Source organism: Azolla caroliniana, unplaced genomic scaffold, assembly GCF_043228905.1.
Source record: "Azolla caroliniana isolate FFs.n. ecotype wild unplaced genomic scaffold, voAzoCaro1.0.p SCAF_9, whole genome shotgun sequence".
NCBI lineage: Eukaryota > Viridiplantae > Streptophyta > Polypodiopsida > Salviniales > Salviniaceae > Azolla > Azolla caroliniana.
In genome coordinates, this window is record NW_028230444.1 from 6,265,050 (window position 1) to 6,337,138 (window position 72,089).

Sequence of the window (72,089 nt, forward strand, 5' to 3'; positions counted from 1 at the left end):
TCGGAAAAGGTTTCGCTACCACTGAGGCATAGGTAGGCTCTGATCTTGCCCTCGGAATCTGGAATTGTCGTTCCGAACGTCGTTCGAAGAGGCGGTTGTCGCATCTCACCGCGCGACTAATTGCTTCTGTTAATGACTTTGGCTCTTCGGGGAAGGTCAAGAGTAAATCCTTGACATCGTTGCGTAAGCCATAACGGAATTGCTCAATCAATGCGTGATCATCCCAAGGGATATCGGCAGCGAGTAGGCGGAAATCTGCAGCGTATGCGGAAGCTGGACGATCACCTTGGCGTAATCGCCGGATTTATTTGATTGCAGTCCTTATGCTGTCAGTATCTCCAAAACAAGCCTTAAACTCACTTATAAATTCTTCAAAACTGTTTAATAATGGAGAATCCTTTTCCAACAATGGAGCAAACCATGCTAACGCTGAGCCACTAAGGAGAGTGCCTACTAGTCCCACTCGTGATGCATCGGTGGGATATCGAGAAGGATGCATTTGTATCACTAAACGTACCTGATTTAAAAACCCTCTAAACTGTGATCGGGTCCCATCAAATTTTGCAGGAAGACCGATCTTGGGTTCTTTGTGAATCCCTTGAGTGCTTGATCCTTGTTGTTGTAATGATATGATAGTCGCTTCGAGTTGTTGTACACGTAGTGTCAGCTCCCCGTGTTGTTGTTGTTTTTCCAACGCTATTTGTTGAAGATCCCCCAACAAGCGATGATTTTCTTGTTCTAGTGCTACAAATTTCTCTTTTAAGCACTGGAGCTCCGAGAAGACAGATTGGTATTCCTGAGCGCTAACAGTTTCCATTTTACTAGGGAGGATAAGAGGATTAATAAGAAGATAAAAGGAAGAGGAGGAAAGGAAGAGGAGGAAAGGAAGATCGGCGCAAATCGGTTCAAACTGTCAGGAACAGTACTAAGACAGAGAAGGATTTAGTACTAAAAGAAGTATTAGTACTAAGAGAGGTGAAGAACTCTCGAGAGAAGGAAAGAGTGAGTGAGGGAGAGAGAGAGAGATCGAGAGAGAGAGATGATAAGAAAAGATATATATTATGTGAAGAGAATGTACAGTAGCTTAGGAGGCTTAAGACTGGCGTTGAACCGATTTGGTTCGAAATAATGCCTCGTGCCTCCTTTTATAGTGTTCCAAGGAATACTCTTGAAGTTTCTAGAATGTTCCAGAGAAATCTGGAATATACATCAATTTTCTGAAATAAAACATAAATGAAAATAATATTCTACGTATTACAATGTATAGTCTGATGGGCAAGAGCTCGACCCATGTAGCATAAGGTCATGGGTTCGAGTCTTGCCATATCATGACAGTAGCGGATTTGTCTTGCCGGCCTCCGGCACCGCCTTGACTCCCCCTGCTTGTGGAAGTCTCGGAACTGCTGTCAGCACGTTCATAGTGCCTCCGTTCCTGCTCTTGCCGGCCGCCTCCATTGCGTGCCGACCCACCTCTTCCACCACGCCCACGGAACCGATCCGTTCCCGTGTACAGCATTCGGCTGTCCGGGGATGCACTGGTAGATGCACCGGCGTGGTTCTCCTCTACAAGGAGCATCGACTGTAAGTCGAAGAATGAGGGGGTATTCTCCCTTGTACACACCGCAGTCCGGAACGCTCCGAACTTGGACGCCAGGCCTCCGAGACATACCTGCACCATCTCGTCTTCCTCTACGGTAACATTGATAGAGGCGAGCGAGTCGCAGATCTCCTTTATCCGGCCCGTGTAGTCTACCACGGACATGTTCTTCTGTCGAACATTGCTCAACTCCTGTCTGAGTTGGAGCTTCCAGGCAGTGGGGCTTGCGGCGAAAACCTTTTTCAGGTTCCCCCAAGCATCCTTCGGTGTCTTGGCGTCACGGATGTGGCTGAGCAGCTGATCGCCGACACTGGACGCGAAGCAGTACATCACCCTGCTTGCCGCTTGTTCCCATACCGGGAAGTCCTTGTGTGCCGAGTCGGGTGCCGCATCATTCGCTCCTTCGACATAACTCCAGTACCCGTGTCCAAGCAGGTACTGGTGCATCTTGTAAGACCAAGATGCATAGTTGCTCCTGTCAAGCTTCTCCACCGGGAGCGACGTAGCCATTCCTCTATCCATGTCTTCTACTGTGTCTGTTTTCGACCTGTTAGGGTTTTCTTCTCAAGAGTTAAATGTCTGCAGCAGAGGTTCTCAACCCTCGCGCTCTAATACCAGGTAAACGTGAGTGTTTGCGGAGGCGTAAAACAGAGAACAAAACAGAGAGAGAGAGATAGAGAGACAGAGAGAGATAGAGAGAGCAAAACGTAATTTCCAAAATTATATCAAGACACTACATACACATTGTGCTAAGTAGCACTACTTATACAAGTCCTCTTGGGACTGACAGAAGTACCATGTACTTCAATGCTCACACGAGCATCTGACACTTACTACGAGACTATAACTACCTAGTAGTCTATCCTATACTAGGCTTCCAATTGGACTGCCGGTTACGGATTGCACCCGGCTTCTACTGCTTGCCGGTTCGGTTGCTCACCGTCATACCGATCCGTTTCACCCGATCCGTCTCGCTTACCGGCTCCGGCTTATTCAGCCGATCCGGCTCCGGTTGAGCCTGCCGCTCAACACAAACTCGATAGTTCTTGATGTTGAGTTTGCGGATGACACTGCTCTTTATATTTGTGGAGATGTTATTAATCTTGATCGGGTACATAATGCTTTGCAGATATTTTTAGATGCTACTAGAGCCTCTTTCAATTGAAATAAATTTGTAGGCCTTTGGGCCATTGATGAACCGCATCCATAGTGATATCCAGGCCCTGCATTCCGTTGGCTTAATCTTGGGAGCCCATTCATTACTTAGGTTGTCTGGTTGGTATAGATTTACCATCTAAAGTGATGCTATCAGCATTGCTATTATCAATCAAGCGTAAGTTAGTATATTGGGACTCGCAACAATTATCCTTTACAGGTTGGGTTGTCATTGCAAATTCGGTGTTGTTGGCCTCAATGTGGTTTATCGCACCTGCTTGGTTGTTCTCTAGGTCGGCAATCATGAAAGTTCAAAGCCTCATATGTAACTTCCTCTGGGGTGGAAAAAATGGGTCTCTTGTAGTGGTCAAGGTGGCTTGGGATGTTTTGATTAGGCCAAAAAGCTAGGGAGGGTTGGCTTTAATAGATCCCTTGACACAATCTCGAGCTCTCTTGACAAAGTTTGTAGTAAGATGATTGTTGCCAGGGATAGAGGCATGGAAGGGTATGTTGCTTAATCAACTAATGCAATTATCTCCCAAGGCGGCAGGAAACTGGTTGCCTTCTTTGAAATGGATGTTCTTGACAAATGTACAAACACCGAGATAGAATCTAACATCCAATCGATTTCTCATGGGAATCATCAGAGCATGGGATGTAATCAAGATTTTTTTACACAAGCAGATGCCTAACACGTGGGATGGTTGGATGATTCAGCCACTTTTGGCTAATTCTCTCGTCCGGGATTCTATTGGAAATGTATTGGGCCTTAGACCTCGCCTTGCATGGGGAAAACTTGACAATGGGCCAACAGCATCAATAGGATCCTGGATTCATTTTCAACACATGCCAGAAGTGGATTGGGTTAAGCAGTTACACTCGATATATGGGGCGAAGACAATGACAATGGATATTTCTACAACCTTCTCACATGCCTCAATGCGACTTCAGCCAATGCATGAGCATATATGGTTTAGTTGCCTTACGAATGACATGATGCTCTTTGTTAAAGGAATTTCTACAAGCAAGTGTATTTTTTATTTCCATATTCAACAAGATAATAAATTGCAGCCTTATACACCATTAGATAATTTACTACAAAACCTACTCGTTGTTCCAGTTAGGGTGATTGCCAAAACTAGTAAGAAATGGCTCTTGGATCCACAACTGTCAATAGCTCATTTGTGGGATATGCTTTGGTTATATGCACAAGAACCAGTTAATAGGCTGATGTGGGACCCACGAGGATGGTTCTGGACTAGTCCCATGATGGATCCAATGCTGAAAGTTCCATTCTTTAAGTATACTGTAAAATTTGGTAGAACCTTACTCATGTCTAAGAATATTCCAACTCCCGCAGCTCAAAAGCACTGGAGTAAGTGGTGTGTTTCAAACAATAATTTGAAGGCTTATTAGAAATGGATTTGGTCCTTTAAGGGACCAACAAAATACATTCTCTTCAAATGGCTTTTACTACATGCAGCACTACCAGTAGGTTAGTCATTGAACGGAAATGTGGCAGCCGTTTTAGACAATGTAGTTATTGCGGTGACTTGTTGGAAACTACCAAGCATGGTCTTTGGTCATGTTCACTAGCCCGGCAGGTATAGAATAAAGTTCTTTCTTTATTCCTGACAATTAATGCAGGTTGCCTCTTCTCGTTGGGATCAACGGTATGGGGGGTTCTCCATTCCAGTCTCTTATTGTATGAGGCAAATGATGCTCTAGAGGCTAAGACAATCATCAACATGCATCTAATATCTTTGTCCCTTTTTCAGAAACCTCGAAAGCAAATGCGTGCAACCCATGTATGGAAAACAGTATCTACAATTACATTATGGACCTTATGGAAGTATCGTTGTAAAAGACGATATGATTCCATAATTCCCCTTCTCTCAGATATATTGCCGGAATTATGGGAGAGCTTATTAGCGGTAATGTGTGGGGAATATGACAATATGTCGGGCTCTTCGGAGGTTGTTCTTAAGAAAAGGAAAAAAATACTGTAGTTATGGAGGAAGTTGCCTCTATTAACAGTCTCCTCTCAAGGACCAATTTGGAAATATCATCACCCTTGGCCCTTGCCCTGATCATCCTTTTTTTATATAACACTCTAATTGTACATTTTGTAGCCTTCCAACGTTTTTTCTTAATACTAATGAAGGAAATCTTTTTGGAGAAAAGAAAAAAAATAAAAATCACCACCAAAATGTTGAATGTCACATGACATACTTGAGACGAGAAAACTAATCAATATTTTTGCTACAAAGAATGTTGCATCCTAGTAGTAAATGTTTCTAGTAGACCAACATATATACCCAAAAGACCAATAAAGCCTTCTCCAATGAAGAAAGGTTGCAATAAGAAACACTCTACCTTTAAAGCTCTAGCTCCTATTATACAATCCTCCTCAAATAACTAATCCAATTCAAGAAAACCTATGATACCATGAAGGTACTTGTAACGCAATAGTGTTGTCTTATGATGCATTACAACCATAATCCAAGGAGGCAACACGGTTGAAGTCAAGGCAAAGGATCCTAAATGTGGAAGATAGCACTATAGTAGTTTCTAGGTCTATGAAATTATTTGTTTCTGCATAAACAACACACAATAAACGCAATTCTCCCAAACAAAGTTCTCAACAATTTACTAAGGATGGGTGGATAACCTACAACTGAAGATTCATAATACCACTTGGACAAAACGAAAAATGTTGTCAATGAGTGGAACGAAATCTTGCTTGTTGACATGAAATTTGTATTGCAATAATAATCACACAATGGAATAACAATGCAATTGATCAATCATGCATAGCAATCACGCCTACTTCCCTAATGATAGAATAAAAATATAAAACATATACCAAGGAACACTATATACTGATCAACTGTTTCTACAAAAGAAAAGGAACAAATAACCATTTTAATGAAAAGCAAAGGAAACAAGAGTATAGGCACTTTCCAGTAACACCTATTCCATATCACATATTGGTTGATTATCAATAATGACTGTAATTTGACATTTAATTATAATGCCTCTAAAATTTGAACACCCACACTGTTATATATAGCTAAAATTATAAAAGAAAATATCAAGTAATAAGCGCAAAAATCAATTTGAAATTCATATTACATATCACATTACAAGTATATATGATATGAATCCTTATTTTTACAAAATTTAATCAATAGGTCATAGATATCATGGAAAACCTACCTAAAGTGCTGATCGCTCCCTTCTATACATGATCTACACATATTTGAGCTTGTTTGTACAAATATTCGATGCTCTCTTTCTCATTTTCCTTTTTATGTTTTTCAAGCTATGCAGAAATTAGTGGGCTATTTTCATTCATGCGCAGTAGTCAGCATGGACATCACCATATAACTCAAAAAACCTTCCCAATGCTAAGTGGGTTATTTTCATTCATGCGCAGTAGTCAACATTGACATCACCATATAATGCCAAAAACCTTCCCAATGCTATGTGAAATACATTGGTGTCTCATTCTTCCCAGCACACATCAAAATACAATGCAATAATCTCGCAAAACTATCCATTCTCATTTATAACGATGATAATCACTGTCTCATTTCAGCAATACATATCAGTGAGGATACATCTTGACTCTTGCTCCTGGGATTGCAATTGAATTATTGCAATAAATTCTGTAAGGTGGTTCACAACTCTGCAGAAAGACGAAAAAAGGTCATTACAACCCTCCGATGCTTGAAAAGTGTTTCTTCATTGCACGATCTTTCCTATGGTGTTGATCATAACCCCTTCTTGGACCACCTCTTCCATGAGTATGAGGTAGACTCCCATGCCCAGATACTGCCCCATGCATTGAATCAGCATCAGTTTGATTAGAAATATTCCTTTTCTGTGTGGATGTGGGTTGATCATTGAATGTGGGAACATTGCCGCCTCTTCCTAGACCATGAATAGTCTCCTCAGCTACCCTTGCAAGGTCTTCCGCTTCCTTGACATTTGCAACTGTCACAGAGCCAGCAACCTTATAGCTGTAGTTCTTCCCATCTTTCACAAAAAATTGACCCTTTGGCTTCTCTCCCCTACCCCTACCCTTACCACTACCCCTACCCACACCCACACCTCTACCTCCACCTCCACCTTCACCTCCGTCCCCTCTTCCTCTTTCCAAAGGTACTTGGGCTTTCTTCATCGACTCCCACGACACACTACTACTATTTCCAGATGTGGAGGTGGCCTTCTGATAATGTCTACTATCCTTGTCTACCCAGTTATTCCTGCCTCCACTAGGATCTTCTAGAGACAATCTTGACTTTAACCTATCACCAAGGGCCTCCGTCTCCTCGATCCCATCCGCAATGTTCGTGTTAAGGTCATCGAAAGAGTCATCATACTCATCATCATATTGGGTTGCATAAGCGACTGTACGGAGAGTATCTTCCACATCGTGAATGTCAAGTAAATCCATTGCATTTGCATCCCCATTCGACTTCCGTATAAAACGCCCTCTCAAGTGTTTTTCATGCTCATTAAATGGTGGTCTTAAAGGAGAATTGATACCACCTTCCTGAACACTTGAGCTACTTGCTGAAATTGAGGAATTCTGCCTCTGTTTTAAACCATTTGCATCATGAAGGCCACCCTTGGAACTCGAAATATCCTTTGAGCTATATAAAAGAGTTTCATCAATCTTCCCTTTGCCTTTATCTTTTGCTGAAATATTGGGAGCTTTTGCATCATGATTCCCACCCTTGGCACTTGAAATATTCTTTGAGCTATTTAAATATGTTTCGTCAATCTTTCCTTTGCCTTTATCTTTTGCTGACATACTGGAAGCAAAAACCTCCGGCTTTTTCTCCAAGGAAATGTCAAGAGATTCAAGACTGGGATGAAGTGTACCTTCTAAGATTCTCTGGATAACTTCTTCTGGATCATCATTGTATGCTTCAAGACATGCGGCAATAAATCCACGGCCATAATCGGGGAGGATGTCCTTGATATGCGTTATCTTTGATTCATATAAAATATCATCTTCAGGAATGTGTGGAGATTTTGAAACGGGGCCATCTGGCAGTGTGATGGAGCCCATAGCAGAAAATGAGTGCCCAATTATTCCCTCAACATAATCATACTGAACACCATCTAAGGTAATCATGCCTGCAAGCACATACACATTGAAATATGGTCAGCATTTCAAAACAAACTTTTCAATGTGAAAACATGTATACATTTTCTATTTATTTTAATTGTGACTATAGTATTGGAAACTATAATTATTTTACTATTCCAACAAGCTGATGCCCGTGGAAAAGCAAGAATAAAGTTTCCGTGGAAATTTTGAAAGGAGATCATATATGAGAATACAGGTAGAAACGAGCAATGTCACCTCTCTTGCGAATGTTGTTCACTCTATCCAAAAGTTTATACTTCTTTTCAATATTTCTTAATAGGGCTCCATTGTTCACAAAATCTTCCATCAGAGGGAAATCATCAGGTCCTTCGACCATCGAAGATAAAGCTTGCAGAAATTCCTCGCCTCTTGCCAATGGATTATACAAGCCATTCTGTGAAATTCCCGTACCATTCCCAAGTACCGCATCAATATCACTGAGATAAGAAATACAGAATATCCTCCAAACAATCTCGATGGTTTTAAACCTAAGCCTCCTTAAATGGCTCATCTGAATTTCTGCTATGCTTCCTCCCAAGTGAGAAAGAGCTTTTCGCACAGTTGGTAACAAAGTATCATGCATTGCAGCAAATATCCTCAAAATCTCAAATTTTTCATTGCTAAAACAACCAAAAATAATTAATCAGGTAACTGATGGACAAATGAATAAAAAGATGAATAAAAAAAAGATTCAATACCTCTGATGAACCAATATTTTGGCACTATCTGGGTATACGTCCACGAGTGCATGGATAGAAATCAATACATTGATTGCAAAGGTCAACATCTGTACCAATCATTCATACATCACAACCTTCCACAACAATAAATAACTTAAGATCTCTCAGCCTACCTCCTCTCCTTTTATAATAATGGGCTTACCGTAGACTACCAACATAAGTTCATGGGTTCAAATCCCTACTTTCACACATCTTTGCGAGATTATATCAATTCCAAACAAGCACATGTAGCCACATCAGTATATCAAACTAACAGCCCCAAGGCCTCCAAATAGCCATCTCAAATATGGCATAATTCTCTCTCTCTCGCTCTCTTTGTAGAAAGCATTTTCTTATAAAGTGTCTCCATGTCAAGAAACAAACACCATACAAAATCATTGAGATGGAATCACATCCTATTGAGATCATGGCTATAGAAAGGGTTATTGAATACATGCTTAAGGTTCAAAAAAGTCCCTCACATTACCTTCCTAGAATTGCATGGGAAACAAGCAAAAAGATACAAATGGCACTTAAAAACAAAAACAATTGTTCCAGCCGGATGCAAGATATGGAAAAATGGTTTGGAAGATAGGTTGCAACACGCTCACTTCATGATACATCACTAAAATTATCTATGAATGAGGCCCTTTTGCAACGCCAATGTATCATAACATGGAAAAAATGTGGAGGCTCCTGCTTCACATTACACTACATATGTTGCACCTAACTACAAAAACCATATTCTTCGCCAAACAGGGAAATTGCACACATCAATACATGTTAGTCCCCATCCCGTTGTCTGCAATCCGAACCATTGCTCCCATGCGTCTTAGATCACGCTCACTATGATGTGAGACAGGTCATTGGAATACAAGTGATGAGAGTAACTGATTATATACATTGTGCCCTAAACAAGTTCGAGAGTATGAGTATCACACTTTGATACAAACCTCTACCTTTGATCACATTCAACGTGCTTTTCACACATCTTTGACCAAACCTAATCCTTGCACGAATTTCTCTCACAATCACAGTGTGCACTCTCAATTGCAACATCCATTAGTAAAGTTCTTGACTATCCAGAATCGCAACTTATTTTCTTGAAAATGTTATATTTTTTGTCTCATAGGTCATATTTGGCCATTATCTCCCACCATCACAGGTGCTTCCCTCACTTTAGAGACCTCTCCATATTCTGGGTTGACGTATGCTAGAGATCTTTCGAAGACAAAAAGTACAATATATCTGACCTGCAACTCTTACATGCATAGATGACAAGATTCTTTAGTCACATCTTTTTTCCATTTCATTTTCTTTTTCTACCTACTTAACGTTTATTTTGGTTTCCTGTTCTCAAAGATGAGACAACATTTTAAGATGTAATTTCTTGTTTGGCTTATAGGCCATATTAGGCCTTTTAAAAGACATTAATATATCTTTCTTTCTTCTTCTTTCTCCACTTACAAGAACCATGTACCAAAGTACAGTTATTCAACGCCATGGACCCTGCCTTGTATACAGTGCATCCACATCTACATGTGGACAAACAGTGTCTCCACTAGTCATGATGTTGTATTGTAACAGATGATATATGGCAAAGAATCATCCCACACGAGATCATCTGTGCTGAATTGGCCGCAACCCCCCTGATGGTAGAATCATTATTCCAGACAGCGAATGTCATCAACCGGATTTAAACGTTGCCACCTCAGAGAATAACACATTAGACGTTCAAAGTATCGGAGAAAATGGCACCAACAGAACACACCTCACAGTTCATGAAGTGGTTCAACAACCATGGCCTCGACATCGAAAACTTGCCACTCTTCCCATATTGTACCCCTCTCCAAAATTATGAAAGAAACAAGGTATTGTTGCAAGATCTATGGCAGCTCTATACCAAAAAAAACTTCCCCCACACAGGAGCCAGTTCCCCCAGAGATGAACTTCTCTGAGGATGGATTCATATAAAGACAGAGATACATGGATGTCTACATACCCCATATTGCTCGCAAAGCAATATGCCAACTCCGAGTTTCCTCCCACCAACTAGAGATTGAAGCAGTGTGAGCACTTCACACACCTAGACCAGAAAGCTTCTGCAAATTATTTGTAGGAGAGATCAAAAGCAAGGAACATTTTGTGTGTAGGTTCCTTGCTTTCAACCACATCAGCAAGAAGCATGTGGCCTCCATCACCATTTGATAAATTATGGAGAAGGCTGACACCATAGTTTGGCCAAATCTTGCTCAAGCTTCAAAAGCTTATCAATCCTTATAGAATGTGGGATGCAACGACAATCGCACATCATTGATTTCTTCCATAGCTCCTTACCTTCACTAACATGAAGAGGAGTAACAAGAGAGAGTGCAAATTAATACCCATGACGATGAAGAATGTGAGTCCTAGGATACATATAAGGCACATGGGCCATACATTCACCAGATCATTGCTCACCTTGTTCAATCTGCAGGACACAAACCCAGATGTGCTTATTGAACTTCTTCATAGCCTTGTTTCATAGCACCAACGAACCTTGGATACAAAGTTCAGTCACTAAAACTCTTATACACACTAGTTATGCACGTCATGATTGTAAACCATCTCCAAAAATCATCCTGAGGCATTATTCCAATCAGTGACTGTTATCCAACAGCTTTGCGGCCTCCCTAAATAAAAGTTGAGACCTGGTTGGCACTTTTTTAGTTACATTTATTCTGGTTTTTTGTTCTCAAAGCCAGACAACAAATTAAAATGTAATCTCTCGTTTGGTGTTCTAAACCATTTTGGCCTGTTAAAGGAAGTTAATCTCTAGATCGGTTTATTGGAATCATAGGCCATTTTGGCCTCCTCTTTCCTCCGCCCTCTTTGTCTGTGTTATACAGACCTAAATCAGATAAAACAACCTCTGCACTCACGAGTAAAACTATATCATATGTACCCTTAAAGAAAATTGCAGACATCTTGAGATTTTTTCTAAATAGTTAAAATAAGATCAAATTCTTTCAAAATGGTATCAAATCTAGTTAAAATAGTGCCTAGACTGAAAAAGACAATGCCAAATCTAGCTGGAAAATAATACCTCAACTCCTAAAATGCAGTTCTAGAGTTTTATGTCCCAGATCAATCTTTCTCAGGTTTTCCACATATATTTTTGTTTAAATGAGTCGGCCATCAGTTTCAGCTTGCAGTTGTTATGCTCAGAGCACTCCTAAATTTGTTCAGTTTTCTACATGTTTACTTGATTCAAAGTGAGCACACCCTCTTCTTCCATATTTGCAACACAAAAACTCCCGACATAACTAATTACTTTATTCCAAATATTACAGTGATATTATCACAGTACACCTTCAATTTTGTCATTCCATGTGTGAGTTAAGGAGGCTAGAAGGCTACTTTATAGCTATTTTGTCATTGAAAAGCAAGAGAAAAGCAAAGAGACATGTGTCCGGTAGGATCAGATGAATTTACCTCAAGAAAGGCAGTTGATTATAAGTAATTCTCAGTAAAATATGTCATTTCCACTTTACAAATTTTCAAAAAGAAAACCTTCAAATTCAAGGCTTATATCAAATTACCTCAATCAGTTCATCCTGGACCTTCAGTATCATAGATTTGGATGTTTGCTCGCCCACCTGAAATGTAGATTGAAAACAATAAGTGATATATCTCTTGTTGACATCACTACCAAACTTCTATGACTGGAGTTTAATGGTTTCATGGCTGATTAAAAAAATACACATCTAATTTCAAGATATCATGTATTTCATTATTTGGATTTAGTAAATAACTCAAAACAGCTTTCAAATCATTGTTCTACTGATTGTTTTGATGTACATGAGTGTCGATTTTGAGTACTTTTGCATTGGGAGGCCCTAAATCATTAGATACATACCAGTCATTGATCAGGATAGCCTCTATCACTGTGGGGCTGCGCCAATCTTAGCCTGGATTATATCATCGGGCACTGATGCTTTGCTCCTTATTAAGCAAGCAATAATCTAGACTACAAGCCTCTTCGAATCTCCCCAGTTATGTGACCTTTGGAGGCTTTGCCCCAAATTTCCACCCCATACAAAAACAAGATACATTAAAGTTCTAAACGGGCCAAAACAGCCTATGAGACCAAAGAAAGAAAGATATATTAACATCTTCTAAGAAGCCAAAATGGCCTAATCTTCATCCGGTGGGGTAATATCAACAGTTCTGAATTTTCACTTTGATTCCTGGTGCTTTTCTTTTTCACCATAGAGCACCACTCTCCAAGTTATTACTTAATGGAAGATTCAAATATGAATTTCCATCTGTACTCATATTTCACAAACTATCATAAAGATAAGCCTGAGATATTGATTCAAATATGTTGGGACACGATACTGATCCTTTGCTTCCAAGAACGGATGATCCTGAACAAAGTGGAAAAGAATAGAGTGACCCGAACTGATATTATTAACTTGAAAAGCAAGATAACATGGATCAGCCCCAAAATACCACTTGGTACAAAGGTGGCCCACTATAAGACACACTTCTTACATACATCGGAGGATGGATTTGTCATCAGGCCACCTTATATGGACATACATCTATCCTATGCGCTACGTAGTGTGATAGGGCAGCTGCGAACTTCATCACATCAGCTACAAATTGAGGTAGGCAGATATACACAACTACCTCTAGAAGAAAGAAAGAAAGAAAGAAAGATATATTAATGTCTTTTAAGAGGCCAAAATTGCCTATAAGACCAAATAAGAGATTACATCTTAAGTGGAATCTGCCAATTGTGTCATCAAGGAGTGGAATCTGAAGAACACTATGTTTATCATTGTAGTGTCTTTTATGAAATCAGAGGGAGATACCATTGCCTCTTTAAACAAGGCTTTGGCCCACTACGCAAGGTAATGGAATATGAGGACCAACGATGCCTAGGACTTTGCTTCCTAGAGCTCAAGAGACATCGGGAAAAGTTGTTGAAGAATACAGCCACACAAGCTCATCCACAAAGAACAATCACAACTTTCTTTAGCCCCATCACTCCTAATGCTAGAAGTCAACCCCGGGATACACAAATGGGCTCCCGACCAGGACATAACAAAGGGGTTACAATTGATTGGGCAATGGCAATTTGCCGTGCACGTAGGCCTTGGCCCCATAGACCACGACCTCGACACCCTTGTCATCGACAGATAAAAGCCATTATCTCCCGCCATCGTAGGTGTTTCCCTCGCTTCGGAGACATTTCCATTCTGGATCGACCTATGCTAGAGACCTTTCGAAGACAAAAGCTACAATATACCTAACTTGAGGATCTCACATGTGCCAAAAACCAAATTCCCTCATTAATTTTCATTTCATGTTATTTACTTTTATATTTACTGTGTAATATTTATTTTATTTTGATTTGTTCTCAAAGACAAGACAACACTTAAGATGTAATCTCTTATTTGGTCTTATAGGCCATTTTGGCCTCTTAAAAGACGTTAATATATCTTTCTTTCTTCCAACTCCTTCGATAATGCAACATGTTCATTAAGATGGTAAACCAGACTTCATTTGGTTACTCCCCAGAATGCTGAGACTAATTCATTTGGTTACCCTCTGAATAGGCTCCAGTTATCAAAGATATTGTCTTTCCAAAAGATCAATGAGATCTTAAATTCATTCAAACCTTTTGAGAATTCGTTGAAATTGATAATATGGAATGGACATATAGATTCCTTCCAAGTATATCGATCTAGCATTGTTCTATACAGATAAGTTAGAGTGTTTTCGAAGCTTTGGTGTATCTCAAAATGTGGAGTAGCATTGTTCTATACAGATATAGATTCTTTCCAAGTATATCGATCTAGCATTGTTCTATACAGATAAGTTGAAGTGTTTTCGAAGCTTTGGTGTATCTCAAAATGTGGAGTAGCCATGCAAGACGCCATGCGCTTAGCCCATGCAGCCACTCATGTGGCCGCCATGTGTGACAATTAGGTGCCATGTGAGCATGTGTAATAACCCTTTTGGGCCTAATACGTAAGCGGAGTGTCTGCTCACCAAAAAGGGCAGAGTAGATTTCCCTTCCTTCTTGCTTCGTGTGTATACTACATATTGGTGGAGATGACATACTCTTCTCCCACACCTAATGCAACCCCTCAGCCTCATCGCACCCATGCATCATCTAATACACACCTGGGGGCCACCCTCTACAGTAAGACAAGCAAGGCCATTGGCAGACCATCTCCTTTATTGGCTGTGCCCTAACAGCAGCCAAGCAAAACTACTCGACGACCGAAAATGAACTATTGGCGGTGGTATGGTCATTCCAGAAGCTACACCCATACCTCCTCAGGATGATAGTCCAAGTTGAGACAGATCATCAACCCCTCATCGGACTACCTCAAGAACCACCCCCCTGGTCGTTTGTTGAGGTGGGCCCTTGCCGTCCATGAGTACAATTTTGTGCTCATTTACAGGAAGGGCACTAACAATGTATTGGTGGATAGCCTCTCTCGCACCGAGCATCAAGCCATCCAATTCCTCCCCATTTCGCCGATCTTCCCCATGATCCAGCCCAACTCATGCAAGCCCAACAAATAGATGAAGGGATCTGCAACATCATACACACCATTCAAGTGGGTCAGCATCTACCTGGCCATGACAAATTCATAATCATTAACCACGTCCTCTACTTCGCAACAAGAGATCAAGCCCCACAGTGTCTACATACCCACCTCCTGCGTCCTTTTCCTACATAGGCACAAGGTAATAGGTACATATTGGTGATAACAGAATACCTCACTAGGTGGTGCGAAGCTATTCCTCTTCCAGACACCACAGCCAATAAATTGGCCCGAGCTCTCTCAGACAAATTAATCTTCCCCCACGGATGTCCACTACAGCTTCTATCTGACCAAGGTCCCCAGTTCAGGGGCGAAGTCATGTGCACGCTCACCCAGAGCCTATGGATCAAGCAGCTGTTCACATCCCCCAATCAACCACAAACGAATGGCCTGACCAAGCACATGAACAAGACGATCAAGCGGATCATCTCTGCCTATGTGGATCCTGTCCATCAGGATTGGGATCAGAACCTACTTTTTGCAATCCATGCATACAACACATCCGTGCAAGCATCAACCCAGATCAGCCCTTTCCGCACGCTATATGTTTGAGATCCTCGACTGCCTCTGGACCCCCAATCGGTACTGGTGAACCCCCAGCACGCAGCTGCAACAGAATGGCGGCTCTACTTGCAATACCACTAGCCCACTACTACAACACGCCCTGCAGTATAATTTGGCAGTCACACAGCAAAGGCAAAAGCAGGCATACGACAACCACCCATTCCACCCACCTTCCGTCCTATATTTCCCTTCCTTCTTACTTCTAATATACTCTTTGAATAAGCCCCATTTTTCAAAGATGGGTATGGATTTTCCAAACCCTAAACTACCTAAGTTCTAACAATGTTGATGAGCCTATGGAATTTTTTCTCAACAATCAACAACCTAGACTCAAAGATTAAACCATTTTTATCTTGGAGAATCCTTCTTTTCAGGAAGGATATTTGAGCAACCTGAGTGTTAATTCCATGTCATTTCGATAAGCAATTAAGCTTCAAAAGACCTATCAAATTCAACTTGAGTGTAATAATAAATCATATCTACCAAAGATTTTTGGCGAGTGCCTTCTCAAATAATCGCTTTGTAAAGAAGTAAAACATTGAGATGTTATTAATGCTAGTGCCAAAACTACCCAATAGTTTGCTTCTTTTCACATCAACAATGTGCTCACATGTTTACCATCCTCGGGTGGAGGAAGTGTGGTTGATTACGCATTAATGTCGTCCTGTAATCTATCATTGGTGAATGTGTTTAAAGTTGGTTCTCTATCTCCGAACTCAAACCACAAGCCATTGTACATAGAGCTTGCAATTCCACATTTCACCAATAGATGCCATGGAGAGAAAGACGAAAAGAGATGTATGCAAATGAAGTGGAGAACCATTTGTTAAATGTTTCTCTAAGCAACAATGTTAAAGAATATTGGCAACATTTGAAGGATATCATCCTTAAGGTTGGATATCAATACTTTAAGAGGCATGTGGGTGGGCATAAGATGCGTAGTTTTCCATGTAATTCTTGGTTCGACGATGAATGTAAGATGTATCTCAAATGGTTTAAGTCCATAGACGGGGAAAATGAAAAGATTGTTACATGGCACCTATAAAAGAAAGTAGTGAGGCAAAAGAAAAGAAGATATTTCCAAATGCAAGAGATAAAAAAGAAAAACTTGTTTAAGCTCAAACCAAAATTAGCATGGGGACAACTTAAGGGTAAGAAAGAAGATGTGAAACGTCACTTTACAAATGAAGAGATGTTAGACTATGTACAAAGGCTATATATGCATGAAGGTGTGGCCCTTATGGTTGAGAAAATTGAAACACCATGCATTACATGTATTGATATTGATGATGTCAATAAGAGAATAAAGACGATGGCAAGTGGGAAAGCAGCAGATGCAACCTACGTCTCAAGTGAGCTTTTAAAATGGACAATGCCACATACTCATCATTGGATAATGACAATTATAGAGCGAGCTATAAAACAAGGATTTCCAAATGATTGGCTTATGGATTGGATTAAACAAATATTTAACGCCGGAGATAAGAATCAAGTATCAAATTATCGTACAATAATGGTGCGCTAACTATTGCTAAATTATATAGCACTATTATGGAGCAAAAGATAAGCACATGGGCTGAAAGTACATGCAAAAGAGCACTTGGGCAAGCAGGATTTAGACCAAAACACTCCACTATAGATCATTTGGTAACATTGAGAGTAATCATGGAAGAGAGACGACTACAAGGAAAAACACTTTATTGTTGTTTTGTTGATTTCAAGAAAGTTTTTGATACCGTATCACGAAGTGAGCTTTGGAATAGAATGGTAGAGATTGGCATGCCATTAGAGTACCGAGTTGCTATTGCACGCCTATATGAACAAGTTAAATGCCAACTACAAATGGATAGTGAATTCTCAAAGCACTTTTTAAGTAACATGGGGGTCAAGCAAGGATGTCCACTATCACCAACACTCTTTGACTTATGTATTGATAAATTAGAAGAAGTGGTGAATAAGGTTGCAAGAGAAGAAGGATTGAATGCCCCCAAATTGATGCAACATGTTATCTTATTTCTTCTATATGCAGATGATCTGGTACTCTCCTCATATGATGTTGATAGTATGCAACATTTACTTGGGGTATTAGAAGAATTTTGCCATAGTAGTGGACTAGCAGTGAATGTGCAGAAAACAAAAATGATGGTAGAGCAAACCATCCAACCTCATCATTACCCTATGCTCAGATATAGAGGGGAAAATATACAATTTGTTTGAAACTTTAAATGTCTTGGTATTGATGTACCCGCCAAAAATAAATGGAGTGCATGCTTTGATTCCAAGCTCCAAGCCGGTTGAAAATTGTATTACCTTTTGGAGAACCCATGCAACCAAAGTGATACTTGTGGATGGGAAGTAAAACTAATGTTGTTCAATGCCATGGTAACTCAAGTATTGCTTTATGGAGTAGAAGTATGGGGTGGCACCATCTCTCTTAATGCATGGAATGAGATTGAGAAAATTCAAAAGATGTTTTTAAGGAGGCAATTAGGAATTAAATGCACTACCTCTTACTAGGTTATGCTCTTGGAAACATGTGTTCAACCCATAGAGTTATTGGCACTCCAAAGAGTATATAAATACATTACAAAAGTCAAGAATATGCCGAATCATCGATTACCACATCTTGCTTGGAATGTTGGATGTAAGCTACAAAAGAATCATAAAAGTAAGATTCTCTCATCCGGTTAGGTTATTGACATAAGGAAATGGTTTAGAAGATGGGGTGTGGATGATCTTTTAGAGCTTTCAGGCAATGCTATGCATTATGTAATGATTGAGGAAAGGTTGGTGGAATCATTAAGGATGAAGTGGGAAGATGCTAAGAGGACAAAGCTAGAATACTACATTGCAAATGTCAACCCTAAATGTTGGTCTCAATATAAAGCAAGAATGCCTATTGATCATATCGAACCTTATCTCATTAACAATATGAGTAGTAATGCTCGTAGAGCCCTTACACTACTTCGCACTCGATCTCACAAGTTAGGTATTGAAGTTGCATCATGGTATTAAAATGTAACGAACTTGAATACATGCAAAGTATGCAATGAAGGCATGCTAGAGGATGAATGTCACTTGCTCTTCACATGCTCGACATATAGTGCAATTCGTTCAAGATATGCCAAAATACTAAGAGGGAGTGATAACTCAAGTGTCATACTTAAGACACCACCAAGAAGGTCTCAATATAAAGCAAGAATGTCTATTGATCGTATCCCACCTTATCTCATTAACAATATGAGTAGTAATGCTCATAGAGCCCTTACACTACCTCGCACTCGATCTCAAAAGTTAGGTATTGAAGTTGCATCATGGTATTAAAATGTAACGAACTTGAAGACATGCAAAGTATGCAATGAAGGCATGGTAGAGGATGAATGTCACTTGCTCTTCACATGCTCGACATATAGTGCAATTCGTTCAAGATATGCCGACATACTAAGCAGGAGTGATAACTTAAGTGCCATACTTAAGACACCACCAAGAAGGTTGAGCTCATATGTGTATGCTTTATTCACATAGAGACTTTTTGCTCCAATGTATGAATACCCCTTCTTCAGAAGGAGACACATATCAAGAACACATGTATACTATGGTCCCATAGGTCAAAATTGGCCTCTTTATGGACGATAAAAATTCTAATTCTAATTCTAACAAGAAATTTTGATTAATTATCAACATTTCTTTTTTCAAGGAATTTTCTATAACAGAACTCGTGTTATTGATCTTTTCACTAATCATGTCTTAATACATTGTCTTTCATCCATTTGCATCTCCAATTAAATCATAGAAATATCTCCACAAGACGAAATATGCTCTCAAATAAAATTGCTTCAACCTATAGGATTGACTAAAAAAATTAAGCTTGAGTATTGCCATATCTAAAGACCTGATATTGATACATTAAAATAGGAAAAATGAAATTCAGCAATACCATAGATAAGCATAGTTGGTAAATGGCATGCATTGTCGTGGAGAGTGAAGCTACAACATTTGCCAGATCATTATGCAGTTGTTTGATGGAGCTTAAAGCATTATGTACCTGCAAAATTTTGATTCATAAGACCGTCAAGATAAATAGTCATACAATATGAACAAAGGTAAGGAATTTGCATTAATGAATATTAAAATATAATGGCAAAGTCTTCAGCCTAGTAGGATGAGGATAAGGTAAACCAGAGTTTCGACTCCAAACCAAAGGTATGGTACTCTGGTGAAAACTAAACCATAGGTTACATTGTAAATAACAGAAACAAAAATCCTGACCAAGATCCTCAACCTTTTATACTACTCTCTAATGGGATATGAGTGGTACTCTCGACCTTTTTTCATATAACTGGAATATGAGCGGTACTCCATTTACACTAGAAGCAGTGATGGGGTCTTAGAAATGTATGTAACCAATAGTTTTAACCTCTTGAACTTAGAAAGTGTTGAAAAGTTTAAAATAATACACAAGAATTCATAGAAGGCTTCTGAAACATTGTCTCCCTAAAAATGTTCTAAAATAGCACAAATATCTTGGTAGTTCATTCATTGGATGCAGTGTTTATATTTAGGCATACAACATGGTAGCAATCAAAGTTCGTATAATATTTCCTCCATAAGAATGAAAGAAAGAAAGATATATCAATGTCTTCTAAGAGGTGAAAATGGCCTATAAGACCAAACAAGGGATTACATCTAACGTGTTGTCTCGTCTTTGAGAACGACAAACCAAAATAGAATAAATATTTCTAAGTAAATATAAAAGTAAATAAGATAAAAGCAAACTAAAGAATCTAGTTTTCGGCACCTGTAAGATTCTCAAGTTAGATATATTATAATTGATGTCTTCGAAATATCTCTAGCATAGGTCGATCTAGAATGGGCAAGTCTCCGAAGTGAGGGAAGCGCTTGCAATGGCAGGAGATAATGGCCTTTATCCGTCGATGACAATGGTGTTAAGGTCGTGGTTCGTGGGGAAGGGGCTTACGTGCTCGACAAATTGCTATTGCACGATTTATTGTAACCCCTTTGTTATGTCCTGGTTAGGAGCCCATTTGTGTATCCCTTGATTGACTTGTACCGTTAGTAGAAGTGATAGGGCTAAAGAAAGTTGCGATTCTTCTTTGTGGATGAGCTTCTATAGCTGCACTATTGTCCTTCAACAACTTGTCCCTATGTCTCTTGAGTTCTATCAAGAAACGTCTTAGGCACTGTTGGTCCTCATATTCCATTACCTTGGATAGTGGGCCAAAGCCTTGTTTGAATAGGCAATGGTATCTCCTTCTTATTTCATAAAAGACACTACAGTGACAAACATAGTGTTCTTTGGATTCCACTCCTTGATGACACAATTTTTTAATTCTTTTTTCTAGAGGTATTCGTGTATATCTACCTACCTCAATCTCTAAGCCATGTGATGAAGTTCATAGCTGCCCTATCACACTATGCAACGCATAGGATAGATGTATGTCCATATAAGGCGGCTGATGATGAATCCATCTTCTAATCTGTGTAAAAAGTATGTATTTTAGTGGACCATCTTCATACCAAGTGATATTTTGGGGCTGATCCATGTTATCTTGTTTTTTTTCCAAGCTAATGATATCAATTCGGATCACTCTATTCTCTTCCAATTTGATCATGTTTAGATCGAGACAATCCAAGCTATAATGGAATAGGGGTAGTGCATCTATGCTTATGCCATGTGACTCAAACCATTGCTGCATTTCCGCATACCAAACATAAATGTCTCCATTTTCAGCCAGTTGATAAAACCCAGTTCCCACGTTAATACTCCTTTGAAGCATTTGTAGCTGAAATGTATTCAACTTCAGTAGTACTCAATGCTACAATCTTTTGCAATTTGGAGCACCAAGACATTGCTCCACCAGCAACTATAAATATATACCTGCTAGTAGACTTGTGTGTATCCAGGTCACCTGCCATATCTGCATCACAATATCCTTGCAAACTTAATGCACCCTTCCCATAGCATAAACATTTTCTCTGTGTACCTTTAAGGTACCTGAAAACACACTTGACAGCCTCCCAATGTGCTTTGCAAAGATTAGACATATAGTGACTAACAACTCCCACTGCATAAGCAATATCTGGACGAGTAGCTACCATAGCATACATTAGAGAACCACATGTTGATGCATAAGGAATTCCCTTTATAGCATTGACTTCCATCTCATCCTTTGGACAATGAGCCTTGCTAAGTTTAAGATATGAAGGCAAAGGAACTCCAAGGGACTTTGCTTCTGCCATATTAAATCTGTTGAGCACTTTTTCAATGTAATTTTCTTGTAACAAAAACAACAATTTGTCCTTTTTGTTTCTATTGATTCTCATGCCCAAAATATGCTCTACATTTCCCAAATTTTTCATAGAGAAGACCGATTTCAGTTGCTCTTTTAGAGCATCAAGACTAGTATTTCTTTTCCCAGCTAGCAACATATCATCCACATATAGAACAAGTATGATGGGACTGTCATTGATATCCTTTCTTGTGTATAAACAATGATCTACATAGCTACGATCAAAACCTTGAGCATAAAAGTATCAAACTTCTTATACCACTGTGGTGGTGCTTGTTTTAGGCCATACAGGCTACGTTTTAGTTTGCAACCAAATGCTCCTTGTTAGGGACTACAAAACACTTAGGTTGTTTCATGTAGATCTCTTCATCAATATCACCGTGCAAAAAAGTGGTCTTTACATCCATTTGGTACAACTCCAGATTAAGCATTGAAGTGAGAGCAAATAGCACATCTTCACAACAGGAGAGAGGACCTCTTGGAAGTCAATGCCTTCCTTATGTGCATAACCCTTGGAAACTAATCTTGCCTTGTATTTTGGTTTCCCTTCAATTTTCTTTACTTTATAAACCCACTTAATCAAAAGAGCTTTCCTTCCTTCACGTAAGGACACAAGATCCCAAGTATCATTTGCATACAAAGATTTTATTTCTTCTTGCATTACTAGCTCCCACGTACTGCTAAGTTCACATGACATTGCCTCTTTATAAGTAAGAGGTTCACCTTCATCTAACAACATGACATAATGCAAATAGGGGTCATATCTATATACCTGCCTCCTTAAACGATTAGACCTACGTACCCAATGATCAGTATTTTCTGGGATTGGTTCTAAATCTGGAGGAAAATCAGTTTCAGCACATTCTGGCTGTTGTAAACCATGTCTAGCATGTTGTGCAAAACCTATATTTTGTTGTTCAGTACCTTCATCTCATTGTCCAACACCTTCATGAGCATCTCTTTGCTGTCCAACTTCTCCTGGCTCAAGGATAACCGGTCGATCATCATATTCAACCTTTGGTATAGCATCATGAGGTTTATTTTCAGATTTTGTAGATGGTTGTAATTGCTGAAAGTTTCCAATAGAGGAACAAGCATTTTTCAGCAATTTTTCTTCATTAAAAACAACTTCCCGGCTGCATACAATTTTTCTAGACTGAGTTAACCAAATCCTATAGCCCATTTCACCTTCATCACCATAGCCCATAAAAATGCCCATGGTGGACTTAGCATCAAGCTTGTTTCTCAGCTCACTTCTAATGTGTACAAATGCATCACAACCAAAAATTCGTAAATGGTCATATGAGGCTGGTTTGCCAGACCAAACCTCCTCGGGGATTCCATTCTTTAAGGACTTGTTGGGAGAACAATTACATATATGAACCGTGGTTTTTAATGCTTCTCCCCAAAATTCATGAGGGAGATTAGCTGTGGACAGCATGCATCGTATTCACTCACACAAAATGTCCTATTATACCTTTCTCCACCCCATTTGACGAAGGGTTATATGGAGCTGTAAGCTCTCTTTTAATACCATGTAAGTCACAAAAAGACTTAAATTCTGCAGATGTAAACTCACCCCCATTATCTGTTCTAAGACATTTCAGTTTTGTCCCTTTTTGGGTAGTCACAAATGCATGAAAAGATTTAAATGCATCAAAAGCATCACCTTTTTTTTTCATCAAGTACACCCAAATCTTCCTAGAATAATCATCAATAAAGGAAATAAAATATACAGCACAGCCCAAAGATTTTACAAGCATGCTACATACATACATCAGAATGCACCAAATCTAGCACATTTGGTTTACGAGAGACACCAGAATAATAAGAATTTCTCACTTGTTTGCCAAATAGACAATCATTACAAAAAACCAGCTTTGATCCTTTAACTTTAAGTCTTTGGCACATATGTCCTAACCTCTTATGCCAAAGCTCTAAACGAGAGTCAAATTCAGCAATAGCAAGAAACCTTCCAAGTAAAGCTTTACATTGCATACAGTAGAGAGTGCCCTTTTTGCAACCTTTCACAATAACCATAGATCCTTTCTTAAGTTTCCACAATCCACCACCAAATAATGTGGTGTAACCATGCAAATCCATCTGTCCTACAGAGAGCAAACTTTTCTTAATGCCAAGTACATACCTGACATCTTTGAGCACAAGCTCTTGACCATTATTCAAAGACAAGTGTATGGTGCCAATACCATCAATATTGTAAGCATTATTGTTACCAAGATAAACTTTTCCATAACTACCTGCATCAAATGTGGTAAAGCACTCCAAACATGGAGTAACATGAAAAGAAGCCCCAGAGTCTACTATCCATGTCTGTGTCAATCCATCATCAATTGACAATAAAGCATCAATAACATCTGTTTTGGTGATTTACATGTCTTGAACATGAGCTATAAAGGCATCACCTGTAATACAAAGTACATCACCATCTTCACCAAATAGCTCTTCAATGATAACATTTGAAGCCGTATTAGCTTTCTCTATTGTATTAAACTTATCATCTTTGTTTTTCTTCTCTCCTACATTCTTCTTCTTTTCTAGTTCCATCTTCAAATATCTACAACACTGATAGCATGTGATATCTTGTTGTTTTCCTTTCCCTCTACTCTTACTTCTATTTCTTTCTCCTACATTTGGGTTCTTGTTATCATATCTCCCCCTAATATTGTATGTTGAACCACTACCTTCTCCGTTAGATTTTCTTCTAATCTCTTCATTGAGAATAGAGCCCCGCACACCATCGAAGATCAAGTTGGTGCTATTAGACAGTGAAACAACTAATGTTTCACTATCTAATCGGGTAAAGTCATAAGTAAGAAGATAGCTTCGAGTTTGTCATCGAAAGCTGGTAATCCTAAATCTTGTAGTTGGGAGAGAGTACCTATGAATAACGATAGATGTTCTATTGCACCTTCCGACCCATCAAGCCTCATACTGACATGTTTTCTGATCAAATGCACATGATTCACAGGAGTAGTATTCTCGTAAGTTGTCTTAAGTTTCTCCCATACTTGACGGGCAGTAATCAAGCCCTTTATATCTACAAGAATCTCATCAGAAACAACCATTTTAATATATGTAATGGCTTTCTTATTCAGAGTGTTCCATGCTCTCTAGTTTCTTTTCCACGAGAGCATCTTCACAATCTCTCATAAGGAGGATGCCCAGCATATGCTCTTTCCACAATTCGAAACCTTTTCCATCAAATCTCTTGATTTCAAAGATATTTTTCACTTCACTTGAAGTGGAGGCCATTGCTCCCAAGATTTATGACAGATTTCTTCAGAAATTGAACAGAATACAGATAGGAAAGGGTCTGAAAGAATTGAATGAAAAATTAAGAGTTTTCTGCTGATTCTGAATCTAAAAAAAAAATAGCTAAAGGTAAAGAGAGATGTTTGAGGGAGCAGCTATTGAGGGATGATGTTCAGCAAACAGGACTGTAGTAGAGATGAGAGTAGAGACACACAGATCTTTGGTGTACCCAACCGCCTTAATTGGTACATGAGAAAAAGGTTATTATATTAGTTAACCCTAAAAAAGGTGTGTTCACATTACAAAAGGAGGTGTCCTGTCCAAGTGAGCAATGTGTTCACATGTACGAATAATTACCTAATTTGTTAACTACGGGCCTTTACACCTAACATATCGACAAACCTTTGTCCGTACAAAATAGCTTTAAGGGATTTAGATGTCTTTGAAGTCCCTTTGGAGAGTCAGAAATCAGCAGCATATAATCAGAATATAGTAATATTTGTATAACCAAGAGTCAGCTGAAGAACCCGACAGCTGGTCGGCTGAGGGACGGGTCGATGGGCCATTAGGGCCTATATTCCTATTCTTAGTAATAGGAATATTTTAGGAGTCAATGTCAGTGGCTCATTTATGGGCATTGAAGTACCTGTCAGTACTTCTGTCAATCCTTTTGAGGACTTGTATAAAGAGTGCTCACTAAGCACATTTTGATGTACAGAGTGTTATTATTTTAGAAATATACTTTTGTTTTCTGCTCTCTCTCTCTCTCTACATTCTTTGTGTATTCCTAACTATCTTGTAGAGTTCGATTGAGCCAATTGTGTTTGGTTGTAAGCTTCCGCACGTTATTCTTTACAGTAGAGCTATACCTGCCAGCCATGCTCCCGCACCCTTGAATCTCTCTATGTAATGTGATACCTCGTCTATATAGAGACTGAAGAGAGTGGGTGATAGGGGGCATCCTTCACTCCGATTGTGCTAACCACAGCCTCTGACAAACCCTTGAAAGACCACACTTTTTTTGAGACGGATTCATAGAGTGCATAGATTCCCCACTGCATGTCTATTGGAACACTAAGGTCTTCTAGCCGTTGCATAAGCTGAGCACATGGCACGGTGTCAAAGGCTGTTTTGAAATCCACAAAGCAGCAATAAATCCTCTTATTATGGGCTCTACCCTCCTCGATAAGGGATCGGAGGGTCAATATGTGATCCAAAGTTGTGAACTCCTTCCGAAAACCTACCTATCCAGCTGAACGGCAGCTATTCCGCTCTGCCCATATACTCAATTCGGATTTTAGAATCCAGCTATATAGTTTACCCAAGTAATGGCCAATCATGATTATCCTATAGTTGCTTGGCATCATGGGGTCTCCACTTTGAGGATTGGCACAATGGTAGGCTGAGTCTATCTAGTAGGGAAACCTTCACACATGGCTCTATTAAAGATGTGTGCTAGCAATGGGAGGATGATGTCAAGGGCATAGATAAAGTGCTCACCAACCTATCCATCACAATCCTGGGCCTTCCCAATTTGTAACCGATCAATGGCATTTCTTACATTTTGTGGAGTAAAAAAGGTGGATTCATGTGGGCATGCACGATGTGGGTGGGGAAGAGGAGGTTGCCTAGGGATATCATATAGGACCTTTGCATACCATATAAGGGAAGTTTTAACAAAGAGAACTATATTGGAATTGTGAAGTTCCACAGTATCTATAAAGTGGTTTGACAATTTATTGTACTGCTTAAAATATATGCTGCTTGAACAGAGGCATGGACGAATATGGATCATGTCATATCAATTCGCAAGATCATAGAACAAGACTTCAATCGAACATGGTGAATAGAAACATGAATTATTATGGAATCCACTATTTCACTGCACAATCATACACCAACCTTCCTAACTCCATAGTCCTGATCAGATATCCTTATCTTAACTTTTGCGCTCTCTTTTAATAAGTTACATCAGTACTCAGGAATCTAGATCTACAAGTTCATGCATAGCACCTTGATTTTCAAGAAATATCATAATCTATATATTCTGCAACTTAATGTTGAGATTTACCAGTTGTTGTGTTAAAACTGGATTTTCGTGTCCATATAAAATGCATATATCCAGTAGCTTTGGCAATTTGAAAAATCTCTTTCTATACATGGTATCTGCTGATAGGACCAGAGAAGTAAACACATTAGCAATCATTGAGAATATTCTATAAAATCATCTGTATTAAAACAACACCGTGATCCACTCTATCTTTTTATATTAGAACACAAAGATTTTTCATTTCATCCAAACGAATGAAAATATAAAATAAGGATCCAAATTTCAAATTAGATGGACGAAGCTCGCCTGGATATATTTTGGTTGAGAGGCTATCAATAGTTCCACGTTCAAAAATCAACGACCTAAACAGTATGTATTCATTTTATAAATTAACTAAAAAGCCAACCAGCAACTCACAAGTTGCCAAATCATTCAATTAGACTTTGTTCATGAGAAATTATCCAAAGGAAAATCAATGATTTACATGCGATAGAAGACCATGAAGACACGCCGATACAACTCCTCATCCCCAACAATTAATCTGGTCAATGGCTTTCCATTTTCATTGCCGAAGTTAGCAAATTGTCTTTCTTTTTTTAAATAGGTGCTTAAAGATGCTTCCAGAGACTCATCAAGGATCACTACATAAAAATCAAAAGAATTCAAGAGATTACTAAAAAGTATGAAAGAACTTATTAACAATAAATAAGCTTTGAAAACAATACTCCTAATATATTTAAGCAATCAGGAACATAAAATATGATAGAAGTTACAGCATCATCATCAAAAATCAAAAACCTTGAAATCAATATTAAGCATTCCACATAATAACCCTTTTTTTGTACAATCTCGTGTAGGAATGAAAATATATTGGATATAAAACATAAGCGATCAAGCATTGTAATTTGTATTGCATTATACCTGTATCAACTTTAGAATAGCCTCTTTGCTGCTGCTCTTTTACCAGAGTAGTTCTTCATAGTTTTAGATGGTTTGAGTTTCAGCGCATAAAACTTTTGTTTGTATGGATGAGATATAATATGAATTCACGCGACAGTATTTCATAGGCCACTTGTGCCTTCTTCGAGAGGTCAATACACTCTCGCAATTCAATATCCTTGCCATTGACACCTGCATAGCAAGAGTGTGTTCACCCATAGAAGAAAGGTTGCCTCGCACATGTTGAGAAAGAAATTGTTTATGAGTAAGAACCACAAAGAGGTAGTGTGACTTCTTAGAGAAGACTCCTCTCTACACCGTTAACTATCTGGATTCTTTTGTACCCTATTTTAGTTATATTTATTTTGGTTTACTGCTCTCATAGACAAGAAAACGTTGTAAGATGCAAAATTTTGTTCAGTCTTATACACCATTTTGGCATTTTTCAAAAACTTTAATATAGTGTGCTTTATTTCCCTTGATAATGAGCAGGAGTATGGAGTCACTTCAAACACTAGACCTCCAGTTTCTTCACAGAAGATAAGGACAGCTATTGACAGACTTGATAAAGAAAAATATAGAACGAAAGATATATTAACGTCTTTTAAGAGGCCAAAATGGCCTATAAGACCAAATAAGAGATTACATCTTAAGTGTTGTCTCATCTTGAGAACAAATCAAAATAAAATAAATATTATACAGTAAATATAAAAATAAATAACATGAAAGGAAAATTAATGAGGGAATCTGGTTTTTGGCACACGTGAGATCCTCAAATTAGGTATATTGTAGCTTTTGTCTTCAAAAGATCTCTAGCATAGGTCGATCCAGAATGGAAATGTCTCCGAAGCGAGGGAAGCACCTACGATGGCGGGAGATAATGGCTTTTATATGTTGATGACAAGGGTGTCGAGGTCGTGGTCCATGGGGCCAAGGCCTATGTGCACGGCAAACTGCCATTGCCCAATCAATTGTAACCCCTTTGTTATGTCCTGGTCTGAAGCCCATTTGTGTATCCCGGGGTTGACTTCTAGCATTAGGAGTGATAGAGAGAAAAAAGATAGATTGAAGCCTTTTAAGAGGCCAAAATGGCCTATAAGGCTATGCAAGAGATTACATCTTAAGTGTTGTCTCATCTTTGAGAACAACAAATCAAAATAGAGTAAATATTACTCAGTAAATATAAAAGTTAATAAGATAAAAAAGGAGGGGAAAGAATCTAGTTTTCGACACATTTGAGATTCTCAAGTTAGATGATTTATAACTTTTGTCTGCGAAAGATCTCTACCATAGATCGATTTAGAATGGAGAGGTCTCCAAAGCGAGGGAAGCACCTGTGATGGCAGGAGATAATGGCCTTTATTTGTCAATGACACGGGTGCTGAGGTCATGGTCCGTGGGGACAGGGCCTACATGCACGACAAATTGCTATTACCCAATCTATAACCCATTTGTTATGTCCTGTTCAGGAGCCCATTTGTGTATCCCTTTATTGACTTGTAGCACTAGTAAAAGTGATAGGGCTAGAGATAGTTATGATTCTTCGTTGTGGATAAGCTTTTGTGGCTGAATTATTATCCTTCAACAACTTGTCCCTATGTCTCTTGAGTTCTAGCAAGAAAAGTCCTAAGCATCGTTGAACCTCATATTCCATTACCTTACGTAGTGGGCCAAAGCCTTGTTTGAATAGGCAATGGTATCTCCCTCTTATTTCATAAAAGACACTACAGTGACAAACATAGTGTTCTTTGAATTCCATTCCTTGATGACACAATTTTTTAATTCTTTTTTCTAGAGGTATTCGTGTATATCTACCTACCTCAATCTCCAAGTAATGTGATGAAGTTCGCAGTTGCCCTATCACACTATGCAACGCATAGGATAGATGTATGTCCATATAAGGCAGCTGATGATGAATCCATCCTCTGATCTGTGTAAAAAGTATGTATTTTAGTGGACCATCTTCATACCAAGTGATATTTGGGGCTGATCCATGTTATCTTGTTTTTTTTCCAAGTTAATGATATCAATTCGGATCACTCTATTCTTTTCCACTTTGGTCATGTTTAGATGGGGCAGTCCAAGCTATAATGAACCATTGTTGCATTTCCACATACCTATAATGAATATTTCCATTTTCAGCCAGTTTTCTTTATGACATCAGCACCAACCTTTAGTACCTTCATTTAGGGAACTCCCAAAGACATTCGATACAGGTCACTGATCAAAACAATGCCTCGATGATTACAGGGACTGCTCCCATCTCTACCCAGATCATATCATGGGACACTGATGCTTTGCTCCTTATCACACAAGCAATCATTAACACTAAAGGTCTCTCTAAATCTTTCCAATGATTTACCTTGTTAAGACTCGGTTCCCACATTATGAGAAGAGTTGTTGTGACTAGTGTATCAATTAACCACGGCTTAGTTAGTGGCTCTTGGAACGGCAAATGTGCACATTGTCTCTCGAGGGCACCAAGGGTTGCACATCCACGAGAATGTCAGGCACAAGCAACCTCCCATAAGGAGAACCTAGGCCTTGTAAATGTTACTCCTAGGTATGTGTAGGTGCATGTGTATTCCACCTTTTCCTCTCACAAGAAGAATTATGGTTCTGATCTTGTTACCCATGCTTGAGTGGTGTTAAACACCTTCACTTTAGTTTTATCCATGCTTATCGACAAACCTTTGTCCATACAAAATAGTTTTAAGGAATTTAGATGTCTTTGTAGTCCCTTTGGAGAGTCAGAAATCAGCAGAATATCATCAGCATATGGTAATATTTGTATAGCTATACCTGCCAAGCATGCTCCCGAACCACCGAATCTCTTTATGTAATGTGATACCTCGTCTATATAGAGACCAAAGAGAGTGGGTGATAGGGGGCATCCTTGCTTCACTCCGATTGTGCTAGCCACCACCTCTGACAAACCCTTGAAAGACCACACTTTTCCTGAGATGGATTCATAGAGTGCATAGATTCGCCATTGCATATCTATAGGAATACCAAAGGCTTCTAGCTGTTGCATAAGCCGAGCGCGAGGCACAATGATAAAGGCTTTTCGGAAATCCACAAAGTAGCAATAAATCCTCTTATTATGGGCTCTACCCTCCTCAATAAGGGCTTGGTAGGTCAACATGTGATCCACAGTTGTGAACCCCTTCCGAAAACCTACCTGTCCAACTGAATGGAAGCTATTCCGCTCTGCCCATATACTCAATTCGGATTCTAGAATCGAGCCATATAGTTTACCCAAGTAATGGCCAATCATGATTGTCCTATAGCTGATTGGCATCATGGGGTCTCCATTCTTGAGGATTGGCACAATGGTATGCTGAGTCTATCTAGTAGGGAAACCTTCACACATGGCTCTATTAAAGATGTGTGCTAGCAATGGGAGGCCAATGTCACGGTCATAGATGAAGTGCTCACCAACCAATCCATCATGATCCTGGGCCCTCCCAAATTGTAACCGATCAATAGCACTTCTTACATTTTGTGGAGTAAAAAAGGTGGATTCATGTGGGCGTGAGCCATGTGGGTGGGAAGAGGATGTTGCCACACCTGAGGTGAGGTCACTTGTGTGGTAGGTTGCCTCTCATTAAACATTTTCCATGCTCTTTTACTTTCTAGTCCTAGAAACATGCGATACAAATGATCTTCAAATTTAGCTAAATACAATCCCTTCTCTTTCCTTACGAGACATTGGAAGGTTGCTCTCACTTGTTTGTGTGTATAAATGCCCCCAAGTTACTTCACGCTGCAAGCATCTCCTTGTATCACGACATTCCTCATCATACCAACTATTTTGTATTACTCTACCAAGTTTGGGGGGATTGGCTGTTGTGTGAGGAAAGGCCTTGCCGTAGAGGTTTATACATTCTAGAGATCATATTGTAAAGATCCTAGCCCATATCACCATTGTCTCAATACTCAAGTAGAGAGATATGTATCTACCAACTAACTTCTGCACTATCGTGATTGATCATTTCCTCTGTCTCAATACTCAACTAGAGAGATATGTATCTACCAACTAACTTCTGCGCTTTCATGATTGATCATTTCCTCTGCCAAAACTATATGGATCTATTTTTTGAGCATGAGTTGGGAATGTGGACACCATGTTGAGGGCAAGTTAGTTTCATGAGAAGATTCTCTACACTGAGCCACACTTTCACACTTTGAGCTAAAATTTAAAAGGGTAAAGCATTGTGGGTTTCTTAAAGTTTTTGATACAGCCCAAGATCATGCATGATGTATAGCCTAAAGGAATTAGGAGTTCCACATAATTGAAAAGGGTAAAGCTTTGTAGGTTTCTTAAATTTTTTGATACAGCCCATGAGTGTGCCTGATGTATAGCCTAAAGGAATTAGGAGTTCCACATGAATTGATATGGGGGTGATGCCTCTTTATGATATAATTGTAGGGAGCGTCCAAACTTTAGAACGCTTATCACAACAAATTCAGAAGGAGTAAAGCATTGATATTGACGCTGTCCAGCTCTATTTGGAACTTTTGAGATGATGATATATATTAACATACATGGGGGGAGGGAGCAACACACCCATGGGACCAGCAATCATTACAAAGCACTATCCGAAGCCATGTAAATTTGGGGACAGAGAATTGACAATCGTTAAGAATCACTCTCCGCGCCCATGTAGGTGGGGATTTTTAAATAGCAGAACAAAAGAGAAGACTAAACTGAAATAAAAACTAAGATTGTTTCCTAATTTTACAGTTCCAGGTTTCCAAGAGTTTGGTTTCAAGTCAAGTAGACAAGATGGAGCATTCATAGTGTTGTTGGAGATGGTTCCATCCTTGTTAGAAGTTCTTAAAAGCTAGCACAATCTTGTAGGAATTCCTGAAAATCATAAATTGGAGAGGAGACAGAGGTTTCGAGTTAGCAGGCACTTGGATACCCCTGTTTGCCTGTTTGCCATGCATGTAGGCCACATTCATTTCGACCATGCAACCGTCATCCTTGTTATCAAGAGATCGAGACCATTACCGCCCTCATTTGAAAATCCCACCTATATGGTTGAGGAGAGTGCTTTATAATGATAGTTGATTCCCTGCTGAGGAGTCAAGCATACACCATTCCTAGTGCTTTTGGAGATGGTCCCATCCTTGTTAGAAGTTCTAGAAATCTAGTACAATCTAGTAGGAATTCCTGAAAATCATGAATTAGAGAGAAGGAGATGGAAGCTCCCAGTTGGGAAGCACTTGGATACCCTTGTTTGTCATATGCATGTAGGCCACGTTCCTTTGGACTATGCACCTGTCATCCTTCTTATCAAGAGATCGAGACCATTGTCGCCCAACACCGACCTCTCCACCTTGGACCGACAAATGTTTTCTCCAGGATGAGATAACATTCTCAGATGTAATCTCCCATTCTATCTCAAAGCTCATTTTGGCCTCTTAATAGACGTTAATGTGTGTGTGTGTGTGTGTGTGTGTGTGTGTGTGTGTTTCTTTTCTTCCTTCCTTCCTTCTTTTCTTTCTTCCTTTCTCCACTCACACAGACACACAAATACATATATATAAATGTACCTGTTTTGTAGAACTCGTCAGATTCCATCTTCAGCAATTTGCTAAGTTTTGAATTCAGAGAATCTTCTGCAGCTGCCGATGATGATGTTTCGTGCGCCGAATCGGACCTATTACCTGAGGTTGCTGGTTCATTATGAGGTCCCCTCTGCTGGTAAGGATCTCTCTTCTTCATTCTTGCATCCACCTCCAGTGGATCGAAGAAGCAATGAAACGTACAGATCTCTGATACCTTATTGAATATACTCTCTTCAAACCCCTCGTCGCCGTCTTCTTCATCAATCTTCTTCTTCTCTTCTCTGCTACCTCAATGTTTTAAAGGGTGGTTTTGATAATTACAGGAATACCCCTGAAGTTTCTAGAAACTACGAGAATAGCCCCTCAACTTTTGAGACCCCCCTTTGCAAAACGCTCAAAAATCTATCCTACATATTCATGAAAGGTACTCCTAATGAGCTTAAGATCATGCCACTTCTTCTCTTCTCTCTTACCTTAATGATTTAAAGGGTGGTCTTGATCATTACAGGAATACCCCTGAAGTTTCTAGAAACTATGAGAATAGCCCCTCGACTTTTGAGACCTCCGGTTTGAGAACCACTTGTATATGCTAGGTGTTGACATAGAATTGTTGCTGTGAGCTCCAAAAAACCTCTTTAACAAGATCAATAGAGCAAGCTCTTCAAGACTTAATGCATTAATTGTAGGTAATCATTAAGGCTAGTAAAATTACTTGTTTTAAAGAAACCTTAATTAAAGAGTTGATGTGCAAAAACACTTAAGTTTTATTGTTGTATTTGTAGTTGTGCTAACAATAGCACATGTGGAGTTTTGTGTCATCTACACAAACAAGGTAAATGGAAAGGCAATGAAGTTGTAGGGCTCTGTGCGGTTTATATCTTACCTCAATCTTTTCTTAGTCAAAGTTGCTCTTCTTTAGCAAGGTCAAACCGTGGTCTTCATTATTGAATGTAAGGAGGTAAAGCTTTGATTGACCATGTTCATCCTTAAGCAAACTCTCTAGACTTGCACTCAATATTGAATTCTAAGAAAGAAACTCTATTGTGAAACTAATTAACACATAGATATATGTTCTCGATTAGTTAGCTAAGATTACTAGATTAGGCTAAAGACTTTGAGAAGAGAGAGACAAGAAAATCTTGAGAATAGTCTCAAAAGTGATTTTTGTAGTGTTGGCCATCTTGCGGACTTGTAAATATATGGGTTATATGTAAGTACCACCCAACTCTCTATAATTAGAAAGGGGATGAGGATTAGGCAACCGTGTATGTTTTTAGGGTTATAAAATATACTAGGAGTAAAGGCCAATCAAAGTCAAGCACTTAATGATACACAAAGCAATTACATTAAAACAATATCTGTGCATGATGCATAATAATACGATCGCCAACTTTCAACTTCCCCTACATAAGACAAGGAGAAAGACACATTGAAAAGATCAAATAATACACAATTGATAACTTAATATTTGGTCATCCCCCCTCGTAGAATCAAAGTACAAAACTCTTCCTCCCTCGCTAGCAATCGACAACGGTTCGGTTCAGGCCTTTATTAGTTTAACGGTTTTCGGTTTAAACGATTCAAACGGTTTGACAATTTATGATTGACATTTGATCATTTTCTTAAATATTTTTTAATATTTTAAGCCTAATTTTGATATTTTAAGAAAAAACTTTAAATTTTGAAATTTTGAAAATTTTAAAATTAAAATGCGAAATTTTGAATTAAAACCTAACTTGAAAACTAAACTGTGAAACCGCAATTTGAATGATTTAATACTTTAATGGTTTAAAAGTCTCTAACACCATTTAGTTTGAGCTGCAATTTTTTGTAACGGTTCGGATTACACGGTTTCATGGTTCGGTTCGGTTCGATTTTAAATGGTTTGAGTTTGACACTCTTGAAACAAACCATTGTTGATTGTTATCCCTCACTACCATTAGTAGCATGTTGGCCCTAATTGCAAGTTGTTGCCACAATAGTGTCACAATCAATTATATTTTACCATTTCTATTCGTCCATTCTATCATTAACATTGATATGGTTGTTATGTCCTTTATTGTCCCTCTATCTTAATTAAAGCATCAATATGTTGAGTTTTACACTATGATGTTGTTAATTGCTATATGACCAACTTTCATGAAGTTCAATTATATGTGTGTCTTTGTCGTATTGGTATCGACTCTTTATTGTTGACTAGCAACTAACATCAACTACACAAATTGACACCTTATCTCCACATACGTAATGTTCACCACGTTTGACCCCTTGAGACTAGCCAATCTATATCATTGATGACCACAATTAACATAGGGTCTTTTACACGCCTTCTCACACTGTTTCAACATGCGATCCTATCTTTCTAAAGTTAAGTGTTGTTCTTACATTGCTATATGAACCTTTGAGGTTGATTAAGAAGCACAAGAACTTTAGCAATAGACCAATACTTATTGTCCTTGTTTAGCATAATGAGTGAACCAATCAACATTATCATGGGATTTAAACCAGAGAGATGTCTTTGAAAATGACGTCGTTGATGCAGGGTTGTAGGGGACGATATTCATTATGGCATGCGATTAAACCTTCCCTTCTTGACTTGCACGGGTGCATTTGTAGGTGTGTGAGAAATTCCCTACGATGCAGTATGGTTTGGTTCGTCCAATATGTGCACCATAATACGTAGATGTGTATGAGTTTGTATATACATACTTGTTTTTTTTTAATGAGTGCATGTATAATAAGAAGGGAGAGTGTGCAAGATTGGTGGATGTGTACCCATATTTCCCATGTATGTGTGATTATTTATTTTTATGTGTATGCGTGTGTAGGTATACATGTAATTGTCCAAGAGTGTGTGAATGTATAAGTGTTTATTGTATTTTACATGTATATTCATCATTGACCAAAAATAGTTGTGTTACACCTAGTATATTTGTGAGTGACTGTGAGTGAGCGTAAACAAAATGCATGTTTGTATTAATTTCTGGAAGGGGGAAAATTTTAGGAATTTTATAGTTTATATATATATATATTATTCTATTCTATTTTTATTGAAACCCTAAGGGTGATTCGGAAATGTAAGGTTTCTCGCCCCCCTCCCCCGATTTGTGGGTAGGCATCTAGGGGAGGTGAACGTAAAGTTAAAAAGTGAGAAATGGTAGGTTGTGTGTGAACCAAACAAGAGAAAACGAATCCTAGGCCTGATGTTGTGCTTCAATTTCTGACATCGAGCTATTTTAGTGATGGCGGCAACAAATGTTAGGGGGGCAGGGGGTTGCTCATCACATCTCCATTTGCCCTCCCCTTATTGTAGCTTAACAAGGAGCATGTAGGTGCAAGCCTTTTCACTTCATAAATCTGTTTTCACAAAGGTAACTTCATGTAACTTTCCCCCACCCAAATATTACCCAATGGAAGGGTGGTAGATTTTCCGAATTCAGATATGTAGGTTCGAATCCCACCACTTGTCAAGATTGCTTTTCCCCTCGTAAATTCCTCTTTAGTACTTGGAATTTCAAGCACTGATCACTCACAAGTGTGGGCCTGAGTCTCGCCTCCCACCAAACATGCACAAATTTGTGTGCAATTTTTCATTTTGTGCCCTAATTCCCGATCCGAAAATTTTGGCACGAACCTCATTTAACCTGAAATAAGTAAATAATCAAAACATTAATGTGGTTACATTTCCAAAATATTATAATAAATATTTAGGGGGATAAAATCAATATATAATCAAGTTTTTTGCTATAATCAAACACCATTACACAAGTGAGAGAGGTTAGGATGAAGAAAGATATTGGGGGATATCCTTGAGTTTTGACATGGCAAGCCTACAACGAATGACACTTTGCTTCGGTTGTCTTAGGCCTCCCATTAGTCATCATGAATCTACCCAATGGTAACCCATTAGCCAACAAAGTCTAGGAGCTCGAATTCCAAATGAATCTACCCAATGGTAACCCTAACAATAAGCTCTCTTACTCATTTTATAGCAATTTAGAGCTCACTTGTTGGATAAAAATAATGCCCTCTTTTATTGTGTACTACTTACTACCTTTCCTTTTAGGATGCACTCAATTTTATACTTTCAAGTTTCATGACCATTTCGTTTCTTTCTTCTTCAAATTCCCCTAATGGCATTTGAACCCTTGATTTTATTGTTCAAGTGGTTAGCTCTTACCATCTAGCTATTTTTTCTCACTCTTTATGTTTTCATTTGATCACTTTTTCCTCTGGTCTTCAACCATAACCATGGTATTTTACAAAACTTGAGATTTAGGTACTTTTCTCCCTTCACGCATGCCATTGGTACTTTTACAACATGGTATGTGATGTGCCCCTAGGGGAAGGTGAGCCATTTTACACCTTATTGCACTGGAGACTCCACGCACAATCACTCCAGACTAGAGTGATGGTGTGGGGAATATTGGGAAGAAAGAGTTGGAGAGTGGTTGAGGAAGATATCCTCGAGTGTGATCATCAACGCAAAGATATGGAACTTGGGTGTCGATCGTGGGTTGATGGTTGAGGATTGGAATGTAGGAACAAACTAGGTGGTGTACTGCGCTTTTGGATAAAGATGATAAAGAAAACAAGAAGTGAGTGGTGTGGAGGTTGTGGTTATGAGAATCTAGGTAGTTTAGGTAGGAGTGCACAAAGGTTCGTCACATAGCATTATTTATCAAGGCATTTTGGTTGGTGGCAATGGCACATTGGAGTATTGAATATTGATCAGTAGCAAATCCATATCTTGCATAGTCACTTGTTAAGTACCTACCATAATTTCACTTCCCATGCCTTCCAACAACATCACATTAGAATTGATACCAAAGGGATACATCTAGAGGCAAGAAATGGGGGGTGACAAACAAGGACATTGTTGCCACTATAGTGTGAACGAGCCAAATAACGTAAAAGACTATAACAGTCCATTTCAATGCTCTTTTGAGCTTCTTCACTTAGTCAACTTGATCTAGAGCTTTAGTTGTGTGTGTGTTGGCTTGGTGGTTTACACAAACTTCAAAGTAAATATTGTAAATTGTAACATTGGCCTTCTTGTTACATACCTACATTCTTTTCTTGTTTCCTTTTTCTTTCTTATTCTCTTGTTTCATTTGATCTCGTTCTCAACTACGACCCTAACATACGATATTTTGATGAAGGAACATGCAACTGTCCTTTTGAAGAAACACATGATCCTTCCTGTGATTGTATGATTTAGGAACATGCAATTGTGATTTGGAGGAATACGCAAACCTACTATTTGAATGCCATCGTGATCAATTGTTTTTTTTAGCAAGTGGCAAGGGGGGCTGGTTGTGGGTTTGGGTAGTGAAGTTGTCAACAAGGGAGTGTATTCTATTTTGCCTATTGTCCTTAGTCAACCTTAGGAAAGACTAGTTGGCCTAACTTTCTTAATATGTGTTAGGGAGGTTGATCATGGTGTATGGATTGTATCATCTTCTAAGGGGCACACAACTTGGGTACATAGTTAATAGGCCGCTTGAAGGCAACTGAGAATGTAGTAAATACAATGCCATAGCATACATGTAACTCTATGTATTATTCACATTCAACAAAACACACAATTCTTAATTGCTTAATTATTACTGAACATTCACAGAGTTAATTGCTTAGCTTTGAAGAGTGAAGAGAAGAGAAATAGTTTACAACAATAAAGAGTAGTTAATGGTTTAATCGACAATGGTTACCATGTGATTCCTCTCTCCTCACCTATCTTTTTTATTTCCTTTCCTTCTTTGATATTATCTAATTTACCTCTAATTAGTGAATACCAAATCTTTATATAGTTGTGGGTGATAGATGGTGCCTCCATCACCCAATTTGTCTAGATATTTGGCCCTTAAGTTCTTCCTCCATTATCAATTATCTTCAACTTATTCAATGATGTGCTTGAGGACCTTTGTACTTTTTTTTAATAATTGCATATTTAGGGCCATCGAAATATAAACACAAAGTCCTTCATATTTATAGGGTCTAGTTACATAATACAATGGTTCGATCAAAATGCAAGGACCTCTCCAAGAGAAAATTAGGGTTTTCTACTCCAAGATCGATTTTGGTGGTTGATCTTAGTTGTCACTATTCATTCCAAAGAGGTGGCAAAGTTCTTATGATGGTGTACAAGTAGTGATGACAATGGAGCAGATGAGGATTGGTAGATGGCAAGGTCAACATTGAAGACCTTCATTACCACTCGACTAGTCTCTAGGTTGTACCGACCCTTGCACTTAGAGTTGATGGAAAGGTAATGAATTTTTTGGATGCAAACAACTCGATGGTGGGTGTGCATACATGGAGAGGTCTTCTCTATAGTTAATACATGCCAACCTTAGCAAAAAGTCCAAAACAAATGTGTTTAACATGTCATACTACTAGTAGATGCTTATAATAGGACAAGGTGGGAGAGGTTGAGTCTCTCGGAAATTTTTAACATCATTAGATGGAGGAAGAATTATAATCAAAACACCATGATTCTTACTTTGCAAAGGCAATTGACACGTCGGCATATATTCTTAATAAATGCATTATCGCTATTGAACACGATAGATAATGAAACTTTACAATAAAGTATAGAGTGAAGAGAAGCGTCATGCGGCACTCAAGAAACCATGGTTGATCTCATGCTTGGACAATAAATTCCCATTATAGAAGTGTCATAGTGTTTTTTTGTCAAAGAGAATAGTGCCCCAGACACATAGGTTGAAGCAAAATAACAATTTTTGGTTGCATGACAAACAATAGGCTATAAATATAGAGGGAGATCACACTAATAAGATATTATGTCCACTATTATAGGTGCTTGTGGAATTAAAATACTACCCACATTGGTAACCCTTTACCATATCTTGAAATATGTCTTTGGAGTAGGCATTCCTCATCAATTGTTTTCTAAGTAGGACAAGGTATTGCCATTTGGAATATTGATTGCAAGATTGTGGTGGGTTCAACTCAAATGATAAGCAGTAGATGTAGATGAGAAACTATTCACATGATGTAATTGTAGGACAATTGCGTCCTGAAACGATGATGCGAAGAGAATACCTAGAATCTAGATTAGAGGTCACTCATGAAAACCATCAGTTATAGAAGAAGATGGTGTTCACAATCACTTACACTAAAAATTAATGAGAAATTTTGTCTTTGCGAGAGTTGAAGATTATTATTAGCATTTTCTTTTATTTAAAATGGCAATGCAACTGTTTTTCACTCCATGTGATATGGAAAGTGTAACAATGTTAGCATCATAATGCATTGGAGCAAACTAGTACCATGCATTATCTCTCCCTACAACTAGAGTGATTTTTCTATAGGGAAGAGAACATCAAACACATAACTCCAACATCGAACCCACAACCTTGATGTTGCAAAGAACATATTTTACCTATTCGGTTTGTGACTTTGTACTTTAGTTTGTCATAAGGAAATATTCTCGTTTCCCAATTTCTCGTTATTGAAGATGAGAAAATAAAATAGATGTGACATGCTCCATTTGCTATGGGAAATGGAGAACGTTGTTCAAGGTACATGTCAAATAAGTCATTCCACCTAAAGCACAAAGTGAACGAATTGGCAATTCGTATATATAGAAAACTGGCAAATCAAGTGTATTAAATACGGTGTAGTGGTAAACCTTAAGGTTTCGAATTGAAGTCTAAAGCGATGGATCTAATATATGTTCATGTTAAACCACGACCAAGTTCTTACGTTGAGATTATGCTTGTTAAACCTCACGACTTGTTTTTTCGGATAAATCTAACATGTGATATTCACAGTTTTTTAATGTCATTCATTTCACGAAGATCTAGTTTACACACTGAAAGTATTATTTTTTATTGATTTAGATAAGGGAAGTATTTTGGGAATGTCAGACTTTCTATATATTTTGCAAGTAAATAATGCACCATTCCTCTGTTTTCTGTGAGCTTTGATGTACATCAACATTTTTCTCCAAAAAGAATGGCTTTGTGGTTCACTTTCCACAACCCTTGATGGCTTTACAAATTCACTTCACACCCCGAGGGTTGACAATGATAGAAATGCCTTATAAAAGGCAATGCTAAACACGAGAAAGAAGATATAATAGTATTTAAAATGGCTTTACAAATTCACTTTCAACAGCCCAAGGGTGAAATTGATAATGTTGTGCTATTTTTTTAAAAAATACTAGAAATTGGAAAAAGACGATACTGCAATTATGTGTAAAGTTAATGGAGTTCTATGCTATGAGAAGCTCACTTGATCTTGGAAGGTAGGATCTTACGCTATCGAAATAAGTTTGTGGTCCCTTTGTATGTCTTTGAATTAGAGAATACAGACCTTTAGGGGTGAGATCGTTATAGGCCGAGTATCTATATAAAGCCTTATTGTAAGGAATCAAGATTGCGTCTTGTTTCTTGATTTACACAAGGTCTTTCTTTTTGTGCAAGTCACAGGCAAGCATGTGAGTGAATATGATTATGCACATTCTCTGTGTGCACATGTTTAGTACACTTTAAGCAATTAGTTAATGTGAGGGAATTATATTATATTGGAGGTATGTAGAATGAATAATAGCCTTGTAAGGACCTTAGTAGACTTGAGTTATGTGCTATGGTACATACCTAAATGTCTAGTGGGAATTATATTATATGGGAGGTATGTAGAGTGAATAATAGCCTTATAAGGCCCTTTGTAGACTTGAGTTATGTGATGTGGCACATGCCAAAATGTCTAGTGGGCAAGAGTTAGTACACATTGCCATTTATGGGTTAATGAATTGCCTAGGAATTGTGACAACTATACAGTTATCATACTTGTACATACAAAGATGGTCGTCACACGGACACAAAAGTTTAGTTGCACGAAGTAGGGCCCCGAAACATCCTCTTATATATTCTTTGTATACTTCGATGTTTCTAGAAGGTCCCCGAACGTTCTAGAATCTTCATACATATGTTAAATCTAGCATTGTCTCATCCTTTGGACCAACGTAGTTTTGGACGATGGTCTAGATGTTGAGATCTTCATACAAATGTGACTTACTCTTATCAAACTATTTCGGTTTAGTGTTAAACATCGTGAGATATAGGGGTAGCTCGCATGTCTCTTATTTGTTCAAGAGTCATCCCTTGTCATGCATATTTCCATCTTCCAACATATCATCAAGCTTACTTTTGTTTTAATTTGGAGTGAGGGAGCCTAATAGTTTTACTATGGATAGGGCAAGTTGATTATGATTTAAAAAAAAGCAAGAGAGAGAGAGAGAGAGAGAGAGAGAGAGAGAGGAAGATGTCACATGTGTTACTCAACATGGGAACATAATTTGTTGCTAAAGGTTAAAACATTGTGTATAATAAATAATAGAGGAATGGATAACTATTAATCTATACATATACTCATGTACCATTCATTGGGAGAGGGGGATATGAAAGCACCCTCTCATTTTTTTAATTGGTTTCTCTTTGTTCCCTTTCATAGCAAATAAAATTAGAAGGGGAATTTCTTACAGCTTATTAGAGCATCGCTTGTGATGGAATTTTACCTTTAGGTTGCAAAGTAAAATATAGATGTCGAGTCGAAGAAAACATGGTCGGACCTCGATGGAAGCTAATCATCCGGATCAAACAACCTTAATTATAACTAATTAAAGTTTAGCATGCCATCAACGTAAAGTTTGTTGTACTAGCTCAACTAAGTCCAAAAGACTTTTGTGAATTTGCAAATTAAGCTCCACCATACAAGGGGTGCACATACATGTGCACACAATGTTCGGCATAGAAAACATAATCGACGAGAAACCCAAGGCAATATCACGTTCTGAACACGAATCACACTTTTGGACATGTGACGGAATAGGTGCTTTGCAGTCCTAATTGCGCAGGAAAAAAAGACACAAACGTGAATCGACAAGCAAAGTATCTGGCATACGTGAACGGGGAAGTAAAAGGTAGGATTGAATCATAGGTAAACCCCCCACAAGGGATGTACCGATTTGCTTGTCATGGCAAGAGGAACCGATTTGCTTGTCATTCATCGTGGTACATAGTATGAATCCATGATGAATGAAGATAAATGATGTGCTTCATAAAATTGAAAGAGGGGTGTGTTTGTGTGTGCACATGTGAAGCAAAATAAGAGAGCTTGGTTTTTTGTGTAGTATAAAATAAATGGGAGGCCTACTTTTGTAGTTTTTTGCCGATATTTGCAACCCACCCCCCCAAAAGAGAGAGAAGGAAAGGAAAAAGAAGAAGGAGAAGGTGGGAATAAATAAATAAAAAGACATAATGAGGAGAAATTATTAGTATTTGAAATAAAATTATAAAAATCCAAAATAAATAAATAAATATACTGTATCTAATATCTATGTGTGAGGAGAAATTATTATTATTTGAAATAAAATTATAAAAATCCAAAATAAATAAATAAATATACTGTATCTAATATCTATGTGTGTGTGTGTCTGTAAAAATGAAGGCATCGCCTTGCGTCCTGACGCGTGTCACGCCTACGTCCGAGCCAGAAGATTCCATGACGTCACCCTCCCAGCAACTACACAACTCTTCTTCCTTGTTCTTTTTTCCCCCTTTTTCTTTTTGTTATTTTATTTTTTATTTTATTTTTCACCTTGATAATGACTAATATGTATTTCTTTTCTCTCTATATGTATTATGTACATATGTATATATTTTAATAACAAACAAAAACTATGTATATTAAACGTTTTGCTTTTCTGAATTTGATTTAAAGCAAAATAGCTTCATAATGAAAGGGCTCTCTTGACTCTTCTCTCTCTCTCTCTCTCTCTCTCTCTCTCTCTCTCTCTCTCTCCACACAAAAACCAAACCACTAGATCATGCATTGCCTTAAGGGCCTTCCACAAAACCTCCCCAAGGCCAAGCCTCCTCACTCACCTATTTTGTGTACACATATACATATCATATACATAAGTTATTAGTAAATGTCTCGACACTCATGTTACAAGTTTCTGCACTTGTGTTGGGCCACACATCACACCGAGTACACTACACGTACGCATTAAAACTCGCATGATGCATTTATTATCATCTCACCATATCCATTCCCATCTCTGTAGGTTTTTATCGGGTAGAGAGGAAAGGGATCTCACTCCCACATTCCTTTCGCCATATCCATCGAGCTGCTTTTTGCTCACTTGCACAGGTGTGCCCCCAAGAAGAAGCCACCCAAGTACCTGCTCCTGTGTCTTTAATACATTAGGTTAGCCTCACGCGAGTAAATTGCCATATGTACCGAAGGAGGCGTGCTGGCAAACAGGTAAAGCACTACGCTTTCTTTTCCGCTGTAATTACTAACATGTCCATGCTCATACGTAGCTCATCGTCGTGACTTGTTATTGTACAACAATCTAGGATAGAGTTTTAAATACCAAAGCATGTGCCCCCCATCCTAAAGCAATTGTACCGAATTGATGGATTAAACACTCGGAATAATAAATAAACAGATTAATTCGACCAACAAGGAGGCTTTAGATAGATCACCACGAATGAACCCTTTATACAGGTAATGAATTGAATAGTTTTTATTGTATATCCACATACATTCAAGGCTTTCACTACAATTTTAGAATATAGGGACAATATTTGCTTATAGCTCAGATGATCAACCAACGCAATCAAAACCCATAAAAAGACTTCGCACAATTAAAGCACCATACTTGCCTCATGAACAACCAAAGAAAAAAGAGTGTACCATGCCACGTCCCATTAGATTAGACAACTTCGGTCTCACTTTCATCCCTAAGATACATACACAACTAAAGAAACAAAAGTAAAATAAGGAAAAGAACTACAAAAATCGAACGTCATAACAATACAGGCATACAAAACGAGATCCGGAAAAGAAGGAAACCAATCGAGAAACAAAGAAGAAAACAGACTAGCTTTGGGTAAACAATCCGAGCCAAGTGTGGCAAATGAAGCCTACCAAGCAAGAAGGAAATGGGTGAAAATGTATTCAAAAAGCCAACTTCCGGAAAGATGCGCCATCCGATTACAAAAGAATTTTACAAAGTTTCTTCAAGACACCCAGGTGAGGGGAGAAGGAGGTGTTGGGGGGAGGGTATTACAGGTATATAAGTACATATGGCATTCATGGTTTTACAAGCTCTTTTTAGGGTTTTGAATCCTTCAGATTTTTTAAAACTCCCAGCTTCTCGCCCTCTTCATTTTGAAGACAAGGAACCATCTCTTGTGCCAACAACCATCATTTCCAGAATCCTCCTTATAAAACTCCGAATTCCTGCAAAGATCCCTCCCTTGTCTCTGAGACCTCTCAAACCTTTTTTTCGATTACTATACCCTCATCAAAGGCCGATCCGTCCTCAGTTCATCGAAACAGCTTTTTCAGCTTTATTGCTTTTTCGCATTAAGCTTTTCAAATCACTTGAACCAGTGAGAACCCAAAAAACAAAAGAAAAAACAGAACAGAACAGCCACCAGCCTCAATTCAGTTCTATTGCCGTTCCATCGTAGCACACTTTCTTGCTTTTTTTTTTTTATGCTATATGGCAAAAATTACATAAAGAAAAAACAGGATTTCTTCTCCTCTTCTCTTCACTTCACTTCTCTTCTCTTCTCTCTCTCTCTCTCTCTTAGAGAGCATCCAACAATTCCTTATTTACTCAAACTGTAGATCAAAAGTATATATACAAAAGAGAAAAAGAACAAAAAAAGGACTTGGGTTTAGATCATGCAACTGCAGCACGGGCGGTGGCAGTAGCAGGTAATGTGTGGGTATGCATAGCATAGCAATTAGGTGTTGCGGATGATGATGATGAAGACGATGACAACATTCTTTCTTTGCGATCATCGAGAACAATTTGTTGATATCGGCATTCAGCCGAACAAAAGCCCAGATCTCCCCTGAAAAACATTATATTATATAGACTAGATTTAGTGACATGTACATGGAAACAGAGAATCTCAATAATATTATGCTATGGGGACTAGCCCATAGTAAGAAAAAGAACTGAATAAGACCCTAAACCTTACTATAAGCTTCAATCCTCAAAACCTTCAGCCTAAATTTCAACGATCAGAACCCTTGATACTGAATTTTTTTTTTAACAGTAAACCCCAAGCTTTAAACCCTAAGGCTAATGCTTTAAACCTTGACCCCCCTAAGATTTGAATTCCCTCAAGACTTAAGGAATCAAGTGTAGGCTGTGCTGACTCTGCTCCAGCAAAGCTCATAATGTGATCGATCCTATTCTGCATTTAACGTTTCAAGAACAAATACTTATACGCATAGTCCTAAAAAGCCATATTAATTTATATCAGAAATTTTACATCCTTGATCTTATTTTTTCGTGGTTTTCTTTCTCTCTCCTGTAGGGTGTGCGGTGTCTAGTAACAACAAAGAACTTCTTTTGTCATAGCTTCAGTACATAATTCATGTGCAATCAAAAGACTTTTGAGTTAATTTCTTCTGTATTTTGCTTGCAACTCAATAGAGTTAGGACAGAATCGGTGCCTTTTCGCTCACAAACAAATCGAACAAAGTTGATTCCAGTGTATTATTTTCCAGCTCACAAAGTGCATTTTTAATTCTGTTTTTGCTCGCAACACAATTGAATAAGATTTAAATCACAGTGTTATCTTACTCGCATTTTGATTCAAATAGGATCAAAATGCAGAGTGCATTTATTTCACCAGACATCCCATCAAACAAAATCAAATGGCAGTGGTAATTTTCAGTCATTGTTCCATCCCAAGGTTCCATGGAGTCCTATGAATGAAAGATAATAAGGAAGAAATTGGAGAGAAAGCTCATGTTACTCTTACCTGTACATGAAGATATCTCTCCCCTGAGAGAGAGGGCGCTTGCAGAGGCAACAGAAACTGAGGAAATGTGTTGATCCATGGAAGCTTCCATGGCTGCTGCTGCCACAAAAATTAGTAGTGGCAGCAGGCGATGCAGTAGAGAAGATAGACTCCCTCATCCTTTCCATTTCTCTCTCATCATCGTCGTCGTCTTCTTCATCTACTTCTTCCTTTATCATCTTCTGCTCCAGATTTAAGCTAAAATCCTCAGCTTCTTCTTCATTGATCTTTCTGTGGATATTTGACCTAATTTCAGCCCTCATTTCATCATCATCATCCTCCTCCTCCTCCTCTTCACCCTCGCCATGGAAACCATGGCTTTCTTCTTCACAGCTCTTCTTGCTATTACACAGGCCTGCGACCATAATCGATATTGGATCACTCTTTAACGAAACTAATTTACTACGAGATAGCTCCGATTCCTCATTAATAAGCTTCGCTGCTTCAGCTTCAGCTTCTTCCGCAGCGATTTCTTCCGCTTTAATGGCGACCACGATTCCTAACCCTATCCCTGCAGGTACAGGATTACCTGCAGAGATCAGGAGGCTTCCAAGAACAGAGCGAGGAGACCTAAGCGCAGCTCTGTGGCTATGGCGGCACGAACTTGAATGTTTCGGAGCCGTACAAAGCTCAAGAACGGACTTAGGGCTTTCACAGGCCTGATAAGGGTTACAGTTAGGGTTATGGTTAGGGATACTGTTAGTGTCACTGTTAGGGTTAGTTCTAAGATTTTCTGAAGCTTCTATGGCGAGTTTGAATCCCACCACGACCTGCTGAGGAGAGTCCTTGTTATTCGAGTTTCCATAGCTTAGAAGCTGTGATTTACTCGTCGTTTTTCTGAGGAAGTTGTTAGGGCGAGGGCGCTTGCCCAGCATATCTTCGTTGCCAACTGCTGTATTGATTGAAGCCGTAGTGAAGAAATTTGAAGAGGAAGAAGGAAGCAAATAAGAGGAAACTGTACAGAAATCAAGCTCTGATTTTTAACCAGGTGTAACAATAAAACACAAAGACCGAGCTCTGACAGACCCTGGAATTTAAGCTCGCGAAGCAGAATTAGAAGCACAGGAATTAAGAAAAGAAGAAGAAGACGATGGAACAACCAGAAGGCGTTGAAGAAGAATCACAGAAAAAAGAAAAAAAAAAAAGAGGAAAAAACAGAGATTGAAGGAGAAGATCCGATCGTTGCAGAAGGGAAGTCTGAATTGGCAGAAGTGGAGATTAAAATATCGAGAACTGAGCTGTGGCGGAGGAAGAATTGGGGCAAAGGAAAAAACCAGGCAGGCAGGCAGGCAGTAGGAAACCTATATAATGAAGGGATTGTGGAAGAAGAGAAATGTGCAGAGCAACAATGAGGAAGTGGAGAGGCTGGCTATGGCGAGAGAGAGAGAGAGAGAGAGAGAGTCGATCCTAAGCAGAATCGAGAAGAGAAGGATCCACTGCGGAGAGAGCTGAGCTGAGCTGAGAGCTCTCTGGCTATGGCGGACACAGAGCAAAAATAGAAACTCAGAAGAGTATATAGAAAAAACACGAAGGAGGAGGAGAAGGAGAAAGGGAATCAAGTCACATGTAACCATGGTTAAGTTAACGTGACTTAACTTAACCAGGGTTAGGTTAACGGCCGTCAAGCCTTGACTGACGCCCGCTACTTTTGGATGGGAGACGTAGACCCTATCTCTTTCTCACCTTCTTCTTCTTTTTCTTCTTCTTCTTCTTCTTCTTCTTTCCCAATTCATTCTTTATTTTTTTTATGTTCCTATTCCTTCTTCTTTTTTCCCAATTGTTTTTTTGGGTGTGTTCTTTTTTTCCCCTTTTGGTTTATTATAAATTTATATGTATCGAAGTGTACATATTAGTTTGGTCATGAGGAAGCACAAATAAAAAGTCTTCCACATTACATAAATTATATGATCGATTCCCTTCTTCTACATTTTATATGTTACACAATCCATCTCTGGTCATGACTCTATATGTCCCAATCTATTTCACCCACCTGGCAGATGAACACCCGTCATCATTCCAGACCTTGTCACCTGCTACGAACTTCTCTCCCGTCCATGAAAGTCCCCCCACGTCCCCACCTAGACAATGTCCGCTCGCCCGCCTGCCCCACCATCCCATCTATACAAGCAATGTCACAGAGCAGGGCAATAAAACCATGTGTGGCTTTCCCAATCATGTTTTTCACAGATACATGGTATTCACTTTTGTCGCCTTCTGTTAACTGAGATGTGTGGCTGTGACCTTACCCTGGGTCTATTGCTAGGTTGTAGAAGCAATTGCTTGGCCTCTCAATCCCAACTAGGTATCCAAACCCTCACATGTAGAAAAAACTCATAAAAGTCGAGCATTGTTCGAAGAAGAAGCATATCAATGTCTCTGATCGTGCCAACGTTCCCTATGAGAGCCACGTGTAAAAGTTCTCGTGTCAAAAGATAGTGATTTCTTATGCTTGTACCATATCATTGTGAAGCCACTGTCTTGTGGATCCAACATCTCTTTACTTTATTGTAATTAAAGCTAGAGATCTCCTAAGCATGCCACGCCTTAAGTGCTCAAATATTTATAAAAAAAACAAATATATGCAATGCACATCGCATTGATGTAATTCAAATGTAGCATGAACCTTGAGCTCTCAAGAAATTCATGCTTCGTAACATATGCGCTAAATTGTTTCTAGTGCTTTTACATTACCTAATTCACGTACATTGATATTGTTACAAAAGGAAAGGCGTGCATAGATGGACGTCACTTGAGGAGGAAATGTGCAGGGATGTGGTTAATGTCCTAAACCTTCATTCTAGAGTACGCGTAATTGATTATTGAATCCTCGGTTTGGAGGAAAGTGCATGGATGTGATTACTTTCCTAAACCTTCATTTGAACAACCTTAGGAAATAATGTTAGAGCTTTTATTATGGTTAAAAGCAACCAAGTTCAATGTATCTTAGTAGGACTTAGAGTAAAGTAAAAGATGCTCAACTTATAAGTCCATCTTAAATACAAAAATAAATACCCGCGAATGGTGGAGGGTTTCACATCCCACAAGGTGCACGATATCTTGCCAAAAACAAATCCTCTCACAATGACACTCACACAAAGTATGGCCACTCCAGTTATTAATACATTGTACATTTTATTAGAAAATACGAGGATTATTCCTTAATTGTAGTAGGTTTGCCCTCCTACTGTCACGGAGCACACATCCCTCGATGATGGCGTTCTTCACTTTGCTATGGTGATGTACTACTCCATTCTTTCTATCCAATACATCACGTGCCAGCTAGTACTTGTGGGCATCGGTCTTAAAAACTACATATGAATGATATATATATATATATATAATAATATATATATTACTTTTGTGGCCCAAGCATGGTTGTTAGTGGGTTAGCATCATAATGGATACATACATATGTGATGATGCCCCTTTGGATACATATGTGAAAGTGTGTGTGCTTTCCTATGAGATGTGTCTAGTTCTCCATGCTCCATCCTCAACATAAATTTACGTAATTCATAAATTCGTGTAATGTTCATGATAAGTGCACTAGACATTCTACACATGCTTATTTTACTATCTATCTAGAATATGTGTGTGAGCGTGTGCACATATGTTTTAAGGAATTGTTTGTTTGTGTGCATGTGTCTATGCTTGTGAGAGCGCGTGTGCGTATGTCGAAGACTAGCTCGCATCATGCACATTTTTGGGCCCTCTATATAGAAGATACAAACAACTTAGGCTAAAGTTCCACCTTTAACCACCTAAAGATTCATTAGTGGCCCAATTCCTTTTGTGGTTCGTACTTTGGACAAAAGACTAGCTTAATAAAGGCGAAGGCGATTTTCGGCATGTCTTCATGTGCCAGTGTCTTTATGTGTACAAGTTTTCTTTATTACTTTCTCTAGAAAAGTGACCAACTTTGAGAAAATTTGTAAGCATCTAAACGTCGATCAATTAATTTCAGATGATATATATTTTCAACGGGTGTATGTATTCCAGCTCCCTGGGGCATTTAGTAGCCAAAAATGATGGGTATGTGGATATTTGTGATTGGTGCTATGTCCATGAGACCCGGTTTGTTTCCCTGTGCGATATTCCCATATTTTTTCCACCTCCACAAGAATAAGAAGAAACCGAAGTGAGAATACAATGTGAAGTACATCGATAGAGCTATTCTATTGAGCCCCCTTGTACGTTCATGTATGCATTATGCTTGGTCTATGAGGCATTGGCTATGTATGCTCATTGCTACCTTACATTAGCATCTCGTTGATGGTTTGAGTTGTGACTCTCAAAGTGCTTTTTCTATGTGTTGTAGATGCTCATACCTAAGCATGTCATATCTTGCCATGTTGGTTCATACTTCATTACTAACATCCCACAACCTTGATCATGATACTCCAATCAATACATCCTCATTTCTTTGGACGTGATATGCCATATCTTTGGCAAGAATCTTGTCCACACATAGTTTTGGACTCTTTTAAACATGTACATTATCAAATTTGCTATGCATTAAGTATTTCTTTAACACCTAAGTCTAATGATTACTATTATATGCATGTTCGACTCGAATTTGTGTTGAGCGACTTTTCAAGCCATACCTTTTTTTTTGGAGGTCATTCAGCAATCGATATTTTGTGTTTCAAAGGCATTCAAGATTTTTTGTCATATGCGTATAATTCATTCTCCTCTTTGAATAAAGTGCGAGAGAATGGAAAGCTTGGACCCACTAGTTTCAAATAAGAAAGTGATGCCCAGATATAATAAAGGAGTTAAATATCGGTAGGGGTTGTAAAGCATAAAACAAGCATTTGTAGGCAATTATGAAAGAAATGTTCGGAAATAGATTTTGCCACAATTATGCAGTAGAAACAATGTATGCAAGTACGAGTTTGTCTTTTACCAAAATGCTAGCATCATGCCATCTACATTTCTAATTTGTCCTGAACTAACCAGTTTGGATTCTTAAATATGGCCATGAATTAGAACCCGGGCCTCAATATCAAGTCTTGATCTCAACGATAGATTGCAATAATGATTTACATGAGAGGAGAAAAATGAGGTCTAATGTACCTATTTTGTTTTGATTCTCCACGTCATTGTTCCATTATAATTTGTAGAAAAGCACGAAAGTCGAAACTATCGAGATTATGGATCTTAATCTTGTCGATTATCACAGTCATCCAGCGTGATATGCCAAATTCTAATACATTTGGTAGAATTAGGTGGTCGATACAAAGTACAAGTGTGGTTATAACATGAGTCTATCTTGTCATGGAACTTTGGAAGTAACAACCTTTCTTGAATATTTGACAACAAATTATTTCGCATTTGCGCGTTTGTCGGATTGACGAAACAAGCATTGTTTACTGATAGGCACTTGAAGCAAATTGATGGGAAATTATATGATAAAAACAAAATTTCTACTGTTCAAGTCTACACATTTCTTAATTCTAAAGCTACGTGCAAAAAGATAGTGTTCCCCACAAAGGGTAATTTGAAAAAGTAAAGGTTGTAAACATGAAGGATAAAATTGAAACCAAGGTTGAAGTTAAATTGGGCTTACCCTTAATTTATGGATTTTTAATCCTAGGTGTATAAATGCATCCATAACTCCAAACTTTCCTCCAAAAATGCAAATTCCTTTAAAATAGCATAAATTTCTATAATGACACACTATGGGATTTTACAAACAAGAAGATTTTGTGGAGATTGGTTATTGGAAACTTGTATTCGCATCTAGGATATTGAGAATGTATCTACTATGGGCTTCTTGACTAGAAAAGCGGAAAAATAGATGGAGACTCAAAACAGATAGATAGATAGATATCTTTTTAACATCCACGAGAGACTGATTGCAATGTATGTATAGGGCGGGGCTAAGCCCATGATGAGGATCGAGCTTGAGGAGAGAGAGAGAGAAGAGAAGAAGAAGAAGAAGAAGAAGAAGAAGAAGAAGAAATGTACCAACAATACCAAAGAGGCTTATATCGCTGATAATTTAGAACAGCTCACAACTTATAACTTGGTCACTTTTACCATGAAATGAAATCAAGATAACCACCTCTCGATTTTATTCTTGTGCTTGAGGAAGTTGAACTCCAACATTAGATTCTTTCGAATAATAACCATGATATGTTTGTAGAATAGGTGTCCCATTCTTCATATTGGGCATCTCCTACACTTGTGTTCTTCACCCCTCTTCAAGTGATTAGGTGAGTTCATTTGCCTCCCACTCACACCTAACTGGATTTGTGAGGTTTGTGACATGTATATGGGGGGAGCTAGTTAAAGTTGAGAACCCTCCTCTTTCCTCACGAGTGTGAGAATGTGTTATCGTTCAATCTAAATATGTGAATGACCTATACCTCTCAAGTTCCAAGAAGGAAAATCCCACACTCTTGGGCCTTGAATTGCAAGATATGGTGCAATGGTCGAAACAACTCTTAGTACAAAGGTAATTTCATTAGATACCATAATTTAAACAATGGTTACAATGCTTAATAGGTTTATCCATGTATTTAGGGTGGATGATCTTGAATACGTCAAAAGATAGGTGGAGAATATATGTTGAATAAGTTTGATCCTATGCTCTCTCAGTAATTAGCCTTATAATGTTGTCTTTTAACAATTAATCCATTTTTTACTAGATTAAGCACCAAAATGAGACAATTTGGGTATATAATTATTCGGGAACATTTTGCAAGCATAATCACGTACTCATTTCAGAATGCCAACAATGTTTATGCGTGATTCTTACCAATTACAAAGAGAGACATATGTGATTTGTGGGAAGTAGCAAAACCCATAGTGAGAGATTTTATTATTGTCGTAAGAGGTAATTCATAATTTATGGGACAAAAAGTGAAACATTTTCATGTAGTATGTGTGCATTTGAGTAGTGCCCCACCCCCACCTCTCTGGAGATAGATATATTTTTAAAGTCCATTGGAGACCAATTGCAAACTAGAGAGAGAGCAAGAGAAAGGGAGAGTGATTTTTAGTATGGCATATACTTCTATGAATTGTGTTTATGTTTTTTACTCTATTTTAATAGTCTTTATCTACATTTATTACATGATTATATTTGATATATATATATAATCACCCTCCAAGGCTAAGTTTGACCAATGGGACCAAAGGCGAAACATTTTCATGTTGTGTCTAGAGTTTAGTGGCTCTCAATGTTCAACAATTTTATCAACGACTGTTACTAAACTCTAAACCCTCATTTTACGATGGAGAGTGAAGTAAATGAAATGTGAGTACGGATTAGGTCAAACTGAAAATGCGTGGAAAACAAAGTTGAATGTGGAGCATTGTAACAAAGCATGATACGTATCTCACGAACTTGTTCAAAGCAAAATATGCAAAGTCATGGAGTCTCCTTGTGAGCCAACTCCCTCTCTCATATAATTCATTTTGGAGGCAATGTTGTGGATCCATGGGGAACACATGTATGGGTTTTAACATGCGCTCGTGAATGTGATCTCCCCCATTCTATGAAGAAGATGATTTTGTAATTTGATGAAAAAAATATAATGCAATTGTGTGTGACGTGAGCCTCCATATTTTTTTCATGTCATGATACATTTGACACTGCAACCTCATTACAAAGGAATCTAATGACCTTCATGAAGCACGTGACAGATAAAAAAATTTCGAAACATTTCTTCATATCTTTCATCCATCACAAGCTCAAAAATCTGCTTTTGTGCGTATTTGAAACTAATTTATTTGTTTACAATGTAATTCTAGGAAGTAACCTTACTCATGTATTCGAGAACGCTTTCTTTGCTTGTGAACTAAATAGAAAGCTATTTGATCTCAAGAGGTAGGGTCTTCTATCTTGACTTGAAGCAACGTTGTATGAAAATCACTTTTGGAAAATTTCAAACTCTTTCCAAGTGGACTAAAGGATGCTACAATCCCATACTTTCAACCCATAACGAATCACCATTGTCACCGAAGTGTCAAAGAGGTAGTTCTTGAGAGGCAATCACATATGTTCCCAAAGCCATCTTTCTTGCTTCCAAGTGGTGACTAGCACCTTCATCCCATCTATGTTTGGGGGAAACCTCAAGTCTAAGTTATTAAAACCTTTCCATCATATAAAGTGGCTTGTTATTATATATAATACATGGTTTTATACTTATTTTAAGTCTTCACGATGAACGGAAACCATTATTTTTGACACCCAACATACTATGCATGCACAAACATTTTCCGAGTCACTCGGAGACGTATTAATTAAAATATTCTAAAGTATTTGTTAAAAGCATCACATTATTTGTGTATAACAAAAGCATGATAATTGCTTTCCGAATGGTAACTTCTCCAATAACTTCTTGTTTTATAGATTTACCAACAATTTGTTCTAACTCATGAATCCATATAATAAAGAGAGAGCATCTTTACTTAACACTAATAGTGCTAGTGTGAAAAAAAATATGAAATTCAATCTTCCTTACATAAGCATATATTCATGTGGCACTTCAAGTTTTGTTTCCAAAGATGCTAATAGAGCACCATATCATAAGGTTTCTTCTGTATATGACCCAACAATGTAATCCTTCACCTTTCCAACAACTTTCATCCATTAATACTTAAAGGGTGACTAAGTGATCAATAAGCCCTTTACAATTCTTTTTAGCCCAAGAAATTTGTTTTGTTTCCATTACATGTTTATATAGCTTTATCACAAATGAACCTACCGTGATTGTCTTAACGTTGTTTGGATTATTTATGTCTCATTTTATATCCCATTTGTACTCAAATTGTGGGGCATGCCATGTTATGAAGTTTGATTAAACATATAGCTTATCCGCTTCTTTTTTGTCTATTTGGGCATTTTGGTCTTGATACCTTAAAGTTCTACCTTACAAGTGACAAAATTGTGAACATACATTCTCAATAATAGAAAAGGAAGTCACATATGAGAGAGAACCATAACACATAATCATTCCCTAGTTTTATTGCTAATATATGCACTTACTATGCATGCACAAACCCAAAGATTTAAGTTACCATAACTCTTGACATGTTTCCATGTTAAATTTTTGGAAAGTTAACCATATGTATTGGTTTTTCTCATGAATGTGGAGAAATGATTGATCAATGTCCTATTCTCTTTTATTTTCTTGAAGTCTCTTGTATGCATGCTGATACTTTTGATGGTGTCCTTATCATTGACAATGTCTAAACTCATAAAGTACTTTTGAGCTTCTTGGCAATGCTTATCAAACCATTTTTCCTTTGACCTACATTTAGTGATGCATTTGCAAAACACATAGATGATGGAAAAATTGTTCTATCTATATTATGTTTATGCCTTTTCATTTTATTTTAATGTTCTTTATGTAACTTCATTAGATGATTACATCCTTCTCAAATAAATTAAATCATTCCCTCTATGTTTAGTGAACTCGTGTTGTCTCCATGTGGGTATAGTTATTTAGATGGTTGTTACATGTGGATAAATTTGCTAACGCTAACAATGAATGGAGCTAGGGGAAGGACAAAAGGAGGAACGTGCAGATGGTGACGCAAGGAGGAAGTGGCCCGAGGTGGAACTACCAACCCCCACGCTGGTTATTTCCTACTCACCTCCCACCCTCCCTTTGTTGTATATAGGTATCTACTCACATTAAGTAGTCAGTTCGAAAGGCTATGTATGTAGTCTCATTTTCTTGAACTTGGTCGGAGGGTGATTCCCCGATTTATGTATAAGCCTCCTTGTATAGTCTCTTTGTAATAATCCTTCTGAACTATGGGAAAGTAACTTCATTTTGGGAAAAAAAAGGATAAGAGGAGGGACGGTTTAGGAAGGAGAAGTATGCATGAATGGGGAAGCAAAAGAAAGGAGGGTTAGGTGTGCTACAAGAGAATCAAGAGAGCTTTTCATGTTTCCGGCATGTCGAAACACATAACTCCCACATGGTGTATTGTGGAGAAGCACTTGTGGTCTAGGGGCAAAGAATGTGTGGTTTTGGCTCAATGTATGGCTACATGTTGGCTATGAAACCTGCATGGATATGCACACACACACACACACACACACACACACACACACACACACACACACACCACATCACAATTTTAAGTTTTTTGGGTAGAAAATAAAAATTACACAAGTTCAACCCAAGTTCTTTTCATCGATTGCCATGCATCTTGGTGCATCTCTTGACATATATAAAAGAATACCACAATCCTTGTTTAAACAACAGAGTAGGAGAAACAAACAATAAATGATATAGTAAAGCTAAGGCTCCACCTCATATGTCGCTTCACACTCCTTAGTTATGATAACCCTAAGGATGTTATCCATCTAATAAAACAAGAAATTGACAAGTTGGTCAATTTCGTTATTGTGAAACAGTACAATTAATTTTGGAGATTCAGAATACTATTTTTGTTGTTGACACTCTTAGTCACATTTAAAATTTTATTCTTTTCAAGGTTACACCAAAATCATCTTTGTACTTGGTCGCTTTTCTTTGCTATTCATAACCTCGCCCTTATCGACATTTCAAGGAAATGATTTAGGACATGCTATGAGGTTTCTCAAGCAAATAATTTGTTCTTTAGATAATCTAGATAACATAAGGCACTTTACCTTTAAACCACCATTTAAACTTCACTTTACCTCTAATCTTCCCTTTAATCTTCATTGTTGAATTATGGATAATTGAACTTATTTTTAGACAATATCTTATTTATAGAATCTACTTCTTCTAGGTCATGAACCTCTTCTCTAGACTCTCACAAACAATTTTAGCATTCTAAACAAAATATTTAAAACCTTGTCGATTCATACAATTGTACACCCCATTAAAAAAACAAGGATAACCATCATAAGCATAAAAAAGTTAAGGTCAACTTTGATTTATAATTTGTCACGTTGTAAGAACTAAAAAAAATACAATTACACAAATGGTATGGTTTGCATTAAAAAACTCGAAGCATGCGGCGTTTTATTCTCTATTGTCGTAAATCAACGCATACATACATTACAAAACTCTCATAGAATATGCATGGTTCACACACTTGTGTTACATAAAATATGGTAAACATTTCTTTGACATTTTAATACTTTTTTTATAATTTTTGGAACCCTAAAGTTCATAATTCCGTGCCTCAAAAATGTATTCTAGGAAGGGGGCATTTTCTAATAAAGAAGTTGAAGAAAATTGTCAGTGCAATTCAAATAACTTAAAACAGAATTTGTGACATGATTCCGCATAGAGAGGGGAAAACCATCATTATCTACGTACTTTTTACTCTTGAAGTCATTATAACATGACAATTTGATGAACATTGGGCTTATATTTCGTCTAAACTTCATTATAACCACATGGTACATTATTCACAAGTGTAAAGCATAAATTGACTAGAATAAATCGGTGAATATAAAAAAACAATAAGTGAGAAAGGCAGGGAATTAATTAGGGTTAGGACGAATATTATTATTGCAATGCCTAAAACGGTAGGGAACTAATCACAGATGAATAGGATGAACAACAATACCCTACTTTAGCTATGTTATTGGTGTCAGCTCTTGGATTGCGAAAGTGAACTCGTTGAATTCACGTAGTAGTAAAAACATGAATTTTCTTTACAATGAACATAATATTAGACCAATCACCTTCATTCAATTATTAATTTGAATGGACTATAAAAGCAATGATGTGCTTTTGCAGTGTGGTGTCTTGTTCATGAGATGGATTGGTTGTTTTACCAACTAACTATATTTGTTTGCCCCACTAAATTTTGTTAGATTGTTAGTTCATATTTGTTACCCATGATACCCTTATAAATCCCAAATGTAGCTCGACCAACTAGGGCCATGATCTTGTTATGTGCTGGATTTAGTGTTATTTTCTTGTGTAGCAATCAATATTTCATTTTCCATCAAATTTTATGTGCCAAATGAGATAATAGGATTTTATTACGTGAGGAAATGAGGCAAAGAAAAAACATAAATGATGTAATACCAACTTTGTAAGACTAGAAAAAATGCACGAAGATCATTCATGCTCAAAAACATTATAGTTTTGGAATCTTAACGACATCTTGAATATTATGCAATATATCTAATGTCATCCTTTGCATATGACAACCATATTGCCCCATGGTAAGAGTAAATGTGATAACAAAATTATCATTTCTTGAAACTTCGCAAAAGGGAGATCTTTAGATAATTTAGATTTTGAAACAAGGCATTACATGCTGAAGCACAATCTGAAACAAGACACTAGGAAGTTTAAACATCCTCACAAATGGCTATTGATTGGTTCACACAACAATGAGTTTGATGTTACATTTATTGTACATAATTCCGATGTGAGACAATGCATAAAATTATTTGAAATCCACAAGATATTTTTACTCTATGTTTAGCTGTTGGAAAACTAGAAGTTATTTCACCATATTTTGAAAAACCCAAAATATATTTTTGTACAATACTCACCAAAGGTCATCATTTCAAGAGACTTACAAAAAAGCTTAAAGATATTTATCAAATAATTCAATCCTAGATGATTCTGGGTATCGATTTAAGCAAAGTTCCAACAATGGGGATAATACAAACATTCAGAGTCATTCAAAGTTTGACAATAGAGATACATGTTGCAAAAGCCATTAACTTAAAAGTAAGACATTACAACATAGATGTCCTTGGTCATCTCTTCAATCAAGTTAATCGCAGATATATCTACATCACAGCTATGGGTTTCCTCAATGACATTAACATACTGAAATTTAGGTAAGTGCTGTAAAAAAGGCATCACATACTTTGTGGCTCATTCCATTCTTATAAGTCTATATTCTGGAAGTTGACATACTACATACGATATAGGTGACTTCAATACAAATCCTGAAAGAACTCATACACATTGTTCCCTAGGTTCCACCATATCCAAATAGCCTCATCATCAATTAAGAATCCCTATTCAAAGACTCATAATCGGGTTTGTTTATAGTTGTGTTTAGAATGTGTGCTAGAAACCATGCTAAAGTGAAAAGTTTGATAATGTATTGATCGCAAACTCATGACCATATGCTAGTGTCTGAGATTTCTCTGCCCTTGGCAATCAAATATATGGTTATAACATCATTTATTGCCCCATGACTCAATATGCTTCCATTCCAAGTGTGGTTGCCATGACGACACGAGAGATTACCATACTACTAATGTTACTCTCATGGCCCTAGTATGCTATGACAAGGCTTTTATAGAGTTATTCTCAGGTCATCATTAATGTAAATTTCTGTAAATATAGAGGATGGAGAATAGATTACTCCATGATCCTTTCCAATGACCTTTGAATTTGTAACCAATCATTTTTCTCAATGTATATGTATAACACAATTAAAATAAATCGACCATATTTTCATTAATCACCTGATACACAAAAAATACTTTTCATGAATTGGCAAAGATGATCTCATGTTTAAAGTAACTTTAAACCATGGGATTTCATCATATAAGCTCTCCGCCCACTCACTAAGCACATGCCCCTTCTTTCAATCATCATCACATGATTCTGCATCCATTTGCACTCGTGTGTAAGTAAATCTCAGTCTTTACAGAGACAAAGCTTACAACAAGCCACTTGTGGATGAGGTAAAAAATACCAATGCCCTATGATACAGTGCGTCCATAACATACGGATGCGATATAAAGATTTCTTGACCACTTTTCCTAAAGAGAAAAAGAAATAGATCACATTATTTATGAACTAATCAATCATTCATAGAAACCAAAACATAATCAACAAACCAACCTTCACGTGAGCACTTGGGAATGCTGAAGTACGCAATGTCTCCTGTGTCTCATCTGTCAATTTCTTTCTTGGGATGCTTAGTACAAAAGCAACTTGGTCACTTGTGGCTGCAGTGGCTGTTATACGATAACCGGTCTCCCATCGACGATGTATACCCTCACTGGGATAAAGAAAATCAAGCTCCACAACCTAACAATATCTCACAACCCCAAAAACCATAAATATTTCTCGGTTTAAATACATATAGGTTGAGATTCAGTGTTACTATATATAGTAAGCCTAAAATTTCAACAATTATATTAACCAACATTTATTACAAAAATACAACCAACAGATTGAGGTAGGCAGATATACACGACTACCTCTAGAAGAGAGAATTTGCCAATTGTGTCATCAAGGAGTGGAATCTGAAGAACACTATGTTTGTCATTGTAGTGTCTTTTATGAAATCAGAGGGAGATACCATTGCCTCTTTAAACAAGGCTTTGGCCCACTACGCAAGGTAATGGAATATGAGGACCAACGATGCCTAGGACTTTTCTTGCTAGAGCTCAAGAGACATCGGGAAAAGTTGTTGAAGAATACAGCCACACAAGCTCATCCACAAAGAACAATCACAACTTTCTTTAGCCCCATCACTCCTACTAATGCTACAAGTCCATCAGGGGATACACAAATGGGCTCTAGACCAGGACATAACAAAGGGGTTACAATTGATCGGGCAATAACAATTTGCCGTGCACGCAGGCCCCGGCCCCATGGACCACGACCTCGACACCCTTGTCATCGATAGATAAAAGCCATTATCTCCTGCCATCGTAGGTGCTTCCCTCGCTTCGGAGACATTTCCATTCTGGATCGACCTATGCTAGAGACCTTTCGAAGACAAAAGCTACAATATACCTAACTTGAGGATCTCACATGTGCCAAAAACCAGATTCCCTCGTTTCTATTCTTTGCATCTTATTTATTTTATTTTGATTTGTTCTCAAAGACAAGACAACACTCAAGATGTAATCTCTTATTTGGTCTTATAGGCCATTTTGGCCTCTTAAAAGATGTTAATATATCTTTCTTTCTCTTTCTCTTAGAGATAGATAGAGATCATTTTCCTCGCTCTAAGATATTGCATCATAATTGGATTATGCACAATGCTTTTGTACTTGATGGTAGACATGGAGTTAAAGCATAAGTTGATGGAAGTATTGATGTGACAATTTTGTTTATTGGAGCAAGTTGAAATTCTTTCCTAATTGGAGTGTCTGTCTTGCCTATTAGCAATTCAACGTGTCCCACTATCCATGTTGCAGTGACACCACTCAATTGTGGTACCATTGGTGTGTTTTTCACACATAATTTATTGATATAATTGTATGTTTTCACAAAAAAGAAAGATATATCGAGAAAGGCAGGCACAAGCAACCTCCCATAAGGAGAACCTTGGCCTTGTAAATAACAATCGGCATGGTTCGGTTCGAGTGTGTCAAAACCGAACCGAACCACGAAACCATTTAAACTGAAACCGTTTAAACTGAACCGTTTGAAAAAATCCAAACCATTAAATTGTTAAAACTGTGATTTTGTGGTTCAATTTCGGTTTTCAAGTTAGGTCAAAACTCAAAATTTCAAATTTCAAATTCAAAGTTTAAAAATTTTCAATTTTCAAAATTAATTTTTTTATTATTTCAAATTTTAAGTTTTGAATATTTTAAAGATTTTTCCTAAAATGTGAGAATTAGGCTTAAAAATGAAAAGGTTGTTTAAACAAATATTTAAAAAAATCAACTGGCAACCCTAAACCATCAAACTGCTTAAACCACAGTTTCAAACCATTTAACCGAACTATTTGCCCCCCAAACTGAACTGAACTGTTAAAAAAAACTTGAACTTGAAATGAACTAAACCAAGCCGTTTTAACTGTTAATCTGTGTTTCGTGGTTCGGTTTGGTTCAAACCGAACTGTTGCCAATTGTTACTTGTAAATGTTACTCCTAGGTATGTGTAGGAGTGTGTATATTCTACCTTTTCCTCTCCCAAGAAGAATTCTGGTTCTGAACTTGTTACCCATGCTTGAGTGGTGTTAAACACCATCACTTTAGTTTTATCCAAGTTTATCGACAAACCTTTGTTCTTACAAAATAGTTTTAAGTCATTTCGATGTCTTTGTAGTTCCTCCCGAGAGTCAAAAATCAGCACAATATCATCAGCATATAGTAATATTTGTATAGCTATACCCACTAGGCATGCTCCCAAACCCCCGAATCTCTCTTATGTAATGTGATACCTCATCTATATAGAGATTGAAGAGAGTGGGCAATAGTGGGCATCCTTGCTTCACTCCGATTATACTAACCACCGCATCTGACAAACCCTTGGAAGACTGCACATTTGCTGACATGGATTCATAGAGTGCATAGATCAATCCCCATTGCATATCTGTAGGGACACCAAGGGATTCTAGCCGTTGCATAAGCCAAGCACATGGCAGTGTCAAAGGCTTTTCGGAAATACACAAAGTAGCAATAAATCCTCTTATTATGGGCTCTGCCCTCTTCGATAAGGGTTTGGAGGGTCAATATGTGATCCAAAGTTGTGAACCCCTTCTGAAAGCTTGCTTGTCCATCTGCATGGCAGCAACTCCACTCTGCCCATATACCCATTTGTAAAAGTGACTACTAATCTCTTGTAACATTGCCACATTGAGTTTGTTAAATGGCTATCATCTAAGGTTGAACAAGAATGGAAGGAATGTACCTCTGATTATGGATGATGGCAGATCTTGAAATGTAGTAGTTGGCAGCCTAAATTACTACTTCTAGCAAAGGTTTTCATTTGGAAAGTACTAATTGGGGGCATGCCTTTGGAATTAGCATTAAAGAGACGTGAACTAACAAAAAGCAATTGCTTCTTTTGCATTATTCAACTGGAAGACACTAATCACTGCATACAATCTCCAATTGCTTGTCAGATTTGGGGTTACGTTTCTTAGATTTGGCATGTTTTGTCATGTTTCTATTTGATGCCAAGATAGTGGGTTTTTGCACAATTCACACAACTTGACCTGAACTCAGAGATGGAGATCGTTTTCTTCTTTCTAAGAAGTTAGGGATTGTGTCATAATTAGGATCTACGCAAAGCTTTTGTATTTGACGGTAGGCATGGAGTTAGTGCATATCTACAAACGCTGAAGGGAGTATTGATGTTGAAATTATTTCCTCACCATAGTGTTTGTCTTGCCTATCTGCGATTTAACATGTCCCACTACATGTGTAGCGGTGACACCACTCAGTTGTTGTATAATTGTAGTGTTTCTCCCATACATTTATAAATATAAATGTGTAATTTCACCAAAAAACGAAAAGAGAGAGAAGCTAACTTGATCTGTAAATCCAGCATTTCGGGACATCACAATCCCCCACCGGTTTCCAGCTATAGTCATTGAAGTGATATGGAATCCTTCTTTCCACTTTTTGCTAATCCATTTGAATGGAAACGCTTCACTAACTTTGTATGACTGTTGAGTAAATGGTGTTCCTGTAACATATATGAAGAAAAGTAAAAAGAAAATATCTCTCTATCTCTTCAATCTTAAAGTGATTCCTTTTGAGCCTTGAAAACAAAAAACATGGCTTTATGCGTATGCGTGCGTGTGTATATACAACACGTGTTTTTTTCCAAGAAATTTTCATTATTCAACATTCATGTCGTCAAAATATCACCAAAGTTTTCGATTTTTTGCTTATTCTAACGTCAATCACATTCTTAATGCAATGCATATCAAACTATAAGTTTAGTAAAAACCCCATTTTTAGCCCTAAACTAGAAAAAATGTTTTTTGTACCTTTTGACATGACCATCAAAGCACTGCCATTGTCAGAACCAGAAACAGCACTGATATAATACTTCTGTTCCCATTGTTCCATGATCCAATCCTATCAAGTAATTATTGTTGATATCATGTATTTTTCTTTTTCTTTATTTACAAAGAAATAGAAATAGAAACTTCTTTATGATCTCTTCTCTTTTGCACTGCTGACAAATGTAACATATGTACTAGAATCAAAGGAACAAAAACCTTATGGAAAAACATGTGGGATAATTCGTAAACTTGTCCTGTAAATCCTGTTCCAGCATCCATTATAAGAGCCCACAGATTTGCACTAGAAGCTACACTACTGATATATAGTCCATCTTCATGCCCTTTGTGAACATATTGGTGTATGCGTGCATCAGCAACATTGAAGTGGAACCTGCTTAAATAAGCACAATAAGATAAGTATCATAACCATCAACAACTTGTAATTGGTTTATAGATTATCCTTCATATTTTATGATGAGACACAACTATGACAGTTTTATTCATTTGCCAAAAATTCTTTGGTTTCATATGCTTTTTGGCCTTTCTGGGGACGATAATCTTATTTACTTACTTTCTACTGCTTTGTGTATAGAAATAAATATTATCTGCGGTCAGTACTGATAAGAATAAGTTGAGCTCATGTTACGATATGGCACATCTGAATCTATAGGCCCAGTATTAAATCTTCCGTAGCAACGAAGCCCAGCAATATTTTATTCCATGTACTAAAGCTATAGTTGTGCATAAGATATTGTTGTAAGAAGTATAGCGCATCCATCAGAAACTAAGAACATTATTATATTAAATGGTGGTAAAAAAAGGTAGTGTCTTTGGCATTACCTGTTTAAGTATATTTTTTTGCTATAATCTTTGATTCATCATGAAGAAGATTGGATTTTAATCAGTACCATTTCAAGGGGTTACTATTGACGATATGCACAAACAATCAATAACACAAAGAAACTATGGATTAGACAGATTAAAATTAATGGCTGAGGCCTAAGTACAATGGACATATACACTCATGTGCTCTTGAGTGAGTAAATATAGATACAATTCGATCGGTATAGAAGGCCCCGTGAGTCGTGGGCTCTAAGTCTTCTTGATGGATGGAGAAGACACCCATGACTCACAACATGAGAGGGTATGCTGGACAAAGGGTGGTTGGGCGGTATGCTCAACGGGTCCAAATACTCCACCTGGTCATCCTTCATGTAGTCAAGGAGCGTTGGTCACGCGAGTTCGAGTCCAATCGGAGATCCACCCTAATCATAAAAAATTTCAGTGGTGTAACAGGTAGGAAGGCCATTACAAACAATGGGTATACAAAATCAAAACTGTTGAAGGCAAACCCAAGTACAAGCCAAGGCTGGTTGCTAAGGGATATGCCCAAAAAGAGGGCATTGATTTCCAAGAGGTTTTCTCTCTAGTGCTTAAGATGACCACACTACATGTCTTGTTTGCTCTCATGGCCACCTTGGATTAGGAATTATTCCAAATGGATATTAAAACAGCCTTTTTGCATGGTGATTTAGAAGAAGAGCTGTACATGAAACAGCCAGAAGGATATGCCATTCCTGAAACAGCGCATCTGGCATGCAAGCTGAAAAAGAACTTATATGGGCTGAAACAGGTTCCCAGGAAATGGTATAATAAGTTTGATTCATTTATGCTCAAACATGGGTTCAAAAGAAGCCACGCAGACCACTGTTTGTACACTAAAAAGGATGAAGATGGCAACCCAATTATTCACGTATTGTATGTAGATGATATGCTGTTGGCAGGGAAGAACAAGAGCACTCGCAATGCTCTAAAACAGCAGAACTCTGCATTCTCAATAAAAGACCTTGGGGACGATGAGCATATTCTTGGTATGTGAAAAAAAAGGATATGCAGCAGTATACTTTGCATTTATCCCAAGAAAAGTATGTTGAAAAAGTGCTGGACAGATTTAATGTGGCTGATGCTAAACCTCTTGGAGTGCTATTGCAGCCACATGTTAGGCTTTCCAAGGATGATTCAGCCAATTACATGAAGAATGTTCTATATGCATCAGCTTGTGGTTCACTTATGTGTGCTATGCTTGCCACTCGGCCAGACATTGCTCATTCAGTTAGAGTTGTTTGCAGGTTCATGGCTAAACCCGGTAGAGCTCATTGGGAGGCAATCAAATCTATCTTGAGATATTTGAAAGGAACCAAAGTTAAATGCCTATGTTATGGAAAGGGTCCATTAGACTTAAAAGGATTTTGTGATTCAGACATGGCAGAAGATGTGGATACATGCAAGTTCACAAGTGGCTATGTATACACCCTTGCAGGTGTAGCTATTTCATGGTGCTCTAGACTTAAGAGGATAGTTGCACTATCTACTACAGAGGCTGAATATATTTCAGCAACAGAGGCTTCCAAAGAAGCCATTTGGTTAGTCCGCTTGTGCAATGAGTTTGGATGCCTAAAAAGGCACCTTTTCTTGGATGCAATAGCCAAGGTGCCATATGTTTGGCAAAGAATGCAATGTTTCATGCTTGCACAAAGCATATGGATGAGAGATACCACTTCACCAGAGAGGTGCTAGAGGATGGCATAATCACTTCGATCAAGGTCAATACTTCACAGAATCTTGTAGATACCCTCACAAAGTGTCTACCCAGGCACAACATTAGCTATGTATACAGATGGTCGGAGTTATTTAGCTTAAAGGAGCCTCTTTGGTCCTTTAAGTGGGAGATTGTTGGGAATAAAGGCTCCAAGGACTCTCCTGTTTTAGTATATTTTGACTCTTTAATGTGAAAGCTCTCTCTGAGAGCTTTCTAGACATACTTTTACTATATCTTTGGCCCCAATTTGAGGGTTTATCGGATTTACATTATTTTTATAACTTTTGTTCATTGGCCGTGTGTGAACATGCCAAAATGATTGGTTGCAAACCTCTCATAATAACATAGGAACTTTTAGCAGCTAGGGTTTTCTCTCCATTTTTCTGCACAGTTTTTCTACTTTCTCTAGCATGGGTAACAAGATCAGAACCAGAATTCTTCTTGGGAGAGGAAAAGGTGGAATACACACGCTCCTACACATACCTAGGAGTAACATTTACAGGACCTAGGTTCTCCTTACAGGAGGCTGCTTGTGCCCGACTTTCTTGTGGATATGCAGCCCTTGGTGCTCTCGAGAGACAATGTGCACATTTGCAGTTCCAAGAGCCATGGACTAAACTATGGTTATTTGATACACTTGTCACACCAACTCTTCTCTATGGAGTAGAAACATGGGGACCGAGTCTTAACAAGGAAAATCATTGAAAAGATTTAGAGAGACCTTTAGTGTCAATGATTGCTCGCATGATAAGGAGCAAAGCATCGGTGCCCCACGATTCCGGGCAGAGATGGGAGCAGCACCTATAATAACTGAGGCATTGTTCCGATCAGTGACATTTATCCAACGTCTTTGGGAGCTCCCTAAACGAAGGTACCCAAGGTTGGCACTTGCATCATCAAGACAACTGGCTGAAAATGGAGACACTCATTGTTGGTATGTTTAAATGCAGCAATGGTTCGAGTCACATGGCATGAGTATAAATGCACTACCCCCGTTCCAATATAGCTTGGACTGTCCCCACCTAAATATGACCAAAGTGGACAAGAATAGAGTGATCCGAACTGATATTATTAACTTGGAAAACAAGATAACATAGATCAGCCCCAAAATACCACTTGGTACAAAGATGGCCCACTATAAGACGCACTTCTTACTTCTTACATACATCGGAGGATGGATTCGTCATCAGGCCACCTTATATGGGCATACATCTATCCTATGCGCTGCGTAGTGTGATAGGGCAGCTGCGAACTTCATCACATCAGCTACAGATTGAGGTAGGCAGATATACACGACTACCTCTAGAAGAGAGAATTTGCCAATTGTGTCATCAAGGAGTGGAATTTGAGGAACACTATGTTTGTCATTGTATTGTCTTTGATGAAATCAGAGGGAGATACCATTGCCTCTTTAAACAAGGCTTTGGCCCACTACGCAAGGTAATGGAATATGAGGACCAACGATGCCTAGGACTTTTCTTGCTAGAGCTCAAGAGACATCGGGAAAAGTTGTTGAAGAATACAGCCACACAAGCTCATCCACAAAGAACAATCACAACTTTCTTTAGCCCCATCACTCCTACTAATGCTACAAGTCCATCAGGGGATACACAAATGGGCTCTAGACCAGGACATAACAAAGGGGTTACAATTGATCGGGCAATAACAATTTGCCGTGCACGTAGGCCCCGGCCCCATGGACCATGACCTCGACACCCTTGTCATCGATAGATAAAAGCCATTATCTCCCGCCATCGTAGGTGCTTCCCTCGCTTCGGAGACATTTCCATTCTGGATCAACCTATGCTAGAGACCTTTCAAAGATAAAAGCTACAATATACCTAACTTGAGAATCTCACATGTGCCAAAAACCAGATTCCCTCGTTTCTATTCTTTGCATCTTATTTATTTTATTTTGATTTGTTCTCAAAGACAAGACAACACTCAAGATGTAATCTCTTACTTGGTCTTATAGGCCATTTTGGCCTCTTAAAAGACGTTAATATATCTTTCTTCTTCTTTTTCCATTCTGGATCGACCTATGCTAGAGATCTTTCGAAGACAAAAGCTACAATACACTTAACTTGAGAATCTCACATGTGCCAAAAACCAGATTCCCTTGTTTCCTCTCTTTTCATCTTATTTACTTTTATATTTACTGTGTAATATTTATTTTATTTTGATTTGTTCTCAAAGATGAGACAACACTCAAGATGTAATCTCTTACTTGGTCTTATAGGCCATTTTGGCCTCTTAAAAGACGTTAATATATCTTTCTTCTTCTTTCTTCTTTCTCCTTACAACAACATCGAGTCAAAACCAGTTCCACCTCATGATAAAATGAATGACATACAAAGAGACATTTGGAAGGTTTTATTCAAAAATGTTCAAACAACCTTGGATTCGTGCAAGTTCCTAAATGTTTAAAACCAATCACAGATAAATTACATAAAAATAATCTAGAAATATAGAAGCAAGTTACCGCTGTTTCATAGCTTTCCGGAAGTTATACACAGTAACCCATTGGGTTGCTGGCATTCCGACTCGTGTTTTCTTCTTCGGTTGTTCATCCTCAGCGCTCTCCAGAGACAACCTTGGCCTCTTCTCTCCAGCCTAGAAGAAATTTACATGTGTCAAAATCATCTAAAGATCTGAAACTTTATTTAAGGCACAAACAACTCTAAATCACTTACCTTCATGGCACCTTCTGTAAGAATTGGCCTGACAGCAGGATCTGGACTAAGAATTGAATAAAAAATGTTGATCAACCTCGCATAATTGGGCTCCTCATCAAACTTCATTTCAATCACACTATCCAGAAACTTCTTGAAGGGAACAGGGCATAAACAGCAAAGAGTATCTGAAGATGTGTCCATCTTCTTCTTGCACACCTGAAACCCTTTGTTCTCCCCCTGAAGTAAGTACGGCAACTCGTCAGAGTGTTAAGTACAAATGGACATATATTATCAGAATATATCGAAGTTGTTCAGAGAAAAGCAATTAGGACCTGAAACCCCTGCCATGGAAGACGCCCCTGAAGAAGAAATACCAAAGTATATGCTAGAGATTCAAGATCATCTCTCCTACTTCCTGTTCGACCGAGATGTGCATGAACACTTGCATATCTTACAGTTCCTCTTTCATGATAAAGAAAACAAAATGTCATAGAAAAAACATAAATAAAAAACGCCAAACTTGTTAAAAATCTTGTTTTTACTCCCATTGCAATTATACCTAAAAACAAATGGCCTCTGGTCATATTCAACATGCAGCCCTGTGGTAGAATTCCTCCACTTCGATGCTGAAAAGCAATGAAATAGTCAACAGGAAGGATTAGAATTAAGAAAAAAAGACACATCAAAAGACTGTCACTTGTACCAAGGCCAAGGTCTACAAGAAACAGCTTCTTTTTATCGATTGAGCTGGGGTGTCCAAGAAGGAAATTTTCCGGCTTCACATCTCCATGAACATAACTGTATAAAACAAAGAAAATAAATATTTGTCGTGTTTACAAGAAATAGCAAACACCTTCAAGATATTCATATTTTACTTTACCCTTTCGCGTGCATTTTCTGCAAAATTGAAAGAGCCTCAACAGCAATACATGCAACCATCTCCATAGACATGCTGTTCATCGAGAATAAATTATTACCTTTTTTCTTTTTGTCTCAAACTCTTAAGTTTGTTTGTATTTATTTCTTGGGTGAAGAACTAGATACTTACGACTGGTTTGAAGACTTCCATACATCCCACAAACTAGGTCCTAGCATGTCCATAACCTACAAATCAAAATACAACATATGATTTAATGTAAGGGTCACAATTTAATTGGTTTTTCTCCAATCAAATCCCAAACATCAATCTTACCATAATGTAGAATTCACCTTGTCGGCCTTTGTAATGCACACGGGGAACTCCGTAGCAATCATTTAGTGCACTGTAATCAACAGAGATTTAGATAGAACTACTCTGATGATGACATTCCGACAAGGCATGTAAATGCAAACAATAATGGCATGAGAAAA

The 72,089-nt window shown here is 38.1% G+C and overlaps 4 protein-coding genes across 5 annotated transcripts in view; all 4 read right to left on the reverse strand.

Annotated features, from left to right (window-relative positions):
- Positions 1 to 5,859: 5,859 nt before the first annotated feature.
- Positions 5,860 to 27,557, reverse strand: LOC147860032 (Ubiquitin system component Cue protein). Its single transcript, XM_087324223.1, has 6 exons — positions 27,463 to 27,557; positions 19,745 to 19,852; positions 12,217 to 12,273; positions 8,615 to 8,703; positions 8,133 to 8,536; positions 5,860 to 7,903 (listed from the first exon to the last, which is right to left on the reverse strand). The coding sequence occupies exons 1-6, from the start codon at positions 27,550 to 27,552 to the stop codon at positions 6,468 to 6,470; spliced, it is 2,184 nt and encodes a 727-aa protein (XP_087180349.1). The 5' UTR covers positions 27,553 to 27,557; the 3' UTR covers positions 5,860 to 6,467.
- A 420-nt stretch (positions 27,558 to 27,977) lies between these two features.
- Positions 27,978 to 34,208, reverse strand: LOC147860033 (uncharacterized). Its single transcript, XM_087324227.1, has 3 exons — positions 33,943 to 34,208; positions 28,363 to 28,572; positions 27,978 to 28,082 (listed from the first exon to the last, which is right to left on the reverse strand). Exons 1-2 carry the CDS (start codon positions 34,112 to 34,114, stop codon positions 28,442 to 28,444), a joined length of 303 nt encoding a protein of 100 aa, XP_087180353.1. The 5' UTR covers positions 34,115 to 34,208; the 3' UTR covers positions 27,978 to 28,082; positions 28,363 to 28,441.
- Positions 34,209 to 45,505: 11,297 nt separating this feature from the next.
- LOC147860034 (uncharacterized) lies at positions 45,506 to 49,295 on the reverse strand. Its single transcript, XM_087324960.1, has 2 exons — positions 47,781 to 49,295; positions 45,506 to 46,859 (listed from the first exon to the last, which is right to left on the reverse strand). The coding sequence occupies exons 1-2, from the start codon at positions 48,692 to 48,694 to the stop codon at positions 46,685 to 46,687; spliced, it is 1,089 nt and encodes a 362-aa protein (XP_087181086.1). The 5' UTR covers positions 48,695 to 49,295; the 3' UTR covers positions 45,506 to 46,684.
- An 11,280-nt stretch (positions 49,296 to 60,575) lies between these two features.
- LOC147860035 (casein kinase 1-like protein HD16) overlaps positions 60,576 to 72,089 on the reverse strand; it is a 14,109-nt gene continuing 2,595 nt past the window's right edge. For both annotated transcript variants that reach the window (XM_087324225.1, XM_087324224.1), the window contains 13 exons: positions 71,932 to 72,001; positions 71,788 to 71,843; positions 71,620 to 71,691; positions 71,443 to 71,537; positions 71,299 to 71,365; positions 71,072 to 71,201; positions 70,758 to 70,976; positions 70,547 to 70,677; positions 65,682 to 65,856; positions 65,448 to 65,538; positions 64,983 to 65,140; positions 61,607 to 61,795; positions 60,576 to 61,524 (listed from right to left, as the gene is read on the reverse strand). In XM_087324225.1, the coding sequence (XP_087180351.1) occupies positions 61,465 to 61,524; positions 61,607 to 61,795; positions 64,983 to 65,140; positions 65,448 to 65,538; positions 65,682 to 65,856; positions 70,547 to 70,677; positions 70,758 to 70,976; positions 71,072 to 71,201; positions 71,299 to 71,365; positions 71,443 to 71,537; positions 71,620 to 71,691; positions 71,788 to 71,843; positions 71,932 to 72,001 (1,513 nt within the window). In that variant the 3' untranslated portion in view covers positions 60,576 to 61,464. The remainder of the gene's footprint in view (positions 61,525 to 61,606; positions 61,796 to 64,982; positions 65,141 to 65,447; positions 65,539 to 65,681; positions 65,857 to 70,546; positions 70,678 to 70,757; positions 70,977 to 71,071; positions 71,202 to 71,298; positions 71,366 to 71,442; positions 71,538 to 71,619; positions 71,692 to 71,787; positions 71,844 to 71,931; positions 72,002 to 72,089) is intronic.

Excerpts from the sequence above, each read along its gene's own strand:
- LOC147860032 (XM_087324223.1), bottom strand. The coding sequence starts at position 27,552 with ATGTATAGAAAGAGATTTTTCAAATTGCCAAAGCTACTGGATATATGC. Across the intron at positions 19,853-27,462 it reads CAGTTTTAACACAACAACTG|GTACATAATGCTTTAAGCTC; the intron begins GTAAATCTCAAC and ends AAAATTTTGCAG. Across the intron at positions 12,274-19,744 it reads ACCAACTATGCTTATCTATG|GTGGGCGAGCAAACATCCAA; the intron begins GTATTGCTGAAT and ends TCTACATTTCAG.
- LOC147860033 (XM_087324227.1), bottom strand. The coding sequence starts at position 34,114 with ATGAAGAAGAGAGATCCTTACCAGCAGAGGGGACCTCATAATGAACCA. Across the intron at positions 28,573-33,942 it reads TGACGAGTTCTACAAAACAG|GTGTCAATGGCAAGGATATT; the intron begins GTACATTTATAT and ends CTTGCTATGCAG.
- LOC147860034 (XM_087324960.1), bottom strand. The coding sequence starts at position 48,694 with ATGCTGGGCAAGCGCCCTCGCCCTAACAACTTCCTCAGAAAAACGACG. Across the intron at positions 46,860-47,780 it reads AGAGATATCTTCATGTACAG|GGGAGATCTGGGCTTTTGTT; the intron begins GTAAGAGTAACA and ends AATGTTTTTCAG.